Genomic DNA, 53,304 nt, shown 5'->3' on the forward strand with positions numbered 1-53,304 from the left:
GGGTTTCACTTGTTGTTTTTACTTCATCTTTTTGTTAAACTTTTCCAAGGACTGTTTATCTTTGCTCTGTTGCATTGCAACATTTCTGTAAAGCTCTACATTTTTCTGCATGCATTCACTGGTTTAATTTTTCATCATTCCTCTCAAAGATTTCCTTCACCAAAACTTCATATATTGTTCTTCAAGTGTTTGTCCCAAAGACAGTAATTTCTAGTTTTGAGTTTATTATTTTCTTTCATCATTTCATAAATATTTGAATTCATGTGATCAAATATTTGAATTCATGTGATCAACTAATTAAATGCACAGTAAGCAAGATGTTAAGAAAAGGTAACTTTGAGAATGTACAACTTTAAAATTGATGTTTGGTTGGCAGTGTAATGCTGTTTTAAATGTTTATTTGACAGAGACGGAAACAAGTCATAGTTCAGGGTTAAATGGATCATGCAATATGTCTGCAGAGGGACATGCCCACATTGCTGGAGAAGAAACATTATGGCCTAAAAAACATAACTATTCTGCACGATCTGGGAGGCGCACACGGCAATTGTGACAATTAAGTTTTATTTCTGTCATGTTTGTTGGCATAATTTGCTGAAGTGCTTTGTATGGATGGCTTTAATACAGCTAGCACATTGGTCCTGTCTAAAGATGGAAAACGTATTTTTACAATCTGTCTAATAAGAGACATTTTTGTGAAACTTTGTGTATTTGAAAAGTTGGATGTCCTTATATTTTTCGTCATTTTCACAGTGTCAGCTGACTGAGGAGGAAAAATAAACATTAAAATGCATCTGTATGATGCATGGCCTTCTTTCTATCAGAGTGGAGTAGTTACAGCATTGCTACTTCAGATAGCAGAAACCGAACAATCTCTGTTCGTATACAAATCTCTGTCACCCAACCCACTGGTCACGTCGACTGTGTGGGTTTGCTTGGTATCAGTGAGGCAGTTAGTCAGAGCGGAAGCGTCAAAACCGTTAATCTGCTGCTGCTCAGTCTTGCCTCTATTGGTATGATTATGTCACATGATGCGCGGCATCTGATCTGGCTAACCGTAATCACTCTTTATCAGATTACACAGTATTAAGCTTATGACAATCATCCTTTCCTCACACCATCAAGTCCACGTGTGGTTTTGCATTTATCTGCTGTTAATCATCAAACTGCAAAGAAAATAAAGTGGCAGTTTCCAGGAGTTTTCTTTGTTGATTCGTTACTCAGAATTTCAAATCCGCTGCCAAATGATATCATTCACCGCTGAAGTGTGTTATTACTGACGCATGTTTTACAAAAGCCACTCTTGCTTTTAAGCAGTGTCTGCAAGAAACAGTAAGTGTCTGCATTTCCTCCAAAGTCACCACTAAAACAGATCCAAGCGCTGAGGCGAACCGGCAGTCAGATTTTGGACAAATCTGCTTTTTCAGTGCTCTTGCTCACCCAGTGCATGGCAGAGAAGTCCTAATGTCTAATAACACATCCTTACTTGTCTTTTTATTGGCCTCTGCAGCTGGTTTTGAGCTTTCGTGGTATAACGTGCAGTTCAAGTTCTCTGCAGATGATTACTGGGCCTACATAAAAGCTTGTTGAACGAGGAAATGGGTACCAAATTACCATTATGTGATCTGGGTGGATTACCGTAGCACTCATTTCATATAAAACAGAACTAATCTAACATGAGAGCCTCACGGTTATTGTTTGGGTTCACCTCCATGTCTTACTACATCAAACGCTCAACAGTGACAGAATGGCTCAGCCCCAAGCAGAGAAGAAAAAAAAAAAAAACAATCTCAGCATGAAAACTCCCAGAGGCAAACAACTGGGGAAAAAAATTAATCTCTTTACAAATGAGTAACAAGTTTCACAGCCTGGTGGGTGTGCAAGTGCTGTCGCTTACAGTGATAGAAGTTGTGGCGCGCTCCAGCAGGGCAGCACTTTGTGACATGTAATTACAGCATTACCACATAATGAGAGTCATTTGTACTAATCACAGAGGTCATGTTGACTCTGAGAAGTGCTCCTCGAGATGCAGGGATTCCCACTGGGGAAGGTGGGGGATAGAGACCGACAGGTGCGCCATTAAAACACCAGAATGAAAACCTGATTATCCCAACACATACACACGACAAAGTTGTTCCCATTTCCTCTGGGAGTGGATTCTTGGATCGCAATGAGATGTGGAAAAGATACCCGTCGTGCCAACTGGAAAATCCTTGGTGGCTTTTTATTGAGCGCCACCAGGAGGACAAAATTTTCATTTCACCGAGATGCAGTGGCACATAATTCTAACAATCATGGGCTCTAGACATTGTGTGCTATATTACTTCCATTGACATGTATTACAGACTCTCATGTCTCCTCCTTAGAACCATAAATATGTTAGGATTTATGTCAAACTCAGCTCTTCCGTGGTTGCATTTCTCGACATTCTTTTCAAAGATTTCCATGACCAAAACTTCTGATACTGTTGGTTAAATGTTCACACAACTAATCTAGTGCACGAAATGACTGATAATGAGGGTTTTTTTGACAAGCTGATGCACATTTCTAAGTAGAATTGACCATAATGTTTAACAAATATATATGCAGTTATGACAGCATTTCTCCTAATAATTACAGTGATTCTCGCCATCATATATTGTGATTTATATCAATCTCAGCTGTACTTTTAGCAGTTCTTAAAAGAAAAAAGATGAAGCAGACAGTATATATTGTAACATCAGTAATTAGACAGAGCAGGTCAATGGTAACACCTGAGGGATGTACTCCAAAGCAAATTTAATGCATTAGCGTGGTCCTCTTTTAACCTGCTTGATCACCATGGTAACTGATGCTGCGCAGTTCATTTTCTCTGGAGGAGATTTTATGCTGACTTTGAGATTAAAGTCTCCTGTAAGAAGCACCATCCTTTCACCAGTTGTTATCCTAAAGATTCTCTGTGAACGATACAGATTCTGAGCTGAGGGAACACGTTATATCTGCAAACTTGCTGAGGTGTGCGTTAGTAATGCCACTGAGCAAAGCTGTTCAGTTAGTAGGGAAAGTGGTTGCATAGCATTGCCATGGGGACCTACATGCATTCAGTTGGTTGCAGAAAAAATAGAAACATGTTTTAACATTTGGTTCTGATTTGCTGCCAGGTCTGTTTTACACTAGTGGTACTGCAGCTGATAGAACACAGTTTAGAAAACTGATTTGGCTTTTGGTATTTATCATACAGAGTATTCGGCCCATAATAATTTTACTTTTTAGTCACTTCACTAAAGATTAAGTGATTTCCATGTATCTTTCATTATAGGATTGTGACAGACATACATGTATGTATCTCTTGAGTGTCATGTTTAAATGCATAAAGCTGAAAGTTTAAGAGCCCTAACAAGTTAGAAATAAGCAGCTGCAGTGATAGTGCACTGACTTGTACAATAAATTAACTTATGTGATTAACAATTTTCTACCTGCATTCCTAACTTGCATAATTTGTAGCGTTTTTCACCGTAATAAATGTTGATCTTCATCATAGCGTTCCATTAGTCGAAGAGTCAAATGATGCATCAAACTGCCTGTTTTTCTGGGCTGCATTCAGAACCTGATGAAGAAAACCTGGGCTGAAAGAAAACTGATAGCCACTGTTGTGATCTCCATCGTCTGTGATTGGGGTTTTTGGTTTGGTCAGTCAAGCTAGGACAAAGAAAGTCTGACCATGTTGAAGTTGCTTCATACTACAACCCCCTGGATTATTTTATTGACTATACTGATAATTAAAATGAGTGATCACAGTACAGGTCAGTAGTGGCAGCAAGATGGCTTTGCTCACTTGTGCTGAATACAGATGTACTTTTTTTATCTCTTTTCTTATAGCCCATCTCATCTTTTTCCCTGGGTATGAGTCAGAGGAGCAGTTTGGAGCTGGTGGGCAAAAGCAAGTGCTTCCTGTAGGACAGAAGGAACCACCACTGGCCACCGGCCTTCAGGGGTGGAAAGTATGTGTCGTAGGCCGTGCTCCCACCTCCCACCTCCCAGCCTGGGAACGGAAGCTGGGAGCCGCCAGGGAAAACAAGCAGACAATCAGGTAGGGCCTGAGCCGGGAGAGAGAAAGAGAGGACAGGAGGGGAGGCGGAGCCGCTGGATACGTCAGGTCACCAAAGACCCAACTGAAGCTCCAGGAAAAGCATACAGATGTAATGGGGTTCGGGATGGAGGTTCTGTTTATTTGTTTGTGTGAGCATTTCCTCATCCATCAAAGAAAGTGAAAGGATGTATGTGTTTGCAGAAGGGCCGGCGCGCGGAGTGTGTATGTGTACGCTTGTATGTTACGCACACATGCGCATCACTGAAACATGATCCGATATTAAAGTTCAGAGAGTGTTTGTACAGTGTGTGTGGCTGTGTGAGAGGACTGTGTGCGCATCCTTGCATGCATGTGTGTGTGTTTGGTTAAGGACAGTGGCCAGCAGGGGACAGGGTGGGTTCAGGGCAGGGGAGAAGGAAGATTATGGTGTTCAGTTTCTACAGGGGGGGTCCAGTCAGCCTGCACGTAACACAGTGTGTTTGTGCATACATGTGTGTATGTGTGGGTGCGTGTGTGGGTGGGGGTCATGGACCTATCTTTCACTGTCTCACACACACACACTGTCCTGTTTCCATCACTGTGTAAGACATTAACTTACATTCATTTCCTGGAGACTAACCATAACTACTACTTCCCTAATCCAAACCCCAATTTTAAACCAACTCTTCACTCAAAAATGGAATCATTTATAAGTTATGGGGACTTATTTGTCCCCACAATGTAACTGTGTAAACAGATTTATGTCCCAGCAGTATCAGTCCTCAACCTACACTCACACAACAACTAAATGAAACAGCTGTGCAGCGTTTCATTGTAAATGATCAGGGGAATGAATGAGGGAAATCTCCCTCTAATGGTATTTTTGAATGGCTCTGAAAGTGAATGAGAGATTGGAAAGGACACGACTGAAACATTTTTTGGCTTGTTTTGGTGCAAGTTAAAGTTACAATAATAAAGGTCCTGGACAATCACTTACAGCATATTTAAAATGCCAAATGAAAATGACTCATGCAATAAATTCAACCATGTTTCTGTCTGACATACATGCACTGTAATTTAGTCTCACGCTGTGTTTAAAAGTCAAATTTGTGCCCATTTGTGACTGAATGGTTTTAATCAATTTATACCTAAATTAAACAGATCTGTCTTTATTTAAATTATTATTTTAATCAGGACAGAAATTCTCAACAATGGTTCCTTTATGTTTCTTGATTTAAATGAATGAATAACTGATTCAAAGTTGAGTTTTGACCTTGTAATGATCAGTCTGGTGTACCGGTTCAGTACCAACCTGCTGTTATCCAATCCAGTTGTCACAAATTTTAATCAAGAGGTGAAATGGTTTCGCAAACATTGTAATCGTGCACTTGACTTCCCCTTTCTTGTTGAGAGAGTGTGCTACAGAAATGAATGTCTGCAGGTCAAACACCAGCCCCGAGGAAGCAGCAGTGTCAGCTGCTCACTGCCACTCCTCGGTAATGAGTTTAAAAAACCTGTCAGCTCTAATAACTCTCCTCTCTCAGTGCAGCCACAGGGTGGAAAACACACCATGGAAATGACACATGATATACATTACAAAAAAACTATGGTTTTATAAAAAGGACAGATGCCCCCCCTCCATGTTTCTCCTGTAACAGGAACTCAAAGCCATTTCATTAGTTTGAGGTGGCCCAAAGAGGTGGAACATGCCTGAGAACCCTTTATGGTCACTTTTGGCTGTAAATCTGTCACTTACTTCCTCCCAGTAGTGGCGCTGTTTCTAAGACAATAATCCAAAGGTTGTGAGGTGACCAGTAATCAGGTTTTTTACTTAAGAAAGACTTGTGAAGTAGTACTTTATGAGCCAAATGGAATTATAAATGGTGATAACTGATATAAGCAAACACAGATTCACTTTCTTACCTTGGTTCACTTGCTCTGCACCTGTTATTGTGAACACACATAATCAATTCAGCAGTTATGACCGGTTTAGATCATTTGTACACTTGGAGATTTTCAGAGCAAAGGATGTTGAGGTCACTGGATCCGGTGTAATGCTTCAAGTCATATTACAGTGTTTTCTCGCTGTTATCTTTGGGATTGAGCGATTTCCCTTTTTTCTCTCGTGTAAACCTCTCAGAAAAAAGTGAATTACACAGAACAATAAACCAATTATACTGTGTTATGGGTTTTGTTGCTGTATTTATTAGCATTTAATTTGCTTGCTCTGCTTGTATTATGTAATTGAAGCGATTTAGATTTACAGAGAAGGCTTGCATGTGAATTGCGGACATGTTTGTGTGTGCTGAGCGCCTGCATGGTTGGCTTTCCCTCTGTGTTTTTCGGTACGTGCTTCATTGACTGTCCTGGGTCACAGTGGGACGCCAGCCGGGGAGAGAGGGGACGGACAGAAGGGATCGGGGGGTGTGGACGTGACATCCCCAGCTGGCCTGTGACATCACTCCGGCTGGGGCAGGAAGTCAGGGAATTGGGAGGGTAGGGTACACTAGGTGACATCAGGGCTCTGTCTGGCTCTCTTGGTCCTCCAGCTGGGTAAACTAGACAGAGAGAGACCCCCTGCTCACCCCCCACGCCTACCCACTCATCCGCCAACTGCTTCATCTCCACCTTTGTCGTCAGCCCACCACCCTTTCTTTGATTCCCTCCTGTCTGTGATTACGACTGCGTTCATGCCTTCTCTGACTCACTGACTTTCAGGATAATGTGTTTCCTCATGCTGTCTCCCCCTTTATCTCACTCTCTTTTTATGTGAGTGTCTGTATGTTTGTATGTGTGTCTGCTCCTCATCCGCTCACTCTGACCTCTCATCTCCATTGAATGTGATCAAACAGCAGTGACCCCCCGCTGACACACACATAAACCATAACATACACATCTGCATATACATGAAGAGTTTGTCCTTGTCTGCCCAGACAGCATCAACTTAAGAGAAATTTCGGTCTTTAAATACACAAGTTTGTGACCTAACACAATTGGTGATTTTTGTATAACCAGTATTATCCAACCACCTCACATTATAACAGACAGGTATACTTTGTGGGCATATTTTTAGGATGCTTTAACAAATCTTAAGTGATGACTAGGGGGCCGCAAATAGTCCGCTTTAGTACCGCAGTCCCAAATTCTAGGATACAACAACTGATTCTTTTGAAATGAAGGGTAGAGATTTTGGGATTGATGGTCGTCTTCCATCTATCCATTTTCTTCCGCTTACCCAGGTTTGGATGGCAGTAGACGCAGCAAGTCAGTTCAGTTGTTCCTCTCGAGAGCAAAGCTTCTCAGTTCCTCCTGGGGGATACAAAGGTCTTCCCCAGCCAGGTGACATATGTAATCCCTCCAATGAGTTCCAGATCTACCTCGAAGTTGCTTAGAAAACCTAAAACAAAAAAGCAAGCACCCAGGAGGGATCTGATCAGGATGCTTCCTCCATTCTTGACAAAGGAGCAACCACTATACTCTGAGCTCCTTCCAAATGACTGAACTCCTCACACTATCTCTAAAACTGATCCCAGCTACGGTATTGAGGCAGTTCTGTTCGACTGTGTGTATCCACAACCACCTTCTTTTGGTCACTATCCTGAGCTTATGACCATAGGTGAGCTTTGGATGTAGTTCAACTGGTAAATGAAGAGCTTTGCCTTCCAGCTGACCTCCATCGTCTCCCCGACAGTCCTGTTTAACGCCTGCATTACTGCTGAGGCTGCACCAACCATCTGTCCATCTCACACTATATTTTCTCATCACTCGTGAACAAGATCCCAAGATACTTAAACTCCTTGATGCAAAAACTAACCTCCAACCCGGAGGGAGCAATCCACTGGTTTCCGGCAGAGAACCGTGGCCTCTGACTTGGAGGTGCTGACTCTCATCCGAGACACTTCGCCCTCAACTGCAAATTACCCCAGTGTGCACTGAAGGTCACGGCTTGATAAAGCCAACAGACCCACATCATACACAGAAACAAGAGATTTGCACTAAGGTGTTCAACCGGACACACTCCCTTACCACCACACCTTGAGATCTCATCTATGAATACCAGGAACTGGATTAGAGACAAGGGGCAACCCTGGTAGAGTCCAACACCCACTGGAAATGTGTTTGACCTTGTGCAGAGAATATGAAAATAACTTTGTACAAGAACCAAAGTTTCGGACTCGTAGCAAAAGCCCTGGACCCCCATAATCCCATGGAATTCACCACAGGTTATCTTGGGGAACACAGGACACAAAATACATCATATAATACAATATATAAATGAATGCGGTAGTATCTTAATTATAATTTTAAAAACAACAAAAAAACTTTAAACTAATTCACTTGCAAAACAAGAAAAACTGAAAGGAAGAGGGTAGTCTGGAAAAGGAATGCTGTGCAGTGGCAATCAATTTTCTTATTTTAGGCATATTCGTGTTTGAAGTGTTCTCTAGGTCATTTGCAGTATGTTACTTCCTGGATACAAGTGACCTTCTCGTCAACTAAAGCCAAAGAAATCATTGTACTGCAATAACTGGTTGCTATTTTTACTCTAACTGATAGACTGAATGTCTGACCGATGTCACATAAACAATATGACTTTCTAGTATCGCAAATAACAATGTGTGTTTTAACAGTTTTACAACTGGTTAGCATTTTCAAAAGAACAAACAACACCTGCCTACAAATCTTGATTGAACTGAGCAGAACATTTTGACTTAGTAATCTCAGTTTCAACCCTCACATTCACAATGCGCCTCATCTGGGACTTTTTCCTCATTTTGTAGCAGTCGTTTGCAGGTTGATCTCGTTTATTTCAAGAGAACATTCACAAACAAAGGCATAATGCTGTTTTGTAAGTTCATTCCTATGACTACAGAGAGAGAGAGCGAGTGTGAGAGAGCGGCCTGCCAGTCACACTGAGTGGTTGGCCGTTGGTTTGCACATCTCCGCTTTGAATGCGAAACACATGTTAATGTGTGGGTGGGAGTCAAGAGAATAGAGGAGAGGGTATCCATGTCTCAATATGAAAACGCCCCGTCTGTCCATCTGCAGGAGCATTTAATAAGACTTGCACACCAGCAGATCTTTTTTCCATCCTCTCTCTCTCTTCGCCTCTCAATCTTCACGCTCTCGTTATCTTTGATCTTTGAGCACAAATTCTTTTCTATGCAAATCAAGTATTCTGGAAACTTGGGAGAAAAGAAAAGTGTGTTTCGGTGAAGCCGTGAATGTTTGCGCCTGTATAATGTTTCACTTTCATTATACTTTCTGTGTTTGTTTAGCCACGTAAATGTTTGTGTTATGGACTTGGCTATCTGTCACACGTTTGAAGATTTCTCCGGAGTGTGTACTATGTACTTTTCCCCACACGTGTTGTGATATGCGAGATGTGTTATTGTGGGGTCGAACGTGCACAGAGGGAGGCTGAGTGCGTGGCAGCCCCCTTTTGCCTGCCCCCCTCGGTGCTCTGGTGTGTCTCAGGCCTCCGCAGTGGGTTTATGATGTCTGGCAGAGAATGTAGAGTGCAGATGGCAGGAGCAAGAGAGAAGAGGAGGCGGGTGGGAGGGAGGGGAGAGGTGTGTGGTTGCATTAATATGGTCTGCAATTCTCGTTAGCACTAATCAGGGGCTTCCTGTACTGAGAGGAGCATGAGTTCACCTTCCCTGGTACCCTAGCAGTTATATACAAACAGAGACACATGCGTGCACACCTACAGAAAATATGATACACACCAGTAAGGTGCTCTCATGCGCACACACTTGCAGACTCCCCTTCAATCTTTCACTTTCCAGCTCACTCTTGGTGGATACAGTACAGTACGTCCATGTATGTTGCTCTGTTTCTGGCCTCTCACTGCGACCGTCTATCACTCTCTGTTTGTTTGGCTGTTCATGCTCTGAAACTGCCCATAAAATGTGTTGGAAAGAACTGCAAGCAACTAAAACTCTCGGGGTGACTTACCATATGCGGGAGTCACGTGAGACCACGGCGAACAGTTCAACTCTCCCTTCAGAACAAGGCCCTCGTCCCAACATGAACTCTAAAAGGGGTCGTGAACTTCGGTTGGAGTGCAGAAGATCTGGCACTCGGGGTGGAGATCAGGCAAAGACAGGCTAGCTGGCACAACGGTACCGCAGATGACATCCTGGAATGTGGAACACAATGACGCACGCACGAGCGGTAAATCACTTGCTGACATTGGCATATTGCAGAAAAAAAGCATCTAAGGCCTGACAGGAATCAAGTCATCTGCATGTGCACAAAGTGTGTTATACCATCTGTGACCGTTTAGCAGCCTCGGAGCCTGTGTGGCCATGATGGCATGTGGAATCTTTGGGCAATATGTTGACCACAGAAACAATAGAAACAGGATTCCACAATGAAAATGTCATAAGTACCCTCGCTCCTTTTCCTCTCCCTCCTCCCATCCCTTCCTCTCCTTTCTCCTGACTTTAAAAGAGCCCCAGGGCAAGATAAATTAATGTATTTAAGATGTGGAAATCAGATATTGAAATCTTTGCCCTCACCATCCTCCCCCTTCTTCCCCTGCTTCTCCCTAAACCCCCAGCCTCCCTCACCCCTTCTCCCTGCACTGCTGCTCTCTTTAATAGAGTTTAATAGTGCACAGGGAGACAGTGTGATAGATAGACTGAGAGAACCTGAAGAGATTTGGTTCAAACTTCTCTTTTTTTTTCTCCACAGTGCACATTTTGTGTCAAATCTTTTTTTTCTTTTTTCTTTTTTTTACTGTGCCCTGGGCTTTGCAATTGATAGCCTCCTCAAAACCACCACCCCTTCTCGTCCTCCTCCTCTTCTTTTTCTTCCCTCCACACCTTCCCACCCCACTGAACCCTGGCCAGCCACAGCTGCCTGACCAGATGTGAAAGAGAAAGAAAGGGAGGAGAAGGAGAGACAGAGGACAGGGAGAGGCCACCTCCTGCGGGGAATGAGGATTGAAATAGAGAGCAGAGAAGGAAGAGAGATGGAGCAAAAAAGAAGGAAAGAGAAAGTTGTGGTAAGAGGGGATGAGATATATATATATATAAAAAATGCAATAACGTAACTGGGAATCTGATGTGAGAGAACAAGCATAAATTATTCCTCTTTAGACAGTACCTGGCCTTGTCATTAGAGACCACCTACCCAGACCACACTAGGCTTCGGAGTGGTCAGTCATCAAATACCGCTAAATTCATTATTTCTGCAGCTTCACACCTCTTTTTTTTTTACAGCTATAATTATCCCCAAAGACCAGAATCAGAGCTCTTTTCCCAGCTTTTATCACCAGAGAAGGTCAAAATAAGAGCAAAACCCCTCAAAGGAAAAAAAAAAGTGACCAGAACAGAACAACATTTTGCAGCTCCATCGGTAGGTTAGTGGAGTCCGCATGTATCAGGGTTTCTCCATGGGCAGAACTGATTTATGAAGCAGCTCAGCGCTCTAAGCCCCGAGTCCGCGCTCACACCGTACTCCTGGGGGCTGTCTGATTAGGGATGGGGGAGAGAAACCATGCACTCACACACCCCACCATTTGGTTCTCATTACACACATGTACATGCACACCCTGGACACACACACACACACACACACACACACACACACACACACACCCTTGCACATGCACACAATGAGCAACACACTGAAAGATGCAGATGCAGACTTGTGCAATCTCATGTAGTGCCACATCTAATTTACCTGCGTATTATGAAACTGGGCATTGGCGGATGTAGCGCTGGAAAAGCATTCCATTAAGAAAGAATGCAGCACACTTTCCACACAGTATTTACGATGCCCATTTGAGCGGATTACCGATGTAAAAACGCGTAAACAGTGCTCTCCTCCTTGTAAGTCCTGATTTTATTGGTTCTACATGTTCGGATCCACTTTGAAAGTGTCACACTTTCCCTCAGCTTTCTTCTTCTTCTCTCTTTACAACACTGTTCTGTCCAATAAAAGCAACAAAATAATGTCGACTGAGATAACCTTTCCTCGTGAAAAGTTCATTTATTTTATACAAGTTTCACCTCAAATAGGAGGATAGTTTGGCAGGTGTTATCAAGGTGCTGGTGTCAACTTTGTGCATTTTTTAAGGAAAAAAGAAAACTAGCTCGGGATGGTACCCCATGCTGTTTAACACAAGTGTTAATATGAGAGGACTGTAAACACTCGGCTGTAATCACAGACCACAGCATGTGGTCGCTTTGCCTGCAATGAGATAAGGAGGTGCATGTGTTTGAGGTAGAAATGAGCGAGCCTGAGGGATACGAGGCTAATTTGCAACAGAGAAATTTAAACAGCGGACCAATGTATGACAACTCAGGCAGGGTGAGTAGCATCCACCGCAGTCTGTGTTGTGTTCAGGAACACGGGTCATTTGCAGCATGTCATTAAAACCTTGTTAAAAACATGCTCCACAGCCCCTTTACCAATATATACATTCTACCTCCCTCTGCTCAGTCCTGACCCTGAACTCTCCCCTCTTTTCAACCTTTTCAAATTAAGCTTCTTCTGCTGTCTGCTTTGACCCCAACACCTTATAGAGTGACGTCAGAGCCCAGCAATGGACGGAAACACACAACACACGTAGCTTCACCGGCCAATCTATACCCCTCACCACGTCAGAGACTTGACGCCGGAGCTGTAATGCGTAAACCAGATGCACACACGGACAAACACACCCATGCATACCAGATGACACACACTATGAACTGTAATCGATCATAGCCACAGTCCTGCAGAACCCAGAGTTTGATTTAGAATTGCAGAAAAACAAGGCAAAAGAAATATCAGAGTGACAAATATATCATATTGGGCCCTGTTCTTTGTGTTTATTTCAAGATATATGTTTGTGTGGTTAGCTATTAAAGCATATAGGCTATTTTTAAATGCATCTTGGTTGCAATTTGCTTTCTGTTTTCATATGCATTTGTGTAATGCTGAAAATCATTTATTCATTTCTTATTGATATTTTTTTTGCGAGAGAGTGTTTTGGGAGATGAATCTTAGAGGTCCTTAATGAGGTGACAAACGCAATGTAGAATTGTTTTTATGACACTTCTCTCACAATCCACACCTGCTTCAGAGGCAGCCCAGGTCCCCAGTGTTCAAGTCCAAGTGTGAAAAGAACAATGAGGCGGACAAAATTGGACGAGTGGTTTCTGCTAGGGACGTAGCTGAGACAGATCGGGCTCTCTCTCTCCGAGGGGGTGTCCCTGTCTGACAGGAAGTGTAGGTCAGCGCTGGACGTGTGTGTGCGCGTCTGTCTGTCTGTGTGTGTGTGTGGCCAGGTCTGCAAGCAGCAGGTCAAGGCCGTACAGCCAGCCAGGAAATGACCCAAAACAAGCACATGAAGATTTAACCCCATGTGTGCCACGTCGCCTTCTCATCTGAGGCTCTGATGTGGATGAAACTTATTGCCGGAGATTTGAATTTTGCATCAGTAAGACGATCTAAAGCAAGCATTAATGTATATGTCTTCCTGAGGGTAAAGCAGGTAAAGCATGATTTTTTCAAGCAGGAAATTTTTTTAAACTCTTGATGATGATCTGGCTGCAGAATGATGTAATTCTTGGAAATGGATGAAGTAATAAACTGTATACGTGAGCATCCGAATAGACGTAAGAATATTTGGAATACTTGAGCGGAGGTGCTCTAAATTTAGCCTCCCCTTGACTTTCCCTCTCCCCTCCCAACACTTCTGCCGGCGAGTCTGAAACAATGGACCCCCTATGTCCCTCCCCCATCCTCCCACTCACCCACGCAAACACACACACATGCACACCAACACACACTCTGTGCCATTATTGGATATGCTGCCTCTCCCTATTTGAGTGTGCATCTGTGTGTGCACTTGGAGTCCATCTGGCCTCTGGAGTCCCATAAGGAAGAACAGAGTGTTTAGTGGCTCCTGTACTCGCTTTGCAGTGTCGTTTCCGTGGCGATGGGGACACCGTGCCTCGGTGGACAGGAAGTGACACTCAGGGGCGAAGGAATTCTCAGACAGTGGGCTCAAAGTAACGTATAAAGTATGCCATTAGAAGCGAGCTTGTGAATTTTTTGGACAGGATATCTGTGCCTGTCAGCAGACACGTTTACATCAATCCTGTCCAACTCTGACTGACCCATTAACTCATCAGGTTATGTAAGCAGCGCCCTGAATATCCAGAGCCGAGGCATCGTGTGTCGGCGTCGAAGACTCTATCTGAGCGTCTTCATCCTGCTGCCACTCTGGAAGGGCACGGCCGGCTACAGTAGCACACAAACAGGAGTCGCTGGTCTGATCTCAGGTTCATCCTGTTTTGGTGTGCAACCACAACCTTGAAACATGTCATTTTCCTGAAGTGTCTTGGTAAAAACAAAACGTTTGTTATCATGAACCGTTTGTGAGGAAGCCTTGCTGGCAGCTCATTAGTTCATCCTCTCTGTCCTACTTTCTCTTTTCCTCTTTGCTCTCCTCCTCTCTTCTGACATTGCAGCCACCCAACATGCAGTTTTCGCTTTTTGTCGTTGCATTTTTAAAGAGGAAAACTTGCAACTTGAGAAATAAATGCAACAGATAAGTGGATTAACACCACTTTGTATTCCAGGGATAAATATGTAGTCAGTAAGTGTAGTGGGGGGAAAAAAGCAGCCAGTCTGGCTCAGTTCATGTAACAAAATCAGCTCACTGGCCCCCTTTTAACCACACAACTTAATACAATATATCTTGTTTGTTTAATCAAATGCAAAACCAGCGTGCAGAACTGAATCTTAACCATGACCATGACTTCCCACAGTCTCCGCTGATTGCCTGAAAAACTGCACTCAAAGCTGAGAGATATTTTTGCATAAACCAACAAGATGACATTTTAACACTTTGGTGTGAATTGGTGAGCTTTACAGGTTTTGGTGAATGGATTTTGTTACTTTTGTTGTAAAACTGTCTTGGACAGAGTCAGGTCAGCTGTTTAAAGGGACGTTAAAGAAGCACTAGAGTTTGGCACGACGCAACCAGCATATTAAGACAATGCAGTCCCTGGGAGGAATGTCTCAATAGTCTAATTTTATCTAACAGTACATACCGATACATCATTGAAATACCAGGACTATGCTATCATATTATATTCAGTATAACAATAATAATTATCTATTGTATAGAATTGTAATTAAAATGCTTTTTACATGAGGAGTTAGCTTCAGTGACTAAACACAGCTAAAGATTTTCCTTTATACTGTTTCACAGTTTCTTTTCCAAGTAGCTAGTCCATGGAAACCTTCACCTCAAGTCTGTTCTAAATATTTAGGGTGCACAATAAAAAATTCTAGCCAGCTTGAATTTTTCTTTCTTTTTTCAATAATTTGCTCTTCTGACATAATAATATTGATAATTGCATTGCAACTTCATTTTCTGTGCCATATTCTAATTTAAACTCACATTTCTGGATTAGTTTATTGAAATCGGCTTAGTAACTAGAGTTTACTTCACTTTGAGTTCAGGATTCGAAGCCCTGAAACACCTTTGATTGTGGATAAAACTAATGCCCTCAACTCAGTGTAGTTTGTTGTTTGAACATGATTTTATTAGAGGTTGTCCTAACTCAAAAAGATTGATGCGAACAGTTGCACAAGTGTTTTTCAACCCTGTCTCCACAAACCTTTGATGAACATTATGTTTTAGAGTGTCAGCTACCTACTCTTTTTGGAGTGTTTCCAGGTTTTCAGATGCTGTTTAAACTATTTCATCAAGTGTGCAAGGATACTTGAAAAAGTTCTTGACCTCACCTGAAAACATTAAAGGAGAAAGATTGTTCAAGCATTATTGTTCAACATTGTCTCCTTTAACATCCACCGATGTCCAAGCTTCACTGTCCTTTTCGTAGAAGAAGGTCACATCTTGAGCATCCAGATACTCCTCAACAGCATGCATGACTTCACCATCACTGAATATGGCACAAGCAGGATTTCAGATTGTGAAACACATACAGTACAAGTCAGACAGTGCCACGCTGAGTCAGTAAGGTGCATGAAGCAACAGTTCAAAGCCACATTTAGCTGCTTCTGCCACCTGTGTTGAGTGTGTCTACCTCGAGGTTTTCCTCTCCTTTTTTCTTTGATTGCTTCAACCATTTGAGTTTTTATAGACAGTGATACAAGGCTTTATACAGGGTGGGGAAGCAAAAATGTCCTGTCAGGTAAAAACAACTATAAATGGGTATAACTTTTTTATTCTTTGGAATTTTGAACTGATTTCTTGAAGAACACAAATTTAAAGCTTTCAGAACATGTTTATTCAATATGTCCTCCATCAGCCATGATGAAGGCCTCGATACAGCCTCTGAAAGAGGCACAGGCCCTCCTGATATCCTCCTTGGGGTAGGCCTCCCACTCCCTGGAGAATGCAGCTTTAAGTAAATCCATATTGGCATGAGAGGTGGCATTAGTTTTCAACTCAATGGCGCCCCATCAGAAAAAATCCAGGGGGTTTAGATCAGGTGAGCTCGGGGGCCAAATGCCTTTGGGCCAGAAGTTCACCATATTCTACTCACAGAACTTTTGGACCTTGATTGATGTGTGAGCAGGAGCCCCATCTTGCTGCCACACATATTTGTTGTCAGGGTAGGTGGCCTTCAGCCAGGGCAAAACGGTTTATCTCAGAACTTTGTAGTACACATCAGCCCCAATTTTCTGATCTGGCTTGAAGAAGTAGGGGGGTATCTTATTGCCATCTGAGCCCAAGACTCCCAGGACCATCTGCAGATCTCTTGGTGCCCAAACTGGATTGTCTGGCATGCTGGATGCGGCGAATGGTCCTCTTACTGATGCCAACAATCTTGGCAATGTCCTTCTGAGGGATTTGGGCATCCAGGAGATCACAAACCCTGTTGCGTTTTGCTTGTTGTTTGCTAACTTCACAATGCACCAAGGTCTGACAAATACTAAAAAGATTGGTCAAAGGTAAGGAACTTTGATTTAAATTATTGTTTTGATTACCCTCACCGTTTGTCAATAGGACATTTGTGCTTCCCCACCCTGTAGTATATAGTTAGGTCCCAGAATGGGAACTTGTTTCTGGGTGAGGCCGAAAACTTTAGTACACTTGCATGTGTTTTAATGCTACTATTATTCCTGCAAAATTCTGACATAGCTGATATCTGTGAAAACTACAGGATCTCCCTATGGATTTAAATTAAAGTTCTGCATGTTTGCACAGTATGTTTTTTAAAAAAAGATGCTCTCCTCTGTAATCATCCTAGCTCTTCACTCCCTCATCTTGTGCTCTCCAGTTACTTCCTCCGTCTCCGTGCTCTGCACTCGCTGTACTAATGTGTGTCTGAAGCATGTGTGTCAGTGTCCATCTCTCCATGGCAGCATTCCAGTAAAACTGAGCCAGTGAGGGGTCTCTGTCTCACATCCCTCTTCAATCAAACACAAACACACACGTCCGGCCAGCCTGGCCCACGCTATCTTTCCCTGCCTCCCAGTGCCAGATGCACACACCCTGAGCTCTCTCCTCCTCCTCCTCTCCCAACATTCCTCCTCCTGCCTCCTCTCTCGCCCTCGTCTCTCTCCTCTGCTTGCTTTTCCTCCCTCCTCCTCTTCCCCTCCGGTTCAGCACCCCTGTGCATCACATTGTCTCCCGGCTCTTCATCTTTCCCCACTTCCTGTGTCCTGCTCCTTGTGCCCCTTACACCCCCCCCTCCTTCCTTCGCTGCCTCTCAGGGCTCCTCTCTCTCCTCGCGACGTGACTTTTAGCACAGACAGTTGGGGCCGCTGCCAGTAAACTGGGGCAGAACTGGCTGAAGATGTCCACTGGCTGGATGTGATGTCCATGCGCTGGTCTGACCGTCACACACTGTATACAAGCAGACACCTCGACACAACGAATCACATGGCATCACATTGGCCGTCTTCATCTCGGGATACAAATTAAATGATCAAGTTAATATTCGGGGAAATATGCTTCTTAATTTTTTGCAAAGTCTTAATGGTTACTTTAGCTCTGCATAAGCACTTGATTGGTTCTGTAAAAGATTACATTCACCTTTCAATGTGTCACAACCGCCAGAGATCAGAATTTTTTTTAACTAGAATGTACAGTTGTGCTCATTAGTTTACATACCCTGGCAGAATTTGTAAAATATGTACCATTCTTCAATGAAAAAATGAATAATCAGAGAAAATACAAATACATTAAATAACTTTACCTCACCACTAATCCTAAATGAAAGAAAAGTTTTTCCATGATCAAACATATTTTCTGAGAAAAGGGAAAATATTTCACAAATTTTTCTAAGTAAACTGACAAGTACAACTGTATATCGACGTAGTCGCGGAAATGGAACTCTTTTGTTGGAACTTGAAGAAAGGAGGAATCGGTGAACACAATTTAATACATTTTGTCTTTACCCTGTTTGTAGCAAGAAACTTTGCTTCATACAAGACTATAGAACTTAACATATGAAGAATTTTTGTAAATCTACTAAAAAGTGTATATTAAACCATTGCTTTCTCTTGTTTTCAAGACAGGTTTTATGGAGAAAGCCAAATTAGTCAAAAGGCAAATCTTTTAGTTTATTACTATTTTACTGTGTACTTTACTTTTTAGTTTCATGTTTTTGCATAATTTACTGTAGTTTTCTGTAACCTGATAAATTTGGGCACTGTTTGTTTAATTACTTTGTTATTGCGCTCTATTATTGCTGTTGCAGATTTGTGTTTTAGTTTTTATGTCTAAAAAAATGTACGTATGAATTGATATGTATTTTAGTATTTTTGATGATAAAAGATAAACTAAAATACATATGGCTAGTATGGATTAAGCTAGCAACATGTAACTTGTTAATTAGTGCGCCACTGAGCTCTGAAGGTGTAGGTAGGAGGTTTAATATTTGACCTTTAGACAATGTTGGAAACAGCTGTTTTCCCATGTTTCTACTTTTTTTACTTTTTTTACACTGAGCGACACAAACCGCCTGTTGACTAAGGTTCCTTAGATGCTATAGAGACCCACAAATGGCAGTGACCTTCTCATCTAAATCTCAGCAAGAAAGCAAAAATACATATTTCCAAAAAAGATCATTGAACATAAAGAAATAGGTATCAGTAAAACATTTTGATGGTAATGGTAATGATGTGAATCAGATGCTATGTTTTTCGCAATGACAAGATCTCAAACCAACTGAAAACTGAAAGGAGACTTCTGAGCAAAGCTCTCTCTGCCATGTTTAACGCGGCACCAAATAAGGGGATATTTTTTTGGAAGAATCGTTTAATCTTGCAAGTAGAGCTCAACAAACTTGTAGTAACTGTAAATATTGGCAAACAATGAAGCTGATGGGTGTACTGAAAGGCAAAATTAAGGGGTTAGTGTGGTCTGTTAAGCCTAAAGTCATAGTTTTAAATGCCCCTTACCATGATGATTTAGCCATCTCTTTTAACCGGCTAGGTCACCATGGTAACTGATGCTGCTAAGCTAACCTGTTCCAGAAAAGGTTATGTTAAAAGTTTCAGATTTAAAGTGACTGTAAGAAGCTACATTTCATGACAATAGTCTCCCTGAGCACATAAAAATACATTATTTCTGCAAACCTGTTGAATCCTACAGTTGCAGTAGCACAAACTGTAAGTGTTACATAGTCATGGGAACCTGCATGCAGTCAGTAAGTGATGCAGAAACTATAAACATATGTTTTTAGAATTGATTGTGATGTGGCATGTGATGTGCTGCATGATTAACATTTTTCACCAACATTCCTCACTATTGCACGAATAGTACTTTTTATCCTAATAATATTTTTAAAATCTATTTTGTAGCTTTTAATTATAACAACTGGCTCCTCTTGACTGGACTGGGTGGCATGCCACTGGTCTGTTTCTGGCATTTTTGTCCCCTTTTATGCCAGAGTTTGATGAAGAAAACCTTGGTTATTAAAGAAAATTGAACAACTTTAGCTCTAGTTGGAATTTTGTGTTTTGTTGAGCCAGCTAATGCAAAGAAAGACGGACTATTTTGAACCTGCATCTTTGAAAAGCTACAGACCCAACCTCCCCTCAGCACCGTGATGTTGGTTTTCAGTTTCCCTTGTCACCCATTCATTTGTCATCTGTTAACGTGGTAATTGCAAACTTCCTTTATTTTGTGCTGGGAATTCGGTATTCCACTTTGAGGCTTTTACGTCCAAGCTTCACTGGACAACATGCTTTTGTTAATTCACATATTTTCTTACATGACTTACTTTGTCTAACACAGGATCCTGACATAAGTTGCTCCCTTTAATACCGCTAACAGCATTCATAACTGATAGGGGAATTGTGCTCATGACTCAGCTGAGGAACACCTTCTTTAATGCGATCGTGGGAATGAAAGAGGAGCCAGATTTGTCAACTGAGAGAGAAAAAGGAAGGGAGACAAGCTGCAGCTGGTACAGGAAGTGAGGATGATGCCAGTGGAGGGCATGAGAGCAAACTACAGAGCGGTCTCATGAGACATTTCTTAGTCTGCACACATGCATATGTACGTGGCGCAGTGAAGTCTGGTTCGTCCAGACATGTTGCTGTGTGTTTGCAAGCGTTATCAGGAGAATGAGGATGGAGAAACAAGACGTCGAGTCATCCCTCTCCCTGTGTTTATCCTCAGTCTAAACAGCAGACCAGCCACTGAGGCTAATGGGGTTCTAATCTACAGCTGGATGACACACACTTGTCATCTTCTGAGTTCCTCTTCATGCCACATGTGCATTACAACATTCTCTCACAGTAATCTTCTTTATATACATTTCACTTTATGTATTTCCCTTGGAGTGCATGAGAGCTGCATATTTTTTCTTTTCATATTATTTGCATTTATGTCGCAGATGCTTTTTTTTTTATTTTTTTTTATTTTTAGAAACACAGGAAACAATTTGGGGTTCTGCATCTTCCTTAAAGATATTATACAAACATGTGGACAGGAAGAGCCGGGGTTAAACCACCAACTTGACTATTAATAGATGAGCCACTTTATCACCTGCGCAACCGTCAGAGTTACAGTTTCCTCCTTTGTTAACTATCAGTATGAAGCAAGGGGGTGACATGTTCACAGAGACGTTAGCAGAGATGCACTTTCACAGTCTAAAGGAAAAACAGAGAGGTATACAGTCATACCAAAGTAACACCTATGCTTGCTTCTCACCTTTAGAGTTCAAGCAGCTACACTTTTTTGTGCACAACCACACAAGTGCGCACACAAAGGGAAAGTGACGGAACACTTGGTAATTTATTACCCGTGTCAAACTGAACACAATACTAATGGACTGCTTTTAAGTGGGTAACTCGATGCTGAGAAGGTAATGGACACCCTTAACAGGTCACTGGCTTTCTCTGCTCTGTAACAACAAGAAACACACACACACACACACACACACACACACACACACACACACACACACACACACACACACACACACACACACACACACACACATGTTTGTACTTCTATCTTAGTGAGGACATCCATAGGCGTAATGCATTTCCTAGAGCCTTACCCTAACCTTAACCATCACAACTGATTGCCTAAACTTAATCCTTACCCTAACCCTAACCAAACCTCAATTCATACCTGTTCTCTAAAAACAAGTCTTCACCCTCAAACATGGCTGTTTCAAAGTGAGGACCGGCCAAAATGTCCTCACTTTGTAAAAATGTCCTCACATTGATAGTTAAATGCAGAAAATGGTTCTCACAATGTAGCAAGTACAAGTACACACACACACACACACACACACACACACACACACACACACACACACACACACACACACACACACAGATTCGGGCCCAGGCTCCGTCTTCTCCTCAAAGAGCGCCACCAAACACAATAGCGTCATAGCTCCAGCAGTGGATCCGGTAGTCTCACCTTCACACTTTGTGTCATACACAGAACACATCTCGCTGCCAACACTTTCACATGAAGTCACTCTCATTAATTCAAAGGTCACAACTTGTATAGGCCCAAAACACAGCGCCTATACGTGTCTCTAGCTTTCACACTTAGCAGATCACCTTCTGAACTGCAATTGTTTGCATGCCAGCTCATTAGCTTGTTAAACTTTTTCCCCTCCAGGTCTACGTTGTAAAGGCGCGCTGTACCTTCCGCCCAAATAGATACAGATCTCATTATTGCCTCTAACGTTTGGGTTGACTGTGTCTCTCTGTCTCTCTCTTTCTTTCTTTCCATGTATATATATATGTGTGTGTGTGTGTGTGTGTGTGTGTGTGTGTGTGTGTGTGTGTGTGTGTGTGTGTGTGTGTGTGTGTGTGTGTATCACCCTGGCCGTCAGCCCCTCTCTCCCAAGGCCAGGCAACTTTGCCCAGGCTTGTCTGGTCGCAGCAGTGCTCTATGGGAGATGTGCAAAATTTATGATGTAAAGTTCCTGTTTAGCTTACAGTGTGCAATTCTCCCTGTGCCTTCCAGCATCTGCCAATGACTAATGCATGAACCTCTCATACCAGTTTCTGCTCTTACCATGTGGGCTGGTATAAAACACCACGTTTCTGGAATGTTGAGGTCATCCTGGAGTTCAGCTAATAGATGATTCAGGATCCAGATGCACAAAAGGCTGCAGCTTAATGTATGTTTCTTCATTGTTTTATTCCCATGTTTGTTGCTTGACACAGTATATACAGCAGCAGAGAGCAACGCATTGTGTGAACTGAGAGAAACAGGATGGGTGGATTTGTCAGGGCAGGTGCCCGCATGTTAGTCAATCGACAGGCAGGAAATTGCGCTGGCATAGACACTCAAACACACACATTGCCCACAAAATACACCCAATTTGTCACCCTGGCCCCAGCAGCAGCTGAAGCAATACTTCCTCCTCGTACTTCTTCTGACCCCACTCTGCTTCTCACATCGTCTTCAGCCCTCCTGATTTCATATTTGTGATACGGTGTATACACCCAACACCGTCCTAATCCTCCTAATCACTCGCAGCAACACTTTAAGTCACCGTGCATTATCCCCTCAGTTAGCTCCACCTTAAGTGAGCTGTTTTATTATCAAATTAAAAACTATACAGGCCAATAACATATATTTTAACCATTCATGTGAAGTTTGGTCGCCAGTAAAGGTAGACTCAACGCTCCCTTCAGGCGGAAGCCCTCACTTGTTGTATTTAAGTGGTCATTACATTTTTATGAGGCCTGATAAAGTTAAAACTTCAAACTTTATTTCACCCTAAAGAGAGACTATTTAAGTTTCAAGCAGCAGACACTGTTGAATGTACAGGATGATGACACAAAGAATTTCCCTTGATTTCCAAAGAACATGTTGAGTCAGATGTTTTAAAGGCAAAGGTATTTGAGATTTAAAATAAAGTGAGAAAATTAGAAGTCATAAAATCACCAAACATCCTCAGTCACATCATTCATGGCTGTAGCAGCCTTATCTCTAAGTTTGCTGAGACAAATATAGCATTAGCCACCATAAGCTATTGAAGTGCACCAGTTTAGAATATGCATACATGTACTTGCTAATTATTCTAAACAGTTGTAAACAATATTTTTATTAGCCTTTTCTTAACAAGTTTCAATCAGAGATATATAAACAACTTTAAGTTCACTTTTTTTGGTGTTCCAGCTCGAAACTATACTAATTATGAGACCTACATTCACCAGGTGGCCAGGCTTCATGTGACTGCTCATGAAATAGATTATTAAAAAACTCACATAAACCATTTTCAAGGGCAGATATGTCAAAACTGTATTTATAGCTTGTTTAGGGTGCAAACAGATACCCACTGCTGTTTTGTCTTTCTTTGCAGATATAAGTGGAATACTGTCTTTTGTTCCTTTACAGTCTTGCTTTCCAAATGGATCTGGAATTTACTCACATTGTTTTTGATCTCTTAGCCTTGCATCAGACTGACTTGACACTTTCTATAGGACTATGACTGTGTCCAAAACAATCGCTAGAATGTGGCATATTAGGTTTTTTTTTAGCAGTTATGCTTTTTCTGTTCCAGGGCTAAAACTATACTTTCATTTCTGTCAAGAAATATGCCAGCTTAAGTGAAATCTGAGTCACTGCATGTAGACATCATGACACATTTCAGACAGGATTTTACTCATTCAGAACTCAGCCCCAATCTCCAAGCAGTAGCCTAGATGATTAAAAATGGCAAGTTATAAGATTTTTTTTAAAGCGTAGATCTGCTTGGTTCTTTCAGAGAATTTGTCACTTTAATGGCAGCGTTGGTAACAATGGAATTGTTTTGTTTGAACCGTTGCTACATCCTGAACTTGGGGTCACACAAGGGGTCTTTAAAGAAATGAAAGCAAACCTGAGCATTTCTATGTAACAGAATGATGATGAGGTGTAGTCAGCACTGACAGAGTTGGTCGTTGACTTACAGTTTCATCCTGACTGACTGGCTATTTCGTGAAAACCTCTTTTGTCATTGGATTCCTGGAAGTATTGCAATCACTGATTAAATCATTCCTGAAACCAGAAGTTACAAAAGATTTAAGGTCCCATTTACACAAGTAGGATTTTTAATGATGCTTTCCATTAACATGCTCCAAGAGGTAATGCATCCTCACTTTCTACTTTACTATAGTGCCGTTCTAAACAGATATTATTGCTCCTATGAAATCCAAGTGCAGTTTTTATGGCTGTTTGTCTTCACACAGTCCCCCATCTACCACAGCAGGTGAACAAGGTTGGGTATCGGGGCAAAGTAATAACTCTGACACATTACTTAACTACGTGCATACTTGGCCAAACAGCTTCAGCTGCATTATATCTCAGCGTTTTTTTTTTAGCTTGTCAAAACCAGAACCAGCCATAACACCAAAGTATCACCAGGGAGTAGGGTTGGGAAACAAATTTGCAGAAAGGAGGAGAGGGAGAGAGTACCATATGTGGGTGAGAAGCATGTTCTCATGCAGGCTGTTTTTCTTTTGTTTCAGCTGCACAGCCCCACCTTAAATGAGGACAGGGAACAGGGGAGTGCACTGGACAGAGGAGGAGAGGGGAGAGGTAGATGGGAATTCATTGACGAATTGGGCATAATGTGCTCTGGGCAGTCCCCGACCCAGCTGTTTTCCATTCAGTGGGAGCCTGAGCGCTGAAATGTAGCAGGGGTGGGATAGACATGCAGAGAGAGAAGTGGAGGGGAGGAAGAGGAGGAGGAGGAGGAGGAGGAGAGAGAGACAGTAAAACATGGTGTGAGACACCTCATGTAAAGGTTATAGTGATGACCATTTAAGTGGACCGGTATGTCTGTCTCCCTTTTGTTTTTCTCACAAACCAAATTAAAGCATGTTTCAGAGATACACCTAAACACACTCTGCTTAAAGGGACGAGAGCTCTTTTCAGCTGCAAGTATTTAACTTTGCTGATATATATTCCATCTTTTTGCACCTGTGCACATACTTATATGTAATTTCTTCTTATTCACTTTCCTTCACCGTCTTTTCATTCCTAATACGAAGTTAGAATATCTGCATGGCCTCTTTCATCCAAAGCTCAAATCAAAAACTTCTGAACACACTCACGAGGTCAAGGAAAGGTCAGAAGTAGCTATTTTGCTAATCTTAGTAATACCAAACATGCAAACAACATGCTATGCTGAGCAGCAGCGGCAGATCAAGGATTCAGCAAAAATCCATTAATGAAGTTCCGTTATCATTTCCACACAATACTACATTTGGATTTGTGGATTATTGTGGATTATCTTTTACGACAACACTAGTATCAGAAATTGAACATTCATTCTCATGTAACACAAGCCTTTTAAAGTCTGTCTCTTACAATTACAGAAACAGCTGACCCCTTGCATCTTTAACATGCATTTAAATAACAGAGAATAAATGTATCTTGCTCTGGTTTGACTGAAGAGGTGTCACTGATCAGAGATTACATGTGTGTTAAAGTGGGCTTGATGAACGTAAGCAATTAGTTAAAATTTTCACTTGAAAGAGATAAAAATGCAGCTATCAGTGAAGCAAGACAGCATGACATCTCTTCTTATCTCATCTAGGTTCTTTCATCACTGCACCCAAGTGCATCTTGGAACTTTCTTCTTAAATGTCAAAGTTTGTGACCTTTCGACCCATCTAGAGCAACTGATTGAAACAAAAATCAAGGTGACATAATATTCAAAATAGAATCAGACAACTTCTCTTTGCTGATTAGAATGTAAGCATAAACTTAAATATGCTGCTGCTGTTGTGTAATTGTACAGATAAGCTGAAGTCACTTTCTTTGCACGTACGTTTCTTAATCTGCTGACAGCCGAGTCACTGCAGCGTGTCAGTGTGTACGCAGAGCCCCGCAGAGTGGAAATGACTCTGCAGCCAGTACTCTTGCCCTTCTCATATCCCATCTAGTCTCCATCTGAAGCACCAGGTTACACAAACATCCAGTGGAAACTCACACATGATCCACCTCATCTACCGACATTCATGTTTTACTCGATTATTCCTGTTCGGGGTGAAAAAGGTCTGGAGCCTCTCCCAGTGTACATTGCTCCCGAGGAGGGAAAACATCCTGAACTGCTCCATCACTGATCCAGCGCAGTTTCTCACATTTTCATTCATACCTGAGGAACCTTTTTTTTTTTAAATCTGACTTGCATTTCCTGTGAAGTCTGCAGTCAGAGTGGGCACTCAGAGGCTCCAGGGGATGGTGGAGTTATTAAGACCTGGCACCAACTCTCTGTCTCCAACTGAGGGAAAGCAGACACCACAGACCTTTGCCATTTAATACATGATGCCTCCAAGTGGCAGCGAGGCAGGGAGCCGGGTAGAAGAAGGCCTGCTGCCAGAACTGTCCTGGTCTCTCAGTGTGAGCAGTGGGCACTAAGGTTTCTGACAACTCCCCCCTGAAGTTCGCCCACCGAACCGAAGACCTACTGTGCTTTCTTTCTAATGGACACATATGGTTTTCTTATGCAGGGAGGGATTATAACCAGTATTTTAGGTTTTAGCCTCACTTTGTTGCTGTGTGAAAAAAGCAAAACTTCCTTCTTTCTGCAGCAATTTTGCCAACGCAGGGTCATCCAGCGAAAAATTCAAACTAGGCTCAGCTTTTACCTCAGCGTCAGCGCATCTTTTCCGTTAGCTGATCAAATACATGCATGCAAACGCTCCTGGTGGTAACACGAACAGTGCATTTCTGCTCTTTTAATCATCTAGACCAGAGATAAAATAATTGTTTTTGTGATAACTTTCCAGAATTTAAATGCTCGGAGTACAAACAGCTGTGCAGCAGTTTTGGCCTCCGATAAGCTTTTGAAATGAATTAATCTGCTACTCAAACTGGACTTCCTGGGTGATATTTCATGCCATACCAGTACCTGAAGCAACATGCCAACACTCTGAGCTGCTCTCTCTCTCTGAACACTCACTTACCCTCATATACAGCAGTTTAGATTATCCGGCTAAACAGTTTGGCTTGCCTGATCATCTGAATGCTTGTGCATCATAAGTGTAGCAATGTCAGCATGCTAACATATCAAAGTCATTAATTCAGTGAGTGTAATATTATCATAACTGATGGAAAGGATCAGGAAAAGTTCACGAGCTTTAAAGCACTAGGAAAAAGCTAGTAAGTGGACTTTCAGTGAATATTTTTTTAGTCAAGCAGAGATGTGATGGCCGAGCTGGAATTTCAAATCAGAAAAAAAGTGCGTTTGCATTCCAAGTTTGGGAAGCAGCATTAAGTGAGGCATGTGATGAACATTATGCTGTATTTTCACCCACTGTTCAGACAGAACAGAGCGGATGATGTCTTTCACTACACCTGGCGAATATGATCTCTCAGGAAGCACATCCAGTTCATGAATGGTGATGATTTATAGCACCTGAGAGAAGAAATGCTAATTCGTTTAATGTCAAGACGTAATTTGTGGCAAGTTGCTTGATTCATATCAAACATCTGGAAGGCACTATGATTTCTTATGTGCTGGTGATAATAAGGCGATTTTCACACAGTGGAAATGGATGTGTGTGTGTGTGTGTGTGTGTGTGTGTGTGTGTGTGTGTGTGTGTGTGTGTGTGTGTGTGCCTGCCTGGCTGGTTTTGCTCCTGCTGACAGAGTAATGGATCTGTTCATTGTTGCATGTAGACGGTGTGTGATGTATGAGATTCATTTGAAATTCTCTGTCTTAAATGAGGCACTCACATGTCTCCATATGGGAGAATATAAACTTGAAGGCCGATGCATTGAAGGAAAATGAACAGAAGTTGTTCATTTTTGCGGTCGTCATTGCTGTGAAATGGCTCTGATTGTGGTCTTCTGTCCAATATATTTCACTTAATGTAAAGCCCATTTCATGCACAATAAATATGCCAAAAACACAAATGGCTGCAGAGGTGTAAAAAATAATAGAAGATTTGGTATATGGGAGATTTTGAAATGAGGTAAATTGAGGGTAAATTCACGTAAATATCAATTAAATCAGATGTTGAGAAAGTATTTAAATGGACTGCTTGTGTACAAGAGATTTATATCTATGTCTTATTGTATATATAATAATTTTCATTTGAGATGGATGTCTAAAAAAGTCTAAATGAAATAATTTGACACATTTCCTTGTAATTCCATTATGCAATTCATTTTTATTGCCAAGTTGATTTTGAGTATAGTAACAAACACAAAAAACATGACATTTTTCACATTGGCTTTTAATAAAAATAAAAGCCTTATCAACATGATTTTTATCAAGACACCATAATTAAATGAAATTATTATAAAAACCCACAATTGAAATTTACACAAAAAATTAACTATAAAACATTTTTTGACATGCAATAAATACATTCATTTCACTAAAGCAAAGTAAAATCTATATTGACACTGAAAAGCAGAGAATGCAAAAAGAAAATAAAAAATACTGTTTGGTTTAAAGTATTGTTTTTAATTGTCTTTATGGTATAAACTGCTGTAAAACCACAAAACAAAATGCTGAACACTGTTGATGTTTTGTGCACATCTGCTGAAATAAGATCCCGACTTCCACTGAAAAATTGCATTTCCATAGTGAATTTCTGATGCATGTATTCTGTCATGTGTTTTTCCATCCATTCACAACTACTGCTGTCTGCGTGGCGGTCTGTCATGCTGCTGAACTTTCTTATCCCTGAACCACAGTCGGGTAAAACCACCTCAAAACAGTCAGAGTGATCTTCATTAGATCATAATCCATCATTTCTACACATCAACTTTTTCCACAACCAAAATAGACTCCCGTGTGTGTAAGTGTGTGAGAGATTACCCTGAGGCTCTGTAACATTTTGGCACCGGTTCGTCGAGTGGAAGCCGTCAGTGGAATCGCCTTTTTCTTTTAAAAATGGCTTTTTCTACAAGAAGCGACACTCCAAACAAAGCAGGGCAGCCTAATTAAATCTGACCTAATCTGGAGCAGCGGTCTGCCATCCAGCTGTGTGTTTATGTGTGTGTCTGCATGAGTGTGCTCGAGAGATATACAATCAAATATTCTCCCTGACTAAACTTTCACTCCTCCGAATTCCTGCTTGTTTTGTCCTTGCTCTTTTGTTTGTCTTCGAATTTAAACTCCCGGAGCAGAAGTTGCACACTGTAAACGAAAAAAAGAAAAGATTCAAGCCAGGAGTCCGCTCAGTCTGCTCTGTATGTGTTCAAGGTAGAGAAAGAAGCAGAGATACAACCCCACCCCCCACCCCCCCTCGCTGTTCAGCTACAAAGAAGCTTCTGTGGGTCATGTGCTGATTGGGTGATAATTGTCACGTCTGGAAGGAGGATGTCATCTCAGAGAGCACACTGACATGAACGTTAATACTAAAAACCTGACAATGACCTGCAGCAATCAACAATGAAAATGCAAAAAAAAAAAAAGTCCTCACAAGGTAATTTGCCAAAAGAGGAAATTTAAACAGTAAGCTCACTGACGGGTGGAAAGAAGAGGTGAACAGACACACAAAGCAGCCAGTTTTCCTTTGTTATTTACTGAAGGTTATGACTATCAAGCACAAGCTATTTTTCTCTCTGTTTCTGGTTCTTTTCCTCACAACCCTTCTCCCTTACTTGTTCTCTCCATCCCAGCGCATGACTTGGCTGGTGCAGCCGAGGCCCCACTCAATTGTGCAATTTCATACATGTTTACTTTACTGGCATCTTTCTGAGCATATTTTCCCTGAACATTTCCCCTCACATTATTCTGCATTTCCTCTACAACAATATGCTGTCTTTAATCTCCCCTTTGTAAGCCGTTTCTTGGCTTGGGGATCAGAATACAACAACGATGTCAGATTTTTTTGCCTTTGGCCCATCATCTGCTGTATTTTAACACATGCCACAAAGTTCATTTTGGAAATTGATCAGGGCTTAAAGAAAAAGAAAGTAGCTCTTCACATAAACATTTAGACAACTGTCTTCTTCAGCATGAAAAACAGCTGGAAGTAAGTGGATCATGGGAGAAGGAGGGGAGGCAGCGGGCGCTGTGGGTCAGCGGTTTGTGTTAAGTGTAAGAGGAGAGAAGGCACAGAGAGAGGTGAAGAGGGAAGCTGTGCTTTGAGGGGACGAGGGCGGTGAACGAGAGCAGCCAAGGGAGGAAGAGGAGGAACGCTAAAAGGAAGCAAAGTGCCCGAAGCAGAGGCAATTGTGGGACTTTCTAGGGGATCACAAGAGTAATAAAAAATCACAATACAATGATTTTTCCAGAAAAGTGCCGTTCAGAGGAATAAATCTAAAGCAGCTGCTTGTAATAAAGACTCTTGAAAGTGTCAAATATCTCCCTTGTACTTCACCCTGCTACACTGTGGGAAAGCATCCAGACATGCAGATGGACAGGTGCACTTTGCGGACACATCAGAAAACCTCGCGCTGATTCACTCATACAAATTATTGCAAGACTTACTTGTGTTGCTGAAGGCACATTTGCATTAGCTGACTGAAGAGTCAATTGATTATTGGTATGATTTGCCTGTAGCTTACATTTAAACATGAGTCCTCATAAAAAGAAATATGTACATTCGACAGCAGTGACCTCTCTGCGCTGCGCTTTAATGATTAGCCACATATTGGACGGCTTTCGGAACAAGTCAAAGCTGGTAAGAAGCTTAACTCGACAATGCAACTAATGAAAACTACAAAGATTGTCGCTGAGTTTTGTTTTCGAGCATCCGCGACGTCTGCTAAGTGCTTCAGTCTTTTTGGCACACACTGTGAAATACAATAAATGTCAAACGGCGACATGACTGCAGACTCTTCAGGACTGCGCAGCCTGTCACAGTCACATAGGTGACCTTGGGCCTGCTGCTGCCGCTGGTATAAAGCTTAAAGGCATGCTTTGCATTTTTGAACATTAAACCTAAACCCTTTTTTGGTCTGCAAAGTGCTGCTGGAACTCATCCAGGCCCCCCCTTTTTTTTGACTTCTATATTGTTAGTGTTAAAAAAGTTACAGGCCTGGGATGGTTGCCATAACATGAGAGAGGAGTGAAATGGCCAAAAATGTTTGAAAAAGAAATCAACCCACATCTCATTGTTGGTGGTTTATGCTACTGCACTAATATTTGCATCCATTCCTTTCTTAAGATTTTAATTAATGTAACTAATAAACTGTTTTAAGTGCCTACTTAAATAACATACTCATCCAAACCACTTTGGTGGCAATGAGTGATTTTCTGGCTTTGTGTGTCAAATAAATAACATTAACAAAGGCAAATGGCATAAAAGTTCACGGGGTGAGTGGCTACATCAGTAAATTGAAACAAGACTCCTCTAATTTGACTAAGTGAAACAACCACAGAGCAAAAGAAATACTGCCAGTTTTTAAAAAAATGATTTACGTTACATTTTCTAGGCTTTTCATACTAATTATGGATGAAATATAGATTAACTATCGTGAAATAATAAAGCTTTGAATCCACAACATCCTCAGATTGTAACAAAATGTCTGAGCAGCTCACCATGCAGCCCTTGAAAGCCCACAATGTTGTATCACCGTGATACTGAGCAGAAGTTTATTCCCAAAGAGCAATAAAGGGAAGGAAAAGAGAAGATACAGTCTACTTGTTTTCTGAATGGAAGGTTTTAGAAGTACGAAACAGGCTTTCATACTGAGACAATGGCTCGCGTCCACCCCGCTGTGCTCTCCCTGCTCCTCTCCCTCCCCATTCTCCGTCTCTCTATCTGCCTCTGAGCAGAAACACACGGCACATCCTGCTCAGCACAACACACCAGCCAAAAGTTCACTTCCTGCTCCTCAGCGCTTCTCCTTCACACCAGCCCTATTCCCAGGGCATGCATTAGCAGCCCTTCATATGCTCAAATAGCATAGCGATACACAAACAGACAAGCAAATGCTTCCCTTTCTGTAGATACACGACCCTTCCTCCTCCTCCTCCTCCTCCTCTGTCAGACGCATTAATGCAGTTAAGCAAATTTCAAAGCGCACATCCTTCTGAAATCTTCAAGCATTATCTTTCTCTTCCCTCTCGCACAGATTTGAAGTGACAGTGGAAACACTTGGTGTTATTTTAATGGTGTTTGGCAAGGAAAATGTGGAGACACGTTTTCATTTCAGCTTCTAAATCGGAGAGAATGAGGTGACTGAAATTCCCACGACTGACATCCGCCTGTTTTAACACGTATACACATGTGTGAGGATCAAGTTCTTACTACCAAAGTTTCATTTGAGCTATTTTTTTTTTCTTTTCTTGTCGCAGAGCTAAGAATCTCCAAACTTGAAGCACTGACCAAAAACATGCTGGCTTCCTGCGTGGTTGTGTGTATGTACAACTGCCATCTGACTCTTGTCAAAAGTTCACTAACCTCTGGAGACAAGGGGCCGAACAATACGAGGGTAGTTTTCATACTGAACTGCTAGTCTGTTTAAGGAAGTAAGATTAATGCATCATGTCTTGTGAGCAAAGAGAGATTTCAAAATGCAACACTTGTCACCCAGATTTTACTGTATGTGTGGTTAAAACCAAAGATCAATGCCATGCTACTGACTAAACTGTGGATCAGAAATTCACAAAAACACTTAAGGTACTACCAAAATGACTTAGCCTTACGTTTGAACAAGGGTCAGACTGACAAAAGCCTCTTTGAGGACAACACAATAGAAAATGTATACCGCATAGTACAAATAAAAACAAAAAAAATGTTAATATCACATATTATCTCTCCACCATAAAACTGCAACAAGAAATGTATAAACACAGAAATAACCACAGGTTTAACACAGGACAACTGCCCTGTTAGTAAGACAATTTTACAAAAGTGTGTGTGTATGTGAGTGTGTGTGCATGTATGTGTGTTGATATTGTTGATCTAAGGTTTACAAAAGCTTAGCATCCCCATGCTGGGTTCAGTCCTGAGGTAAGCACCAGTTTCACGTGCGCTGCTTTCAGTTCAAATTAAAATGAAGTAAAGAAAAGTAAGTGACAAGAAACAACATGTTTGATATGATCATATGCTACAGAAAAGAAGCCCTTAAATTATTGTTACATTTAAAAAAAAACAGTTGCAAAAGTTAGGCACATTGTATTTTTTAAGCCTTTAAGATTCACTACGTCTATCACAGTGTATGTATGGCTTTAGTCTTCACATTCACCCACTGAGGTTGGCATTGGCACTATAGTGGTCAAACAATCTGAATGAAGGACTAGAAAAAGTGGGGGGGGAAAAGAAACAAAGAAAATAAAAGGCTAACATGTTCTTTGGAATGAAGATTTAAAGACAAGAATGTGCCTTCAACCTGCAACCTTTAAGTGCTCTTTTTTTTTTTTTCAAGCTGGAGGAGCTGCTGGTCAGCCAACACATAAAATATGTCACTCTTTGTTTCCACATTTGATACCAGCGGAGAAGAGAGGCAGGACTATTTGCTAGGCTGGGATGTGATGTTAATAAGTGGATCAGAGGAGCAAGATGGCAGGCATGAAATGGGACATCATGCCGGCAAGCAGTGCGAATTGTCCAGGAGAAAGTGAGATTTCACAGGGATTACTGAGGCGCAGCAGCTGGGGAGCGCTGTTCACCCGCTGGCTTCTGAGGAAGACCCACAAACCCCTACTTGTGTTCATATCGCTGACAGATTAGCAGCTCGCTATGTGTGTGTGTGTGTGTGTGTGTGTGTGTGTGTGTGTGGGAAGAGGGAGCCTATATGCATCCGGTGTGTGGAGTGCTGTGAAGGCAAAGGGCTGGATGCAGCGCTCACTTTGGCCTGTCAACAGTAGCAGGCTCCCAGTCAACAGACTACAGGGGAGGGAGGTCAGATGAGAAGCCGGACAGTGGAGCAGAGTGGCGTTCAACAAGACTCATGACAAACTCCACCATTAATCATCAGACTGCTATGAATAGACCACTTGCTCCTGACAGTAAATGACATATTTCTGTGTCATGAGCTCCGTCCCGGTGCCTGCCTCTCTCCTCAGCTGCATCCACGATTGTAAATATTACACAATGTGAAAGGCAACACCCATGATTCGTCTACACCACGAGTTGAAGCTACACTCGTCATGACCAGGGATTTAGTGTGTCATCAGTTGGGTATGTGCAATCTTGTCCCAGTTATGAGATCACAGGGCCGTGCTAGCTGCATCTCAACAACAACCAAAAGCTGAGGGACGTTCATTCAACTGCAAGGGAAGTTTTTAAGCTCAAGGACGGTTGAAAGTGTAAGGCTGATTCAGCTACCATTACTGTCACATAGCCTGAGCCTTTATCCACACAAATATGCAGGGGAGTGGGGTACTTAAAAACCAAAAAAAAAAAAAAAAAAACTTGAGGAGGAAACAGAGCACAAGAGACTTTACTGAAATGCTGAGGCAATAGCTATTATCATTCAGTCATTTCACATGATGGGAGAAGCTGGAGAGCGAGATACATAAATTGTCCAGTACCCCAAAAACAGAAAAGTTAAAAAAAAAAAAGAAATAAGAAAAAAACAGATACTCCCATTACTTTAAAGTCCAGGTGAGTTGGCTTATTCATATGTCGAAAGTTCTGCTCAGGTCTGGACGAACCCTGAATATTGTCCTTCTGTGCTTTTTCATTTGTTTTTGTACAAAGATGAATAGTACACAGGTTTGGGGTCGGATTGCAAAGTTTTTCCTTGCAACAGTTTTTCTTTGGATTTCCCATAGTACAAAAATAAATAAAAAACAATTTCATTTTGGTTTTCAATTTGTCACTTTGGCTCAATGGCTGGATTTTTTTTTAAAGAAAAGTTTCTTTGCATACACTGTACATAAATACTGTACTTAAAGTGAGTGTCCCTTGGTCACGTAATAGCACAAAGTTCCTTTATGAAGGAGCACTTTAAGATACATTAGATGCATAGGAAGGCACTTACAGTCTACACATTTTGGTGTGCATTAGCAGACCAACTCCTTTTGGCCTGAGTCTGAGGTGCAGAGGAGATATTGAGTTGAGGTGAATGGCTTTAGAATACTGCAAATTGTGTGCACACAGACCTATTGGTGATTGCCATTTATACATGTTATGTGTCTTAGCAGGGTGAGTAGCGGTCAATGGTGCGGGCATCAGAGAGGGCCTGTGGAGGAGGCAGGGATTGCCCCAGGATATCCATCTTGTCGTGGGTGAGGCCCAGGTGCTCCGAGGCCAGCTTGGAGAGCGGGTACAAACTCTCTATGGCCTTCGCATCGGCTACCAGTTGCTGCTGCGCTTGGATGAGCAGCTCATTGGCTTTCTCCTGCTTCAGGCCCAGGTGCTCCGCTGTGTATTTACTCAGAGGATAGATGCCCTCTGCAAAGTCCAGCTTCACTTTCCCATCTGTGGTCAGGCCCCCTGCCGTCCCTCCACCGCTGTGCATCTTCATGTGGCTGATGAGGTTGCGCTGCTGTGCGAACTTTCCCCCACACACCTGACATTCATACGGCTTCTCCCCAGAGTGGATGCGCATGTGCTCAGTGAGACGGTACTGACGTGTGAAACGCATGCCGCAGGAGTCGCAGGCGAAAGGTTTAAGGCCCAGGTGGCTGCGCATGTGGCGTGTCATGGTGCCGCGCTGTGTGAACTTCTTGCCACAGATGCTGCAGGGGTAAGGCCGTGTCAGCCAGTGGGTCTTCTCATGTTGGCGCAGAGTGGCTGGATCTTTGTAGGACTTTTCACAGCTGGAGCAGCGGTATGGTCGGATCATCTCCCCGATGCCCCCTGAGTTCAGTCCCTGGCCGGACTTGGTCTCCAGGTGGGGCAGACTGTTCAGAACGTTGCTGCTGTTGAGGCTCCCATAACCATTTGTGTTGCTGCTCATGTTTTTGGAGCTGCTGTTATTGCTGTTTCCCATCTCCCCACCAGAGTTGCCATACAGCTCCTCCTCTGTGTGCGTCTCCACGTGTGCATTGAGCTGCTCTGAGCTCGGGAAGCCTTTGTCACAGGGGATGCAGACATACAGATTGTCTCCAAAGCTCTCCGGCTCATACGGCATGTGGAACCTCCCCATTGGTCCAGAAGGAGACGGACGGCCCTCGCTGCTGCCTGTCTCCTCGGTGCCCGAACCACTCTTATCATCTGCTCCTTCACTCTCCTCCCCGGTCTTGTGATGGTTGTGATGCTGATCTCCATTTTCACCACCTTCCTCTTCATCCTCATCCTCATCCTCATCTTCACCTGTGTACGACAGTGGCTCGTGTTTCACCCAGCGGTAGATGTTGCCAATTTCTCTGCCCGCCTCTCCGCCTTCTGTCGGGGTGTCGGGGCTGGGTGGGCATGGGTAGCGGTCTGTCCCCTGGGAGCCCGAACGAATCAGGTGGGGGAGGTGGGGGCCTAGAGGCTGGTTGAGATGGGGGAAAGCTGGAGGAGTGAGGGAGCCTGTCTGATCAGTTGACTCCATTTTTTCTGAGGGGAAGGCCCTGCCATTCGTCCCCTGCATGGGACTCGTGCGGCCGCTCAGAGTCCCATCTCGCTCCTCATCGTTGTGAGTGTTTGCCAGATGCGTTTGAGAGGGTGTGAGCTGAGACTGGGAGGTGGGGCTCTTCTTGGAGAGATCAAGCCCAAAGTTGGGAGAGCAGTTCCTCTCAGAATGGGCCGAGCGGCCAAGCTGGGCGGGCAGAGCTGACTGCAGGGACGGGAACACCTGAGAGCCCTGGGTGGAGGTGGGAGCATACAACTCCCCAGTATGGATGGCTAGTCGATGGGGAACCAGCTCCTCTAGTGGTGGTGCTCGGGGTGCATGGTTATTCAAAATTCCTCCTGGAGGACATGACTGAATGACAGGAGTAGAAATCCTATACCTGCCACCACTCCCTAAACCCATACTATTGGGTCCCATCTTTGCATAGGGTAGAAATGCAGGGCCTGGGCGGGGAGGGTACTTGCCATTTCTCCTCAGCTTCTTTTTGCACAAAGCCACTAAGTCGAGCAGTTGTAGGTAGCTGGCTGCAGCCAAGACAGCCCCTAAATTGGGCTCAGTGGGGGAAGTGGGGTCTCCCTCGCTAAGGCGGCCTGTGTAGATGTAGTCCAGAATGACCCTGAAGACCCCTGGACTCACCATCTCGTGGTCGAGGTTGATGAGATTGTCATGGACCACCAAAGACTTCAAGTAGAGGCTGCTGGCAGCCAAAATGTTCTTGTGAGCTCTGAAGAGGGCGTTCTGCACCACAATGATAACATCACACAGGAAGCCCTTGGTGCGCTGGCTGTTGAGCTGCAGGAGGAGATCCCTAGCATGACTTGGAACTTCCATGGCATCCAGCATTGTCTTCAGTCCGCCACCTGCAACAACAGATATCTGTAAAATGTCATGCAGCATTTCAGGTCACCAAAAACTCAATTAACGTGTAATTTTCTGCACCACAGGGAAGCTTATTGATGTATTTTATGAAAGAATTCTATAAAAAGTTATGATTCACACATCAGATTATATCAGAAAGTAATTGAGAAGCCAAAAGCTCTGACTGCCAACATAAAGGTAAAAAGTCATTAAAGAAAATTGTCAGAGTAATAATGGAAACAAAAATAGGTTTTGCATGTGGATCCATTTATGAGGATTAATTAATAATAACAGATTTTCTTTTAAAAGACAACACAGCACTTCATTTTCATGCATCCTAATGCAAACTCATAATTATAGTTTTATTACTTCAATTTGTTGCCTTGTTTACTAATTACTTTTTTAAGTCATGAATTAAATATTTACACAATGACGTAGGTTTAATTATTAGAGTCCACTTGATGAAGCAAATACAAAGTGCAGAAGTGATGTGTGGGAAGTGCACACGAAGGCCAGTCAGTTAAAGTGAACTTTTGCTAAAGGTGAGCGGCTGCACTGGTTTTCTCATTATCAGAAACTCAACTCTGTGCATTCACTTCCCCTGCAGTGAGCAAAAAGAGAGAAAGAGCTAATGTTAGACAACCACAGATATATATTTTGTAATTGCTGGCTTCCTGATAAAGTATTCCAGAAGTGCTGTGCCGAGTTTTTAAACAAAGCAAGGGATGAATGTTTCACTGGTGGTGATGAACAGCAGGTATAAACCTGTGGGGGGAAGGACACGTCCAAAAAAAGATAAGACTCTCAGCTCGCCTCTCTGCTCAGTCATATAAGGAACACGGCGCTCGCAGGATGTAAATCAACAGTGGATGGTTCAATACTTTACATTGAGATATGCTCCAGGGATCCACTGCGCGCGCACACACACACACACACACACACACACACACACACACACACACACACACACACACACACACACACACACACACTCAGATATCAACACTAATTGTTCCATCAAGCCCAATATAAACTGTATCAGCTGCATGCATGAAACGCCGTGTATTGTTCAATCAGTGGCATCTGAGGATAGTTTACTTATGAGATTAAACGACTCAAACTGTCCCTAAGGGCTTAGTCTCACTGATGGGAAACAAGCAGCTAAATAAATATCATGTCATCTGTCTGATCGCAGTCTTCCTGACACCAGCTCATTCACTTCTTGTTTATTTCATTCAGTGTACTCGCTCAGCATAAGAATAGGGAAGTATGAATTGCTAAAACAAAAACTGACATACGAGTGAAAAAGGAATTCCAAAGAATCCTGAACGAGATCTAATGAGTCGCTTTTGTTCTCTTACAGTTTTCCACTGCTAGAACTGAGTGTTCCTAAAACTGATGGGCATTCCTTGGTACGATTTGAGCAGCGTATTTTTATAAATGCACGTTCAGAATGAGGCCTGAAACGTTAGAAAGAAATGTCATCACTGATGAAATGGAAAATGAAAAGTCAAAATGACATCCAGGCAGTAATCATGCATTGAAGAGTCATCAATCAGGTAGGAAAATATCTCTTAATGTCAAATATTTTAAAAAGAAATATTCCATGTAGATTTTTATTTTAAATGGTTCTTACTTGTGTCCTATTTTATAAGACCATGAATAACAAAAAATAAATGTAAATCAGCTAATTATGAAGGCAGGAATGGCAGGTTTAGATGGGTTCACGCTGCATCGTGTCCCCAGTTGTCATCTAAAGTGTTTCCACCTCTGGTTTTTTAGTCTGCCTGGTTCTGATTACTCACCGGCCATGTTTTACTATAAATTTCCACGTCCGTCAGATCAAACATGTTTAGGAATATGTGTGACATGAGCAATAAGCCAAGCACTTCCATAAGCTGAATAACTTCTACAGCTTCCAGTGCGTTCAGTGCATACGGTGCGGAGCGTGGTAACACATACTCACAGAAATACAGTAAGTGTGCATTCTCGCTCGTATGCGGTTTACAGAGTCATGTTGTTTTCAAGCAGAACACTTCTTTACATCCTGATTTACGATGACAGAATTTTGCACACGTAGTACATCTTAACCCACATTTTTTTTAAAAAGAGCCTGTGCTGCACAAAAAAACATAATGCACACGGCAACATTTTAGTGCACCTGCGATGCGCAAATATTTTTGGTGATAACTGACAAGGTGACTGTGGGTTTCCCATCAAGACAGTTTGTTTTCCTGTTCTGTTTGAGTCAGTTGAGAAGCCTGCCTTTGAAAATATCTGAACTCACTGTTTAATGTGACATTAAGTGAAACACCACAGTAAAACATGTATTTTAAAAGTCTTGATCTCAAAGTCATGTGTAAGCTCAATGCATCCTGTTCGGAAGTCATCTGTGATTGCAATGATATCAAGCCAGAGAACATATCTTAAACTAAATCAGCAACATATAAAAGCCCTTTTAAACACATCCAGAGTCTTCACTACAGCTTCTTTTGTTGGTTTCTCTCTGTCAAACATGCTAAATTAAATTATTCCTCCAGGTTGCACATACAAGCACAGTCGCCTCAGAGACTTGGGTCCCTGTGGGATGCAGGGCTGTTTTCATCTGATAGCCTTCTTTTTTAATGACCCGTCAACATGTTGGGGAAACTCTGACGACGGTGATGTAGTTTACGGTGATGGAGTTCACTTATTTGCATTAGATTAATATTCATCGTCCCTGTGCTTTGTCTGTTTTGTCACTTTTGTGGTTTGGGGTGAAGCAGAAGACTAAACTTCCTACCTCCACGTTCAGCCTCAGTCACATAAACACGCCAGACATCTGCTTAAAACGTTGTGTTGACACTTTATTTTCTTTCATTTCAATTTGCTGCCCATGCTCATGTAGCCTTGTTTATTTTAGAATCCATTTGACCATGTTCAATTTATGAGACACTGCTGCAAGTCAGTGTAAATTTGCAAAGGCAATTTTTCACTGTAGTTTTTATTTAATCCAACTCTATTTGTCCTGCCATATCTTTGTGACTCACAGGAGGCAAACAGTTTTCTAGTTTTGCATTTAAATCAGAAAAAACTGCTACAGATTGGGAAACGGATTTTTAGAGAGATCAGCAAACATCATGGAGAGTCAGTCAGGTTCCTGTTTGATTACTGTAATCGCGCATGTAACAATCATGACACGTTTACAAAGTACTGATAGAGATGAGAGTGGCAGAGCTTCTTCATCTCGATGGGAACTCAGTTCACAAAGTTTATTCAAACAAGGCAACCATAAAAAACAACATGCTATAAAAATCCACTCTTCTCCTCATTTTAAAATAGAGTGAGTAAACAATTTTACATTAGAATCATTAAAACATTTTTGCAGGTTTTTACGCAAATCGTTCCATTTTAACGTGGAATTTCTGCCCCCTAAACATTAATGCTGGATGGATTTTACATGTATTGGAAAATTAAATTCACAAAATGTACTATTTAAAAAGTTTTTTCTTGTGTTTTCTTTTCAAGATTTGAAGTTCAGAACTTCATTGTCACTCTCTAATATGTGAGTCTGCTGACTGTGTCGCCGAGAAGACCCGTTCTCTCTAATCGGCTTGACTCTGCGCTTCAAATATTGTGCAGTAAACCGAATCACGAGTGAATCCGTCTCTCTGAGCTGCAGAGCCACATCCTTCACTTCTGCTTATCTCCGATACACACACGAAAAACTCTAAATCACCTCCACATACGGGCCGTTTTCAGCTCATTGTACTTTGACGCGTAACAGACAGCTGTTTCTTATAGCAGCTCTCTCCGTTTCAGACCTGTCAGCAGCACTGACAAGCATCATTTTTTCGTGCAGCTTTATAAAAGCTCGGCTTGTACAGAGGAAACTAGAAATTCATGCACTAAAAAAAACCATCCAAATACCCATAAAACAATCTCTAGTGCGTCTGTCTTCACCTGTGCTCACACCATTACGCACGGCGTCCAGTAGGGACTTTTATGCTTTTGTAGCAGCTTCCTTAGTATACTTATAACAGGACAGGACTACTGAATAAGCTGATGCGTCGTTTTAAACAAATGTGAGTTCAAAACATTTTTAATTAATAAACATGAGCGTCATACATTTAATTTTCATGCCAATTTTGCAGAGACTCGTCTTGTTTTTTGCTCGAAATATTTTAAATCATTTTGCTGATTTTCTGACGTCTCTAAAATCGCCTGAAGACTTTTACATCAGTAGTACATTTTACAATGCTTAGATGTTTTCTCTACGCATAATTATTTTCAAAATAACAAATAAGGAGGACGTTTCAAACGAGTTGAATTATGTGCGTAAAAACGACTAAGCGGAGTCTTTCCTGCTCATATCAAATGAATAATGCAATAAATCGAAGTTTTTAAAAAAAAAAAAAAAAAGCTGCAGAATTGAAAGTAATATTTTAAAATTCAGAAAATAATTTCTGACAGCATACACTCTGCAGTTCAGTGACTAAAATAAACTAAATGTCACTCTTCCCCTGTTCTTGTTTGGGTGCCTGTGTACAAGCATATCAGCTCCTACCTGCATGCCCGATGTCTTCTGCCATCCGATCTAAGTCTCCCTTAATGATCATCTCAGCAGTCTCTAGGAGTCATATCTGACGTTTCAGCTTTGAACTGCCAGCCTCCAAAAACCATGCCAGTTTTCCGAGAGCGTCTGCCAGCTCTTTTTTTATGATTATTAATTGATATGAATTTCTTCTCGCTCCTTAGGTCCGTCCTCCCACCCACTTTCCTCCCTCTCCCTCTGTCTCTCTGCCCCTCCTCTCCTCTCTGTCTCATCCCCTCCTATACAAAAAAGATACATTTAAAAAAAAAAAAATACGTGCTTAGACCAGCATCATTTTCCTGCTATGTTTTTTTCTAGTAGTAATTTCCTTAGTTATTTTAGAGACGGAGCAATAACGCGCACCGGGTTGATAATGGAGCCTCCGTGCGCCTTAAGTGTTTTAGCGCCCCGTGTGATGTCAGTCTACAATAAAACTAAAAGGTAAAATCGAGGGCAGGAACTTGAAGTGACCCCGACTTGAACTTCTCAACACATCGCCTTAAAGAGACAGGCAGCTATTGTATACATACGTATATGTTGCATATTTATGATAAGCCTGCCCACCTTAACTTTGGACAGAAGTTGAAGGAAATAAAAAGTTTGATGAGGAAATTAGACTCCCCAACAAACACTATCTTCTTCAATTTCAGGTGTCGTTCAAATCAATTTTAAATCGAATTCACTCACAATTTGTGTTTGCTTTTCTGGTGTAAATAAGGAAATAATTGTGTAGGTATTGGTGTAGGTATTCTGTTATTGGAGGTTAATTAAGGAAATCAGGAAAACTGTTAAAACTGAAGTCTTTCTCCTTCCGTTCAGACCTCCCCTGAGACAAATTGCCTGAAGATTAGCCTTAAAGAGAAGAGTTTAGTAATGTGGAAACTAAAAGGAGGTTTAAGCACTTTCCCTCCCTCTCTGTCTCCTTTTCTCAGGTAAAACACCTGTTCACGAGTGGAAACCCTCAGTCATGGAACGTGGACTTTAAATGGCCAGATAAAAGCTCCCTGACAACTGGAACCTTAACGACATTAGGGCCTTTTTCTGGCTATATTTAAATAACGTCCCTGACAACTTAAAACTATTCAGGTTTGTGCGGGTTTGTGAGATTGATGTCATAAAACCACAGTTATTATAAATAATGAAAATGCAGCTGTGTGCCATGACACACAGCACGCTATGTGCACTCTGGCTGGCATAAAAAAATCTAATAAAAATCTGTTTAGCTTTTCCTGCAGTAGAACTTTACAGTCATCCTATTTAACATTAAAATAAATTATTAAAGCATCTAATTGAATGCGGCATTTATAAATTCGAAGGTTATGTCCTATTTCACGCACTCATGTGGAGCTGAAACGTCTTTTTACACGAGACATGCGCTGTTGTGGATGATTTATATAAAGAATTTACATATATCAAGAACAGAAATGTAAAAGTAAAAATAAGTCGAAGTTATTGTATTTTAGATAAGCTTCAGACCGGACATGTCTTTGTCAGTTCTGGCTACATCCATCGTCTCAAAACGAAAATACGCATGAAACAGCTGGATTAACTCATCTCTGTAGTCCAACTAAAAGCTTCTCACTCTGACTCAAACTTTGATCACACGTCTGCCTGGATGCCATCCCTGCCTCTCTGCCCTATCCCGTGTCTTACCTCGAACTCATGTCTGGTGCTCTGGCCGCCTGTCTTCTCTCCTTTTCGGCATTCCCTCATTCAGATCTCCGCGGTTCCCTCCGAGTCCAGCTCTCTCTCAAAACGTCTCTTCCGCGTAATTTCGCAGTCCTCTCTCTCCCTGGTTTCCCCCTCTTTCGCCCTCTTCCACACACTGAATTTCTCACGTGTTAACAAGACTATCTGACACTTCAGACTGTGTTGGGGTCCGGTCGGACCAAAACCTGCCGGCTGAGACTTTACGCGCACAGCGACACCCAATGGCAGCGAGTCCCATAGGCCCTGTCCGGGCAGACGTGGTGCGCAGTGATGTGGGGGCAAATGGATGGGACAGCTGTGGAGCATCATATGGAAAACAGTCACTCATTAACCAGCTATATTGATAAGTTGCACAGAAAATCATCCTCATTGTGGGTCAAAATGTTTTTTTTTAAATACTGCAAATTAAAGGTATTTAAGTACAAGTGAGTTAATGTTCAGTGATGAATATCTTTTATAGTTACAATAACAGGCATTCAGAAGTAAAAGCAGTGGACAAGCAAGTAGAAATTATGCTTTTAAAATGTAAAACAATCGCAAAATGTTCTTTAAATACCCAAAAGTAACCACAGATTTGGTACTTCTCTGTCACTAATGTTGGATTGTATGATTTTATTATTGAATTAATAATATTATTGATCCTTTGACATATTAAATTTACATTAGTTGGAGTTGATTTCACTGCTTTATATATTGATTTTGTAAGGATTGTATGGGGCAGCTATGGATCATCATATGAAAAACACACAGTCACCCATAATCCGATTATATTGACAAGTTGTGCAGAAAATCAGCCTCATTATAGATTAAAATGTCAAAAATATTGCAAATGAAAGGCATTTAAGCTCAACTGACATCATGTTTAGTGATGACTATGATTCCAATTTACAGTAACACGTATTTAAAAGTAAAATAAAAACTCAAAAAAATAAAAATTCTGCATTTAAAATGAACAAAGGCAACATTTTTTAAAGTACCCAAAAGTACACATGTATTTATATGTAAGCATATCTTTATGTCAGTATTGTCATATTGTATGCTTATTGATTTAATAATATTATTGATCCATTAACATGTAAACTGTACATTAATGCAGCAACCGGAGCTGATTTAACTGCTTTAACTACTGCAGGGAAGTCAATGCATCATATTTGATGAGCAGATCATACATTTGGTGGATATGCTCTTAATCTGAAAAGTAACTGCAACTTTAAAATGAAGGTGGTGGAGTGCAAAGTACAGTATTTCCCTCAATAATGTTGTGGAGAAGTAAAAAGTAGTAGTGTCAAAATGTGAAATTGTAAATTATGTTTTGTTTGTTTTGCTTTTTTTTTTTTTTTTAAAAATCAGAGTATAGTTACAGCTGATATATACATTAAAAACTATAACAGTGTTGTGGCCTCACGAAAAGACCATGACCATGTGTGGGTATTAATTGCCCTCAAACCTGTCATTGCAAAAGATGCCCTTTCACACCATTCAGGACTATTTTTTTTAAATGTTACTCGTCACTTGAAGCTTGATTGTTCTATAATTTCTGCGGTTGAAGTAACTGACAAAACATTTCCAGAAAAATTATACGTGCAATCACTTTCATTGTCTCTGAAAAAGTCTGTTTTAATCCTCTCTGTACACTGCAGTTAACAGGAGTCATCAACTCCCTCTAAACTCATGTTTGATCTGCTGCTTTAGATGGATTATGTCTGTCAGGCCTCCAGCTCAGCTCTTTCCAGCAGAAACTCAGAGGTGTTTGTCAGACCGCAGATTGAAATTGATGAAACTAATTATTTTGCCATCATTGTGAGACAGTGGAACACTCACCGGGGCTGAGGCGTGTTTGTTTTGATCACATCAGCAGCTGACTATCTCGTAAAAGCATGAAGCGTCTCTTCCTCTTCAAATTATCCGACTTCAAGGTGCCGGCGTTTCATTAAAACGATCTGATCCATCCCAGGGCTCTGGTGAAGTGAACGAAGGTATTGTCTCTCACTTCCATGTTCCCTTGATGAACTGATGATAACCTCGCAGGCAGAGGTAGGCAGAGTTGTGTTGGAGAATAGATATCTTCTATCAAGGATGTGACACCGTTTCAATTCATGCCCTAAAATAGTCTCCAGCAAAGGAAACGCGTAGTGATGTCACATGCTGCTTGTCAGGTAGGTTATGAGTTTTACATGTTCCTTTCTGTTTTATTTATACTCTTTAAAACAGTGTGATTATGGCTGGTGGTGCTATTTAACGTCTACAGTTCTAGGCAAGACGAGTACTGAAATTTTGTGCAATTTCCATCTTTATGGAAATAAGCTCTATCAGTTACTGGTCTAAATATTTAATGTGCATAATTGCAGTCAGTATGACAGATTACACATATGGAGACTTTGGATTTGCAAAGAAACATTCTCTTAAAAATGCATTTTAATTAGGAATCTGAATGTGACACATCCTTACGGAGCAGTAATCCAACTAATCAGATGTATCTTTGCAGTGTTTTTGTTGTTTTTCTAGTGAATGTGCACCTGCAACAGCCTCATGGCAAATAAGACAGATTGAAACTGATAAGGTGCAACAACATGACTTGTACTCAGGTTTTACTCGGGTAAAATTATGCCATGAGTCTTTTTGATGTCAAGTGTCAAAGAATAGAATAGAATTTAAACTATTTACTATTTATATCCAATTAGGAGCATTTTTTTATGACACATGTTGCAGCATGGTAGTTCGTTTAGCTTGTAGTGAACACTACAGTACAGCGAGGACAGACAGGATTTAAGGCAAATATAGCAACTTGTGTCTGAGAAAAGCAAGGAATCACCAAGAAATCACAAAGTCCCTCCATCAGTTCGAACCAGGGATGCGAACTGCATGTTTCCTGTCCACATTTTCACTGTTAATCGTCCAATAAATCCAAAATGGCCCCCCTCACCCCCGCCAAAACAACTCTAATAGTATAAACATGTTGCTTCATTTCTGCCTCTTTGTGTGTCTCTGGGTACAGCCATTGTCTTCCCAGACAGACTTTATCTCACTAATCAATCAGCCTCCCGAGGCCTGCGCTGGACATTAAACTTCAGCCTGTCAAAACACAGTTTAACATACCGTAATCTGGAACACAGCAGACCTGAAATGCTGAACTTTTAATGAACTGAAAAAAAAGGCCTCCAAATTGCTGGTTGTAAGCAATGATTCAATTAAGGCTGCGAGAGCTGAGGCCCAAACACAGCACCAGGGAGCCCATCCCAAAGCCCAAGCATGTCTACTTTCCCAAAGACCAACGCTCGGTCAGGAACCAGAGCTGGAGATAAGGCAGGCTGAACAGCTAAATCCCTTAACGGTCTGCAGTCACCCTCTAAATCATACACCTTTCCCAGCATTTCTCCAAGTGCAAGGGTTGCAGGTTTTATACATGTGACATATATCTTGGTGGATATGAAAACACAGTGAGGGGCTCTGAACAGCCTGAGTGACTGTAGCCAACTGCTTCAGACATCTGTGATCAGATACGTTGCAGGGTCACCGTGTCTCCAAGGCCCAAAGCATCTCGTTTCAATTTAGCCTCTGAGTGACGAATTTTGCAATCACCTTATTATTGCTCCAGTCCTCCCTGCCAGCAGAGAGACAGAGCAGCACCAGACAATAGACAGGACAATGTAAAAGTGATTTTAACACCTTGAAACAGACTATCTGAGTGCAACGCTCCACACTTTGCTCAACTCCCAACACCAGGCCTGCTGCTCTCTCTCTTCTGTCTTTCATTCTCATCAGTCATCTGTCTCTACTTTCTTTTCTTTCTCTCCAGTGGACATGGCCACACATATCTCCAGATGTTTGCTGTGACCACCCCACCATACCAGACGCACACCCCTCCAGCTTCAGATTCCCTTCGCCACCAAAAATTGAATGGTAGACTCAACATTTATGCACAGACTCTCTCTTAATTCATTGTAATGAGCGGTTTTGTGACAGCTTTAGCGCAGAGGCGTGCAAGGCATGTCATTTGAATGAGCAGAGTTGTTGTGTGCGTTTGGTCGCTATTCTAGTTTGCCCGTCTGGTGGTGATGGACAATTATCATGCCATGATTAGTGCCAGATAAGAAACGCTCCGTTTTTTCCTCTACACAGAGGGAAACATGTATGAGTGCAAAATAGTTTCTGGTTTGAGGGACGCTGACACCATATTTTATTCCCCAAACATTTCTGGTTATCGCTCTTCATCGGGGTGGGATGTGACGCTGTTTCAGGTTTCAGTTTGCACTCCATTAAGGAATCATGCAAATTTATGAGAAAAATATAAATTACATTAAATAGAAAACACGTGAAATCTGTTTCAACCATTTTAACTGTGATCTTCATAGAGATTTGTCATTTGGCGAAGTATGCTTTGTCATTTTCTTGCTGACATGAATGTAGAAGATCATTACCACTTTCATGTCTACATGGGTAAATGAGCAATTAGCTTAGCATATATTCCATCTGCATATATACCAGTGTTATGGAGGGAAGACAGGTGGAAACATTTGGGGAATGCAGCATTGTGTGCTGAAGCTGTGCACGTTTAATTTCGGTCACATAGAGTGCACCAAAGTGTCATATTTTAAATAAAAAGCTATTTTTAACAGGGATACAATAAATCATTGTTTGAGCTGCCATACTTATCACAAAGACTAAAAGATAACCAACTTACGAGGTGCAATTAAGCGTTTTTGTGGAGTTCTAACCTGATCTTTTATCAGAGCATCTTCCTCAGTTCGTTTGTCCAGTTTTTATGGCATTATAGTTCAAATTTTATTTTACTTTTTGGCACCTGTAGAATCGATGAAGATCAAGTGATATAACCAAAAGCTCCAGAACTAAACAGAGTTTTGCTGCAACTGCTGTGTCAAAAATAGGCTTTTAATCTTGACCATCTCCTTGACGATGCATCAATATGGTGTCTCTTGTTCCCTGGTGAAATTAAGTCCCACATTCTCTCTCTTTTTAGCTGTGTTGCATTTCCACCATCACCTCAGGGTAGACGTGGCTTTTCAGAAGTTAAATGCTCTATTATGCTTACCGGATAGTAGCCAGCTTTGTCTGCTGTGTGGTACTAAGTTTGTGGAGCTTTTTTTTTTTCTAAAAACAGTTGCCTCCTTTGTCCAAAAAATGCTCATGAGAGGAGTAACAGTGGATGAAAACACAACAGTTGTAGACAGAAAAATCTAAATAACAACCTAAAAGGATGCCCTGCAAAGCTGAGGGACTGCAGTCTGGTATCTAATGTGATAATTACCTGTTAGTGTGTTACTAGTACTTACAGGATCTAATGTTACTATGAAAATCTTGACTGGTTGAAAATTTTTATAAATATTGAAACAGAGTTGTCAAGCAACGCATGTGTCAACGTTTTGTATCCTTGTCAGCTCAGTCCTGCCTCCCTCCTACACTGCACTGACTCTCAGTGTGTATCTCCATGCATGTGTGTTTGTGTGCAGGCCAATCCAGTGTGTGTCTGTGCAACACATGGCTGTCCGATGCGTGGTCTCTGCTCCCTGGTCTCTCCTCATTAGCCTCACACAATGCAACCATTCCCTTCTCCTTCTCACCTCCTCCTCCCCTCCTTCTCTAACTTCCACTCGCAGTGCACACAAGGGGAAGAGCAAACCTTTTGTGTTCTTTTTTCTTTTCTTGTGTGTGTGTGTCCAACCTGCGCCCCGTTCCAGTGCCTCCTCCTTTTCTCTCCTTCTCCTCTCCGCTGAGTAAATCTCTTTTCCGGCTTGATACTGCTGAAAACCATATGGTGTGTGACATCACCAGGGCAGGAAGCAGAGAGAAGGGAATGATAGAGCAGGGGAGAGATTGGCTTGCCAGGTCTCTGTGCAGTGATGTCAGCAGAAAAGCACTCTGGGAGGCCCGCTGGGGGGTGAAAGCAGAGCAGGTTGGAGGGTTTTTTTTTCTTCAGGATTTCACTCCCACCTGGATAATCAGAGGGTGAAAGAGGCAGAGTAGACGAGGCAGCGTGCACCTTGAAGGGAATCTTGATGTAATTTGTTAACATTTCAGGTCATGGACTGTACTGTTGGCCTAGTGAGTCGATTACACAGTTGTGTGCAGGTGCTGCTGTAACACAGAATACTTAGAAACAACCATCTTTCGAGGCTCTGGTCTCGCACTGAGATGCTGAAAACTTCTGCAGATCATCTGTCTACCTCTTCCTTTCAGTCGCTGGCAGTCCCAATCTGCTCACCAGGCTTCATGTCTGTCATCCTCCCCTCCCCTCCCTCCCTCCTTTTGTTCTCTGGGTGAACTCTCCAGCTTTGTTGTGAGATCCTGGTCTCCATACCATCACTGCCGACCCATCCAGCTCTCTATCAACACACGCACAGATACACATAAACACTCAGAGAGACACTCACACAGTCAGCATCTCTCTCGCCTTCACACACAAACACACATGCACTGAAATACCCTTTTCCTCTCTGATTAATGGCAGAGCTGGGGAGTGTGCCAGGCAAGGAGGGGGGAGGGGGGAGGCAGGAGGAGAGGAGAGGAGAGGAGAGGAGAGGAGAGGAGAGGAGAGGAGAGGAGAGGAGAGGAGAGGAGAGGAGAGGAGAGGAGAGGAGAGGAGGACGGCTGCAGCTGTGGTTTTGGATTCGGTCTCGGCACCCCCTTGCTGCCCCCTCTCCATCTCCTCTCTGGCTCCTCCAGGGACACACACCTTGGCCAGGCCCCAGGAACCAGGGAGTCAGGACCAGGCTAAGAGGGAGAAAAAGGGGGGAACAACAGAGGGGAAGGAAGGATATCACAAAAGAAAGAGGAAAAACAGAACTGACCTAATAGGCAAGCATTGTCAGGCAGCACCTACACAAACAGGAGAGTGAATGAGATGTTCCTCAAAGGTTTCTCAAAGTGATACAAGGCATCATATTTCCCAAAACACTTAGGCCTGTAAAAGTGTTTATTTACTCTTCGATACTGGTGCTGTCATTCGGTTTTATGTTGCAACAAAATCAAGTTCGTTCAAGTAACTTACTTAACTCCTTTTATGAGATATTTGCACTTTACCAAACTATTTTTAAATCATTTTAGTCACCTATAAACAGAGTACTTTATTGTACTTTTTACATGCAAAACACTGCATGAAACATTTTAGTACTTCATTTACCACTTGTTTTACTTTTCACTCTTCCAGGCTTTAAAAAAATCGTAAATGTTGCACCTCCAGTTGATATTAAATATTCAGATATGGGAGCCAGAGTGTTGACCATCTGTATAAACTGACACAAATCTGAAGGTTGCTATTCCACAAGTCATTTAAATGACTTAACAAACTCATTTGTCTTAATGAGTGATAGCTTCTTATGAGGACTCCCCAAAGACTTCAGCTGAACAAACATGTGGTGGTTTAAAAGTATATTCTGGTTCTAAAAGTATTTAGATTTTTTTACGCTTTCTGTTCAGAAAGTCATGTGCATTACTGTTTAGTGTTACACTGCACCTTCGTGTTTTGGCAGTATGGCTTCTCTTCTCTTTAGCCAGCAGCCCATTAGAAACTCAAGCCTAAATATTTTTGCCAATATGTAGTTAATTGCACAGAATTTTAGGGGTATTTTTTTCCTGTGAACACACATTGGCACCCAGTGACTGTTGCATTTCCTGCATTTAAAATTTAAGTGCGAGTAAAGATTAGTTTGCATTAAAGTGGCAATAGTACTTTTCAGTGCTAGATTGTGAATCTAAATGTTTACTTGGTCATCTGTAGATATTGGTCAGTGTCATTGGTACCTTAGACGCAACATGATACATAAGAAAAAAGCCAAATCCCTGTGTGCACCGAGCATGGGCAACAACCAAATACTCACTCCAACTTCCTGCACTGGTAATATTCACCCTCATAACACTGCAACTGGCAAAGAAAGGTCATTTTTTAGGTGGAAAATAAAAACTAATTCCATCTTTCGCATTTCAAACATCCAATTTTGTTAAGACCAGCTATAACAGCTTTAATCCACCATCCACTTATGCTGGAAAGAGAAATAGCAGATTTTAAATGCAAGCAGATAAACAAACCTAAGAGAACGGACACTAGATGAGGACTTCTGCTCTCCACTTGGCTGCCTTGTTTCACTTTCCTAACCTTGCCAAAAGCACTTGTAATAAATTCAGGATTAATAAGTGCAGAAGTGGAAAAATTTCAGTGAAGTTGGCCGTGATTTTTCATGGTTAGAGGATGCGTCTACAGAAGGCTCATCCTTTGAATTTGAGATAAGCTTATCAGCTCCAAACTGTAAGTGCTCTGTTGTGTACTAACATATGGCTTCACTGGTAGCCTGACTTGACGTGCAGAACATTTGGGGTCTGCTTGTACACGACTGAACCCAAATTGTAATCTGCTCACCCCCCCTCTGCCCTGCAGTCCTGGGTTAGTGTGTATTTGAAGCCTATTCTCTCCCTCTCTGCTCTCCCCCAGTACTCAGTGTTTTATGGGCTGTGTGCTGCGGTGCATTGACCTCCCTCTCACCCCGGTGCCACCCAGCCGGTGCAGGATTCAGGCGCGCACGGCCCCTGCCAAAACCCCATAGCGCCACATCTGCAATCCATAAACGCCAGCCACTCTCGCTCTCCTTCTCGCTCTCCTACTCCCTCGCCCACACCACCTCAGACTCTCACACTCCTCCATTTCACTCTCTCTCTCTCTCTCCCTTTCTCACCCACTAACATTTTACTTTAATTTACAAATTCTATGCATCCCCTCTATTTTTTTAAACATTCCTTCAACTGCTTCCTCCCACCACTTCTGGTTTTATTCATGCTGAACATCAACTAACTCTTCCCCTTATCTCTCACTCCCTCGCTGCCCCCTTTTTCTCTCCTTCCGTTTCTTTATCCACATCCAACGGAAAAATCTCTCACCCATTATATCTTCAGCGAGAGCCAACTGAGTGTGGTGGCAGTGAACTGGGAACCACAAGACATTCCTGATCCAAACAGCACTAAGTCACCAGCGTTCACGTCTTCTGACGCCGGCCTGTGCCAAACACACACTTCACTTATGGGCTGGATTCAGTCTTACCACGTCGCAGTTGGTCCCCAAACAGCTAAATGTTTATCTGTTTCAAATTGATAGTGTCAGGGAAAAATGCAGCCTGCTCATCTAAATTCAGTTCCATTTTTGTATGTGTTACTGTAAGAGCGTTGTCCATCACCGGGGTACTGAGTTCCCCCTCCCCTCACTGTGAACTGCCGGCCAGCAGAGCACACCCCTCCCCTCGGTCTTAACAAGATGTGTTCAACACATCACCGTTACAGTGCCCTTACTTTAAT

At 42.0% G+C, this 53,304-nt stretch overlaps 1 protein-coding gene across 2 annotated transcripts; it reads right to left on the reverse strand.

The window, feature by feature from the left end:
• Positions 1-28,604: 28,604 nt before the first annotated feature.
• On the reverse strand, positions 28,605-44,363 carry hic1 (hypermethylated in cancer 1). 2 transcript variants are annotated; one of them, XM_022211221.2, is made up of 2 exons: positions 43,951-44,363; positions 28,605-37,726 (listed from the first exon to the last, which is right to left on the reverse strand). In XM_022211221.2, the coding sequence occupies exon 2, from the start codon at positions 37,707-37,709 to the stop codon at positions 35,502-35,504; it is 2,208 nt and encodes a 735-aa protein (XP_022066913.2). In that variant the 5' UTR covers positions 37,710-37,726; positions 43,951-44,363; the 3' UTR covers positions 28,605-35,501. The 2 variants fall into 2 exon arrangements, with proteins under 2 accessions (XP_022066913.2, XP_022066903.2); XM_022211211.2 differs by lacking the exon at positions 43,951-44,363 and adding an exon at positions 42,271-42,415.
• Between the last annotated feature and the right edge of the window lie 8,941 nt (positions 44,364-53,304).

Source organism: Acanthochromis polyacanthus, chromosome 13 (assembly GCF_021347895.1).
Source record: "Acanthochromis polyacanthus isolate Apoly-LR-REF ecotype Palm Island chromosome 13, KAUST_Apoly_ChrSc, whole genome shotgun sequence".
NCBI classification, from domain to species: domain Eukaryota; kingdom Metazoa; phylum Chordata; class Actinopteri; family Pomacentridae; genus Acanthochromis; species Acanthochromis polyacanthus.

Coding starts and splice junctions, on each gene's coding strand:
- hic1 (XM_022211211.2), bottom strand. CDS start 42,322: ATGATCATTAAGGGAGACTTAGATCGGATGGCAGAAGACATCGGGCAT. Junction 37,727..42,270: donor AGAAGACATCGGGCATGCAG/GTAGGAGCTGAT, acceptor CTGTTGTTGCAG/GTGGCGGACTGAAGACAATG.